This window comes from Notamacropus eugenii, chromosome 5 (assembly GCF_028372415.1).
Source record: "Notamacropus eugenii isolate mMacEug1 chromosome 5, mMacEug1.pri_v2, whole genome shotgun sequence".
Classification (NCBI taxonomy): Eukaryota; Metazoa; Chordata; class Mammalia; order Diprotodontia; family Macropodidae; genus Notamacropus; species Notamacropus eugenii.
The window spans coordinates 278,495,964-278,568,052 of NC_092876.1; positions in this window are offsets into that span (position 1 = coordinate 278,495,964).

Sequence of the window (72,089 nt, forward strand, 5' to 3'; positions counted from 1 at the left end):
TAATCCACCTCCCTCATTTTACAGATAATTCTTGAGGTTCCCATTGGGGAAGTGACTTGCTCAAGGCTACACACTTTTAAATCTAGCACTACTTTATTATATCACATTCGATTAAGTTGTGCTCAATAAGCACTTATTAAGCACCCATTATATTCAAGGAATGTTGCTTTGTCTTAAATTCTGTGTGTGCCTCATCTACCCAAGAGACTGTAAACTCTTTGAGGGCAGAATCAGTGTCTTAACTAAACTTCAGATCTCCCTTGCATTCTGCCCAAGTTCTTTTTGAGTGATATTTCAGTCTTGTCTGACTTTTTGACCCCATTTGGAGTTTTATTGGTAGAGCTACTGGGGTGGTGTGCCATTTCCTTCTCCAGCTCATTTTATAAATGAGGAAACTGAGGCAAACAGGGTTAAGTGACTTGCCCAGGGTCACACGGCTAATAAGTATCTGTGGTCACATTTGAACTCATGTCTTTCTGACTCTAGACCCAGAGTTCTATTCACCCCACCACACAGCTATCCAAGTAGGAGCTTATTAAATATCAATTACATTAAGTTGTTTGTACATGTCTACCCAGCTAGATTACAAGCTCTACATTATTTAGAAGAATCTTCCATTTTCTCTGCAGCCACCCGTAATGCTTAATTGAGGGCCTTACATGCAGTGGCTGCATCTACCCAACTGAATTCACTTTGGAATCTCTTTTTCCCTCTTCTGTTAAAACCCATGGCTCTCAGATCAGCAAGCACAGTCCTCCTGCTCTCCTCTGGAGCTCTTTGAAAGACCTTGGTTTGATTGTCGACAGGTATGTATCTCACTGTGATTAATACAGGGACATTTCAAGCCTAGAAACCTGACATCTGCTCATGCCAAGTGTTTATTGGGAGGAACGTATCTGTAAGGCAGCATCTGGAGATAGCAGGACACAGGCTGGGCAGGGAGTGGGAGGGAGCTTGGGGGAGGAGAGGCCAGGCTGTCTCTCTCTGTTGTTCTGCTTGCAGATACCTGCACCCAGTATAGAAAGGAGAATGTAAACCTCAGACAGGATTACCATTTGTCCTTGGCTTTCTCATCTGCCCTTTCCTGGCAGGTCTCAAGGTTTTCCACCCCGAAGACCTTTGAGGGCTTACATAACTCCCAGTTTGTCCTGGTTCCCCATATACCACATTCTCAGGATAATGAAAACTTAATGTGCCCGCATTTCAAGGTGGCTGATAAGGGCAGAGCGAGAGCAACATTTTACCCTGGTTTCCCAAGGAGAAAGAAGAGAAGAGTATGTAATGATGACAGGGAGGTGATGTGGATAAGAAAAGAGCCAGAGTGCTGGCACTAGAACACACACGCACGCACACACGCACGCATGCACACACACACACACACACACACACACACACACACACACACACACACACACACACACACACACCCCAGATACACCCTTTGGCCTCAACAGCTAATGGGAATGTTTTAGCCTTTGTGACCCCTTTGGAAGAAAGAGGAGAGTGGCCTTGATTGGTCAGTGTATAAACCCTCCACACCTACCTGGCCCCTATTTCATTCCATCCACCCCAGAGATCTTGTCATTTTTCCTGATGCCTATACGTCATCTCCCCCTTTCCCCTTTCCACCTCTTCTTCTGGGAACAGTTAATCAAGGCAATACTATAAGTGTTGCTAGACAAAAAGAGTAATAATCAACTCTACTATGGTTTCACTAATCATCCCTGTGACTTTCCAGAACAAAACTCCTTTCCCTAGCCTCTGTTTCCCTTTGCAGGGTGTTTAAACTTACCAGGATTCAAGCTACTGGAAAGCAAGGACTGTTTCACCTTTGCATTTGTGTTACCAGCACCTAGCTTAGTGCCTGACCCTTTCGTTCATTCACTCCTTCATTCAGGTGCTTTATCCTACATAGGGCCTCTCTTGGTTCTTCTACTGCACCAGTAATCCATGTACATGTTGTGTTTCACCATCACCCAACCCCTCTCCCAGTAGATTGTAAGTTCAGGGCACAAACGGATTTGTTTTTGTTTGTGTGTCTCTAGAGCCTAACACAGTGCTTGGCACATACTAAGCCCTTAATAGACAGATAGATATAGATATAGATATAGATATAGATATAGATATAGATATAGATATAGATATAGATATAGATATAGATATTTGTTGAATAGAATGAAATTGGCTGCATTGAAAGAAAACCATTTCTATTACCTCCTTTGTAGCCTTCTCCAAGGAGCTCAAAAGAAATTGCCCAGTCATCCCCATCTTTAGAGAAGGAGATTATGACCTGGAGAGGGCAGTTGATAATAATAACTTGACATTACATAGTACATTAGGATTTATGAAGTCCTTTGATCATTACAACCTGTGAATTAGTCAGTTTAAGCTATTATTATCACCCCCATTTTATGGATGGGGAAACTGAGGCTCAAGGGTTATTGCCTTGCTCAAAGTCACACCAAAATAACCAAGCTGTACCCGGAGGGCAGACGTCCTAGACAGGGGGTCAATACTTTTTCCAGAACAACACAATCCTCTCAGAGCGCTGATCCAGCTTTACAGGCAGAGCTACTGATACTGAGCCTTCCATCTGTCCCACTGTGTCCAGGTTCAGCATAACTATCCCCTACCAGAAGTGCTGGCTACCAGCCGATTTCACATTCTGAGTTTGCTCCTTTTCACGGGCTTCGGATGATTAATAAATCTTGAACCAAATCATGCAGAGACCAGCACAGACCTCTCATTTCTATAAACAACGTTTTCTCTGGGAAGCAGCTGAAGAGCGGTCTTTGGGGACACCACAACCTGGACTCGAGAAATAAGAGGGGGATGTCTATAACTGAGAAGAACGTTCCCTTCGCCTCTGGGGATGGCTGGCTCTGACCTGAGAGTCCATCTCATCTCTAATTTCTGTGATTCTGTGATGTAGTGTAAACCTCATTCCTCATGCAGAGCCCCAGTTGCGGTTGAGGTGAACTTTCTTTCCTTAAAGAATGTCAAGGTGTTCAATCACTCCTGATAGTGATTAGGGGGAGAGTGTAGAACAGCCTGTTACCTAATCACCACCCTCCTGGGAAGAGAGGTTGAGGAGGCCCCCCTGAGCCTTGCCCATCAGCTCTGATCATGACCAGCCTTGCCCAGTCTATAGCCAGCCCCCAGCCTTTCTCTCATCCACTTGTATCCTAGCAATGCTGTCCGACAAGGTCATTACCAACGTTAGCAAGGATTTTTTCAAACTATTAGTCAGATGCTGGCAAACCGACTTTATTCAGGATTGGCCTCCTTTCTTTTAGGGCTAAGTGACCCAGTGGGATTAAAATCTGCTTAAAAAACTAGCTGGGGGGAGGTAGGATGGATGGGGTGGTAGGCTCATTCAGGATCGGTTTAAAGCCTTTGGGGTGGAGTAGCAGGGATAGGGCCTAACGTTCCTGTTAGGAGTGGAGAAGAGCAGGGCCAGTCTTACCCACAAGTGGAATGTGTGGCATGACTTGCAGGGGATCTGGGAAGGCTATTTTGTGCTAAAATATCTTCCCCCTTCAGGATTCAGTGTCTGAAATGCTCAGCATTCAAGATCACGGAACCACAGAAATTAGAGCTAGAGGGGACCTTAGAAGTCATTTAGGCCAGTCCCCACATTGTAAAGAGGAGAAAAATGAGACCCAGAGAGTTAAAGGGTCATTCCCAGGGTTGCTGAAGCCAGGCTTTTCTTTTTCTTCTTCTAGATGATATTCCTGGAGGGGGTGACACCTTAAATCCACTCTCTCCTTTCTTTCCCATCCTTTACATACTTCTTTATGAATAGATATGATCACTATCTCTTCCCCTTAAACACCTTCAGTGACTCCCTTCCACTGATAGAGCAGTTGTCATTTAAGGCTCTACAGAGCCTGCTGCCATACACTCTTATCTCAGTTATCTTGGACAACGTGCACCAATCAAACTGGATTACTCTCACTTCCTTGTATATACTCTGCAGCTTTCACTTCTATACATTTGTTCATGTTGCTCATTATTTTCAAAATGGCTGTCCTCTCCCTACTTCCCTGTAGAATGCTTATCCATACTTTGAATCCCAGTGTGAATGCCACCTTTTCCAAGCAACCTCTGCTGAGCCCCCAAGTTGATGAAGACCTTACTTTCCCCAGCTTGGACCTCCTACATCACCTTTTTAATTTGCTGACCAATCAGTTAAGACGGTGAATTATAATTATCTGTTTGTGTCTCACTTCCCTACTTTACTATAAGTTCAATGAGGTCAGGGATGGTGTCCTAGCTGAATGTTTGGCACACAGTAGGTTTTGATAAATGCTTGTTAAATTGTGATGTTAACTCCTCACTGTAAATAGGTTTATCCAGGCTTTCTGAAAGAATCTCAATATCAGAAAAGACCTCAGAAGTCATCTCATCGATTCTAGACATGAATAAGAATATCTCTTGACATCAAATGAAAAGGGACTTTCCATTCTCTGACTGAAGGCCTGCAGAGATGGGGATCTCACATCCTTCTATGCAGCCTGCTTTATTTGGAAATAATTCTTACTGTTGGGGTGCCATTAAGAAAATGTTCCTTAAATTGAGATAGTCTCTGTCTGTGTAATATCTATTTAATGCTCCTAGTTCTGTCTTCCGGGGAATCTCTTCCCTGAAAGGAGTGACCCCAGGTGGCAACTGCCTCCCCCACTCCTTTTATTTTCCTCTAACAGGTCTCTCATTGCTCCCAGGTTGCTGGGAGGATAAGAGTTAAAAGTGAGGAATGAGGCCTAGATTAGGGAAGTTTGGGGTAATAGTGACAGACTTCATGTACTTTTCCATTTTGCCCTGGGCGAGTCCTGAACTGAGACACATGCCCCTGCTGCTAGCTAAATGGTACCTCTCCCCCAGAAAAATGTATATATTCATATTGTACCTCTGATCTACATAGGGTTTTATCTCACTCTGAGCCTTGTTCAATTGTTTTCAATTGTGTCTGACTCTTTGTGATCCTATTTTGAGGTTTTCTTAGCAAAGATGCTGGACTGGTTTTCCCATTTCCTTCTCCAGCTAATTTGACAGATGAGGAAACTAAGGCAAACAGGGTTAAGTGACTTGTCCAGGGTCATATATCTACTAAGTGTCTGAGGCCAGATTTGAACTCAGAAAGAAGAGACTTCCTGAATCCAGGCCTGATACTCTACCCATTGCACCATCTGGCTGCCCCAAGGACCTTCGTACCCTCATATCTAAAATTGGAGGGTAAGGAAGGAAGTGGCGTTGGTAGATGATTTCTAAGGTCCTTTTCAGTCCAAAGTCTATAATCCTAACCCTGGATTGGAAGTCTGAAAGTTCTGGTTTAAAATTCTGACATTGTATAACCTAAGTCGTAGTTTCTTCATCTGTAACAGGAGGCTAATAAATTGTGCCCTATCTACCTAATACAGAGCTGCTGAAAGGAAAGCATTTTGTAAACCTCACAGGGCTATGGAATTTGGAGGTTTAAAAAAAAATTAACAGGCATCTATCTGGAGTACAGAGGGTCTAAGAACCAGGGACTGGAATGCAGCCAATTTCCAAAACGATTGCCCACTAGCAGCATGGGAGACCTAAGTGCCAGGTCCTCCAGCCTAGATAAGGGCTGCAGGTGGGCATCACCTATCCTCTTGTCTGCCTCTTTTGTTGCTGATGTTGGGGAGTGCATGGAAATAGACAGGTATAATGGGAAAATGCCAAGTTATGAATGACTCCAGAGGCTATAAATAGCCAGTTCTCAATCGCTGTATTTTTAGACACAAATATTGTCACCAGACAGTTTCACAGTCTCCTCGGGAGCATGTTCATCTCAGGAGTGAAGCTACTCCTCAGCTGGCCGGAGCTTCCCCTCCCAAATTGGAGCTGGGAATCCAGGCCAACTTGTGGGGAGAGATGGCTGGGAAATCCCAGGGCACCCCCTTACTTAAACTCCACAGACTCCCTACTCCCTCTAGATTTGTCATTTAAATTTCCTGGGCCCCAGCTCCTTCCTGCCTCTCCAGCATTATCACACATTATTGCTATCCATGTACTTTAGTTCTGCCATATTGACTTACTTGCTATTCCATACCTTCTGTGCTGCATATGCATACATATATATGAATTTCCATATATACATTGTATATATATATATATATATATGTATACACATATACATACATAAGCGTGTATATACACATTTTGCCTCTTGATATAATGTAAACTCCTGCTGGTCAGGAACTATTTCATTTTTATCTTTAGTAGGCACTTTATCAATGCATATAGATTGATTGAATGATTGATCTGAATGTTACTCTCCCATCTCATCCATCTCTTTAGGACCATCTAGTGGAAAGAGCTTTGGGAGAGGTTGAGGACTAGGCCTTAAGCTTAGAGTCTGAGTGCCTAACTCCTGCTTCCTGGGCAATATTCTGGGGAAAGTCATTTGGGGACCATAGGATCAGAGATGTAGAGGTAGAGAGGGACCTTAGAAGTCTAGTTATCTAGTCTATTCTCCTCATTTTACAGATGAGGAAACTGAGGCCCAGAAAGGCTAAATAACTTACCTAAGGTAGTAAATGACAATGCCAGGAACTGACCTCAATTCCTTTGATTTCAAATTGAGGGCTGTCCCATGCCTACTCCATCAAACAGTTATAGAACTTTTGTATTATCGAAAAAATACTAGCCTGAGAATCAGGAGACTTAGGTTACAGGATTCACTCTAACACTCATCCATGTGATCTTGGGAAAGTCACTCAGCTCCCTGGGCTTCATCTTCCCCATCTACAATTCTTTGGCTTGCCCTTATCCAATGTTACTCAGGGAATTCTAGAATATAGTTTGTATATAACATGTCTAGATCTTCACACACAACACAGGCAAAAGGGTCTTCATATATGTTCCTAGACTGGCCATTTGGAGATGGAAAATTTGGCAGATTTCTTACCTGAATACTTACGTGACCAGAAACTCAAGCAATTGTTTCTGTGACTTGCAATGCAAACTTATTCAGCATTGACGCCCAGTGTGCACATGGCTCCACGTGGCTCTTCCAGCTTTCCCTGCCCCCATTATGGGGCATCTCCCAACCTGCCACTCCTCACCACCATCAGTACCATCTCATTGCTCCTTGTCTTTGAGCAGCTGCAGGACCATTCCCCCCTAATAAGGCGATCACTTGAGTGTTGTAAGGGAAAAAGATGAATGAATCTGGCACCAAAAGATTTGGGTACATCCAAGTTCCTGCTCCAGTACTTAATAATTGTGCAACTGTGGTCAAGTTACTTAATTCCTCTAAAATGAATTCTTCATCTATAAAATGGGCATTCTACTTTTGTGACCTTGAGCAAGTTACTCTGTCTGAGCCTCAGCTTCTTCATCTGTAAAATGGAGAGGCTGGAGTAAATTTCTAAGGTGCCTCTCCAGGGCTAGATGGCTTACCTATCCCATAGGATTGTGAAAAAAATGAAAGAGTATTGTAAACTGTAAAGCATTATATACAACTGAGCTATTATATGTTCCCCTATTAACAGCAAGCTGAAGCTGTATCTCCCTAAAGCAATCAACCAATCAATGAGCATTTACTAAGTGCTTCTGTGCTAGACACGACTGAACACTGGAGATACAAATACAAAAGTGGGAAAAATCCCTGTCCTCAAGGAGCTTAGAATCTACTTAGGTGAAAACCTGATGAAAAGTGAAAATTTTAGCCAAAAGACTGCTTTAGTTGTAGTTTTTGTATGACACCAAATACCAGTCTGGCTAATTCTTTTTCTCATTGAATTAACAGCTATATTTTGCAAGTGAATACACCAGGTTTGTCTACCAGTGGATTTATTTTTAGCAGGTTGTCTGCTTTCTTCAGATCTATCACCTGATTTCTTTTAGGCCTTTGTAGACTGTGAAATAGCTTTAGTCAGTCAGTTCAAGAATGAGAGTGGGTGCTTTGCGTTGCTTGGGTTTATGCCTCACAACTAGTCAGTGAAATCTACCTCTCCCTCAGTAGGCTGGTCACATTGCATTCCATGGAGGATCTTTTTAAAACATACACACACACACACACACAAACACACACACCACACACAGCCCATCTGTCCCTCAGGTACATTCCTCATCAGCAAGTCAATAAATTGAGAAGTCATCAATAGGGAAAAACAGCAAATACCAATGTGACTGACCACCTTGTGCCATTTTTAATGCAGTCATCTGCAAAAATTGCATGCTTTAAAAAAAAAGACACTATTTTTGCTAAAACTGCAAAAAAACTACAAATGTGTGTGGATTGCTTGATGGCTTAAAAAATGACTTCATCAGTTCTTGATGGTTTTCATATTAGACAGGGACAGGCCGTTCATTAAAGCATCTGTGCGGAGGAAGCCCTCCATGTGGAACAATCCCCAACCAGAAGTAGGTGCCATCCTCTCCTGCTGTTCAGGGAATCTCAATTCCAAGCTCTGAGGCTAGTGTGTCACCTGCTTCAGAATGGGTCTCTAGCACCGGTGCTAGACTTCTGTAAAGAAATGGGCTTTCATTAGAATGTGGCACATGTTTGCCCTAAGCCAGGTTTGAAAATTCTACCCCTACATGGGATTGTCCATGAGAGGTCTTGAGACACTGGCACCTCTCACAGAATAAATGGAAATGGAAAACCTTGAATGCAGCCTTTTCATTTTACTAATAAGGCAGCTCGAAAAGAAGAGATTGGTCAAAGGTCACACAAGTTGAAGAGCTGGGATTGCAATCCAGTTCCATTGGTTTTTTAGCCTCAGAGGTTTGCTAATTATTTAATAGAGTTGGAATATTCATTAGAGACTATCTATAATCTCATTCTGTGCTGGGGACAGTCTCAGCAAGGTCAAGTGATTTGCCCAAAGCCACAGGTCAGTTAGTGGCCAATCTTGAACTAGAATCCAGGACCCCTGGCTTTTGGTCTGGTTCTTCTTCCACTATACCACAAGGTCCTTTGGAAACCCTGAACCTTCACTGTAGCACACATAAGTTATTACAAAATCAACATGTATGTACTTTGTAAGGAGGGAAATGTTTTGGTACCAAGATACGCACACATAGAAAAAATAATATTAAAAATATTGTCACTTGGTATTCTGCCACCTACTTCCTAGTTCCCACCACTACCCTAGGTAGTTGACTACACTCAGATGCCCTGCTTTACACTTTTCCATCACCAGCAGGAGCCTTGTTATCCGAATAGATCACATCAGCCTTGGTTCTCACACTCCATTAATACCCTCTGATTGGAAAGTGGAGTAGGAAACTCTTTCCCAAACCCCAAATTTAAGGAAGATACCAGGCCAGCCATCTCTCCATTTTCCAGACTGTCTATACTCTTTTGGACTTAGGAAAGGGAAGATGTATTCATCATGGTTTCAAATGGAGAACCTTCCTTTCCTTACCACCTTTTTAGATTCCTTTTGTATCTATTAAATTGTAAACTCCTTGGGGGTTGAGACCTTTTTGGTGTCTGAATCCCTAGCTTACCACAGTGCTTATTAGACACATCGTAGGTGCCTAATAAAGGTTGAATGACTAGTTCAAATGTTGAATTATTAGTACTCCATGTGGGAAAGGGGAGAGCAACCAACATCCCAACCATCACTCAGAGCTCCCTGTTCATTCTATTTTAATCCATTACCTTGATCATGACTTCCGTTTCCCTCTCAGCATCCCATTTCTACTCTCCAACCACCACTGACCCCCGAACATGTCCTATCTAAGTGTCTTTCTCTTTGATTCTTCTAAGCTCACTGACAACCAAGCAGCTTTCAAAGGATGATTTTTTTTAGTAGAAATTAAGGGAAAGAGGTAAAATATTTGTTATATATTCACATACACACACCTAAAACCGTAGAAGCGTCTTGTTGGAGAGCATAGAGAGCATAGAGCATATGTCTAGTCATACATAATAGGTTAAATTTAAAAGCTAAGCCCACTTCTGCTCTTATCTTGGAAGCTTTGGCCCAGCCTGAATGGAGAGCTGCCATCTTTCTTTGGGGACCCTGCTCCTGAATACCGCCCCTTTCTCATGAATACCATTTTGAGTTACATCTTCTCAATCAGATTACTGATGCTGCTGACTCAGGCCAACAACTTGCAGGCAGAAAGCTCCCAGTAGCCAGGTTAATGACATATTAGTCTGTCCCTGTCTACCCATGTCCACTCCTCAATCCCACTAGGTTAATTTCTTTATGTTTGCAACATCCATATGGGCAACTAGGTAGTGCAGTAGCTAGAGTTCAGTGTTTGGAGTCAAAAAGACTTCACTTGAGTTCAAATCTGCCCTCAGATACTTACTGGCTGTGTGACCCTGGGCAAGTCATTTAACCCTGTTTGTCTCAGTTTGCTCATCTATAAAATGAACAGGAGAAGGAAATGGCAAACTATTCCGGTATCTTTGGGAAGAAAACCCCAAATGGGGTCAGGAAGTGTCAGACATGACTGGAAAAATGACTGACCAACAACAACATCCAATATGAACACAGCAAAAATTTCATTCAATCTCCTATTAAATAGTTTCTAAATTAATTAGTAATTAATTTAATTTACTAATAGTTTCTTCCTCCTTGATTCCCAAAGTCTCTCACTTGTCATTTCTTTGTTTGCCAAGCTCTTGCTCCACTCCCCTCCCCACCCTTAGCAGCCACAAGGGAAACTGGTAAACAAGGCGTCAGTCTTCCTGCTGGGTGAAAGCAGAGTCCTACAGGCAGGTGAAACTACTCCAGTCAATCAGACAGCATTTATTAAGAGACTGCTAAGTGCCAGGTGCTAGGCTAAGTACTGGGAGACAAAGAAAGGCAAAACCACCTAGAAGCCAGGCTATACCGGGTTTAACTGGGGGAGAGGGGGTTGTTGTTCTGAAGAAGGACTTTCTGATGGGACATAGAATAGCCATCTTCACATATGTGAAGGCCTGTCCCGTAGGAGAGGATTCCGCTTCCTCTTCTTGAGCCCAGAAGGTAGAATGAGAAGCAATGAATGGAAGCTGGAGAGACTGGAAGATTGTGGCTAGAAGAAACTTCTTCACAAGGAGCATTATGGAGACGTGGAATGAACTAGTTGGAGCGAGAGGGGATGTGGGCATTTTTTCCCCTGGAAGTCCTTAAGTGAAGACTAGCCAGTTACTAGTCAGGAGCAGTATAGCAGTAACTTTGGTCTGGCTGGGGCTGGACAAGATGACATCTGACGTTTCTCCTAACTCTGACATTCCGTGATTCTGTGACCCAGCGGGGGGAGGAAGGTGAGTTAGTAAGGCAGGACAATGACCCCCAAAGTTTAAGGCAGGAAGGAAGAGGTCTCCCTTAGCAGAGAATTGTGGGAGAAAGACAGAAATCTTGTTTTAAACCTATACCAAGTTAACCGAGTCAAGCGAAACTGTGAATCTGCAGTTCATCTCATCTGCATAAGATGAGATGAATTGTATAACTTTGATTGCCCCTGAGGTTCCTTTAGACAGCAGTGAAAACAATTTGGGCATTTGATCTGCCTGGTCTGTGCTGAATGGACACAGAGGTGAGAGGAACCGAGGAGAAATAGAAAGAAAGAAAGAAAGAAAGTGCATCAATCCCAGGAAACAATCCCCAAGGGAGACTGCCCCATGCTGCCCTGACTGTTCACAATGGAAATTTTCCCAAGGGAAATCATTTTGGAACACAGCTGGGGTAGGCCTTGGAGGTATCTGATTTCTGACAGGCATCTTCTTCTTCATCATCCAAGGCATCATCCAAAATGGGACCTTGGAGAGAGACACAGGATGGTTTAGGTCATGGCAGTTGGGGGGAGGGGCCAGGGACCTTCGGCCTGGAGGCTACATGTAGCCCTCTAGGTCCTCAAGTGTGACCCTTTGATGGAATCCAAACTTTGATTTGTTCTGGGAAATTTGAATTCTGTCAAAGGGCTGTACTTGAGGACCTAAAAGGCCATAAGTAGCCTCAAGGCTGCAAGTTCCCCACCCCTGGTTAGGAGCCTTAGATTAGAAGGGAGATCGGTGTTCTAGTCCTAGCTCTATCACAAATTCACTGCCAGCTATGTTAACTCTCTGTGACTCAATGGCCACAACCATAAAATGACTCAGTTGACCTCTGAGATGCCTTTTTGCCCTAACTTTGTCCTGACCACTTACACCATATAATAACAACATTAAAATGGGATATTAAGGTAACAAAACAGACAACATATGACACAACATTTAAGAGGTGTTTTTTATAGGTGTGTTGATTGGTGCTGATAGAACTCACCCAGATGCCACCAGAAACAGCTGTATGCCATCTGCTGGGATGGGCTTCACCAGCTGGAACAGAAGCCTGTAGTGTTTTCTTTAAGACCCTGGATTTCCTTCTCCCCTCTCCACCTAATGAGAAGACAGCATTGGAGACGGGAGGCAGACACAAAGCTCCACAGCCAGGTGATGATGGAGTCAGAGAAAGCTCAAAGAGAAAGCAGAGTCTCCCCCGCCCCCCCTTCCCTGCTTCCCCCGGTCTTGTTTATGCTAACAAAGGCAAGTAATGAATTACTGATAAGTGGCCTCTTTTAAAAGGAAATTATTCAAGAGAGCAGGTGAGCCTCGGTAGACATCCATCTTGCTGGCTCTGTGATGCTTGCTCAAAGATGGGGAAAGGTAAGGGAGATGATTCATGGCCAGAACCCTTCATCCGTCACTTTAGGCATCCACAGCAATAGGGAGGGACAGGGCGGGGTGGAGGTGCCTCCTGAAGCGAGGAAGAGAATTGATGTGCTCCCACCTCAGGGCTGTTGAGATGGTGGAGATCTGCTGGCTCCATCTCATTAGCCAGATCAACCAGGCAGAGAAAAGAGAGCTCCTTGACCACAGAAGCCATAGTGGTTGGCTGCATATGCTAGTCTGCTTGCTGTTGACCATGGCACCAACTTGAGCTGTTGATAGGTTTTGACATCTCTCCTGTATCTAGTTGGGCATGGGAATGTGGAAAGGGAACTTTGTGTAGAAGACCTGGGTTTGAATTCCAGTCCTGTTACTTGCTATCAGAGTAACCTTGGCAAGGCACTTCCTCTACCTGTGTCTCAGTTTTCTTCTGTGTAAAATAAAAGAGGCTGGAATACATTAGATAATTTCTAAGGTCTTTTCCAACTCTAAAATCCTATAATTCTGTTATCCTAATGGACAGTCTTTCCAAAGAAGATCAGAGACATCTTTGGGATATCAGGTCTTTGGACAGTGTCAAATTCCTCCTTTTTGGGAAAACCACTCTTTCTAAAAAGTATAGGCCCCTGGGAAAATGCCCCATTATTCCCTGGGGGAAACTCTCGTGCTCTTGGCCTCTAGGGAATGGAGTTAGGATGGAGCTAAGAGTCTCTTGAATTATTTTGCTTTTAGGGGTCCCCAGATGGAGTTAATCCACAAGCCTGAGTTTTGACTGGTGAGTATTTATCTTCCTGATTGTGGGCCTACTTCACCACCTCCTGACCATTTCCATGCCATGCTTCTGAAACCACGTCCTCCCCCTTTCCAAGTCTGGTTCTTTGATCATTAATCAAATCAACACTTCCTCTTGGGAAAAGATATGTCAACCATTGGTTCTATGACTCATCATTCCCTTGCTTTATTCTTGACTCCCTAAAAGTTGTGTCTTCTCTCATTAAAATAGGTTTCCCTTATAAATTTACTAAAATATTTTAGCATTTATTAAAATATTAAGCTTCTTGAGGGCAGGGACTATCTTGTTTGCTTATATTTATATCCCCAGAGCTTAGGACAATGCCTGGAATATAGTTAGTACTTAATAAATGCATTTTAATTCATCTGATCAGAAATGGGAGATTGATTCTAGCCTAGGTGTTAGTTTAGGATTAGTCCCAGAAACAAGTGAAGAGATAAACATAAAAAGGAGAAAAACAGACAAGGATCTCTAATGTTCTGCTCAGCTAAGTGCTGCAGTGGACAGAGTTTGAGACCTGGAGTCAGAAAAACTCATCTTCCTGAGTTCAAATCCAGCCTTAGATACTTCCTAGCTATGTGATCTTGGTCAAGTCACTTAATCCTGTTTGCTTAGTTTGCTCATCTGTAAAATGAGCTGGAGAAGGGAATGACCAACCACTCTAGCATCTCTGCCAAGAAAACCCCAAAAGAGGTAACAAAGAGTAGGACATGACTGAAAATGACTAAACAAATGTTCTGGGTGTGGGGTAGGAGCAAAGGAAATGAAAGAAGGCAAAACAATGAATATGGTGGGGCCATAGGTGTTCAGAGCTCCAGAGCGGTGGTGGTGGTACTGGTGGTGGTGGTCTGTAGGAGTGTGTATCTGTGTCTGTCTCTCTATAACCCATGCCATCAATTCATTCAACAAATATTATTAAATACATACTACATACAAGGCCCAGTACTAGGTCCTCAGTGGGACACAAAATTGAACAAGACACAACCCCTACCCTCAAGAGGCCTACAACATAACAGGATAGAGAAGATTCCCATACAAATAGATCCAAAAACAACATGTAATAGATGCAATGTGAGTGTTACATAGGGGATATATGAGAAATGTAGATGAGGGAAGGCATATTAGGGCATCATGAAGTAGTTAAATTTGGACTAGACATTGAAGGATGTGTAAAGGATTTTGACAGTCAAAGATGAGAAGGGGAAGTGGCTCAGGCAAAGACACATAGGAGGGAAAATGTATTTCATGTTTAGGGAATAATAAGTAACATAGGGTTTATTTATACTGCAGAGAAGTTGGAGGTAAAAGTAGAATAGTAGGAGAATCATTAAGCAGAAGCGTTGGGTTTTCTCAAATGGGCAGTGGAAAGCCATAAAAGGTTTGAACAGGGAGAGTAATATAATCATAGGGGTGTTTTAGGCAGACAAACCAGTGGTACCATGTTGGGGTTGGGGGAAGAGTCAAAATGGAGGAGATTATTACAATATAGTCTTGATATGAGTTGATAAAGACCTAAACTAGAGTGGTAATCAGGGGAAGAGAAAAAAAAGAGCAGACATACCCATTTCATGACTAAGGTCAAACCCTTCGTATGTATCTTTGATCCCATTCCCTCCTCTGTCCTTAAAGAGTTTGCACCCACAATATCTTCTCTCTGTCTTCAATTTCTCCTTACCTGAATCCCTATATTCCCTGTTGCCTACAAATGTTAACAGGTCTTCCTCATCCTTAAAAACCTTCCTATCTTCTCATTAAGCTATTGTCCTTTATCCTTCTGTCCCTTTAATAGCCAAACTCCAATGGAAGAAAAAGTACAAACCTGTCTGTACTTGCTTCCATTTCCTCACCTCTCAGCCCCTTACAGTCTGGTTTCTGGCCTCATCACACAATTGAGACTGTTTCCTGCAGTTACCAATGATCTCTTAACTGACAGAACCAATGGCTTTTTCTCCTCCTTCCCCAAGTCTCTGAAACACTTGTTGGCTATTCTCTCTTCTCAGAGCTGCTGAGCTTTATTGGTTCCCCTTGGGTCAATAGGACCCCTCCTCAGTCTCCTCTGCTGAATCATCCTCCATATCCCAGGCCTTCACTATGGGTGAACCCTAAGCCTCTATCTCTTCACTTCTCTCCATGATCTCATCAGTACCAATGGGTTAAATTATCATCACTCTGCAGATAACTCCTCAGTTGTCTCTTGGACTCTAATTCTGCATCACCAGCTTGAGTCATCACGCCCTACCATCCTGACCAAATGTGATTCTAGAAGGAGCTGGAGTTGAGAGGGGAGGGGAGCAGTGAGTCTGCTGAAACCAAACACTGCTGTATCCTTGCTGATGTCCCTTCATTGGTATAGCTAAATGATTAGCTCTGGGGCTTGTCAAACATAGAGGCTTCCAGAAAGACTCAAAGGGGAGTAAACTGCATGGAATGTTGAGAGGGCTTAGAGGGATGGAAGGAGAATCCGAACTCAAGAAGATCCATGTCAGCTCTGTCATTTACTACCTATGTGACTTTTTTGTTGGGATGTATGAGGTTTTCAGGGAGGAATAGCTGCTCTGGTGTGAGGGCTTGGCAAGGACTGCTCACCCACCTTTAGAGTCCACCTGGTAGTCAACTCTCACCTGTGAGTCCAAGAAGCTATAACAAGTACAGCAACCACACCCTGGTAAACCACCTTGGCTAAACCAGATTGAGGGTCACTGACAGGCCTCAAACTCATCAGTGGGCTAGAGGACTATTGACACCAAGCATGGAGACTTCTCCCAGCAGAATGGGCAAATGCAGACACTTTGTCCAATGGCCATGAAGGTAGCTAAAGCAGGCATTGTGGAATTCGGTCAGGCATCAGAGATGCCAAGGTCATCCACAGCATTCCAGGGCATTGCTGGTCACCCTGACTTTTGTCTTGCCCCTGGATTTTGATGACTCTGAAAGAGAAAGTGAGGCTGATGACTTTGATCAACTCTTCCTCACTTAGTCAAGACTTCATTCCATGATTTCAGGGGTCCTTTTCAAAAACCAAGGACAAACAATGACAATGACCTTTTGTCAGCTGTTCAAGAACCCACAAGTACCTTAGTTCAGCTCAACGTTCAACCTGAACTAACAGAATGCCAGTGTCAGACTCACTCCTAGTGCATGTCATTCCCCTGCTCAAAAAGGTTGTATGGCTCCCTATCGCATCTGATTAGCCCTTCGTTGTCATTTAGAGACTTTCATAATCTGACTCCAGCTTCTTCTTCAAGTTGACTGTTTATTCCTCCCCAGAATCCTTCAAAGTTCAGCTCTGGGACTACCTTCTACCTTTCCTCATCTCCCAGCTGCTAGACCTAGGCCTCGATTATTTTTTATTTGCTCATGTGTGTACATAGTGTTTCTCCCAGCAGAACAGAAGTGCCTGTGGATGGGAATGGCTTTATTCTTCCCTTTGCATCCTCAGTGTTTTACACGAGACCCTGGCACAAAGGGAGTGTTTAATAAACATTTGTTGGTGATTTGTTGGAGTATGGAAGAAATTCAAAGCCCCTCCTTTTTTCCTGTCTACCTTGTCCAAGAATTTTCCTTAAAGTCTTTGAAAACTAAATACAATTCTCAGCTTTCTCTTTCTCAAATGATCCAGTTTCTTTAGCAGTTATCCAAACCATTACTAAAAACATTCTTATAAAGCAGACTAAGATGAAGTCAAGCTTGTCAAGTGCTATGCTAAGTGCTGAGAATACAAAGAAGTGTAAGACGGTCCCTGCCTTCAGTAAGTTCACAATCTAATGGTGCTTAGGGTAAAGACAACGTATTAACAACCAGGTACAAATATAATGGTATGGATATGGATCTCTAATTATAGATAGATGGATGGATAGATAGATAGATGGATAGATTTCCAATTTGTCTTCTGTGTGTGTAAGTGCTCACAACATAAATAATTTAGTCCAATGCCTTCATTTTACAGGTCAGGAAAGAGCACAGAAAAGTCGAGACTTGCCCAAGAATACACAGGTCATTAGTGGAAGAGTCAGGCACTGGGCAGCATATTGGACAGTGTTGGACCTGGAGTCAAGAAGACTCATCTTCTTGAGTTCAAATCTGACTTCAGATAACTTACTTTCTGGGTTACCCTGGGCAAGTCACTTAACCCTGTTTGCTTCAGTTTCCTCATCTGCAAAATGAGCCAGGGAAGGAAATCACTCCAGTATCTTTTGCCAAGAAAACCCCAAATGAATGCCCATCCATTGGGGAATGGCTGAACAAGTTGTGGTATATGAATGTAATGGAATACCATTGTGCTATAAAAAATAATGAACAGACCTATTACAGAAAAACATTCAGAAAAAGACTTAGGTGAACTGATGCTGAGTGAAGTGAGCAGAACCAGGAGAACATTGTCCACAGCAGCAGCAACACTGTGAGATGATTCACTGTGATAGACTTAGCTCCTCTTGACAGTATAATGATCCAAGCCAATTCGAAAAGACTCGTGATCCAGAGAAAGAACTGTGGAGTCTGAATGCAGATTGAAGCAGATTATTTTCACTTTTTTTTGTTTTTTGTGGCTTTTTGTTTTGTTCTGATTCTTACTTCACAACCCGGCTAATGTGGAAATATGTTTAACATGATTGTACACGTATGGTCTATATCAGATTGCTGTCTTAGGGAGGAGGGAGGAAGAGAGAAAAATTTGGAACTAAAAATTTTACAAAAATGAATGTTGAATTACATGTAATTGGGAAAAATACCATTAAGGAAAAAAAGAAAACCCTAAAAGGAGTCACAAAGAGTTGGACGTAACTGAAATATGATTTAACAACAGGATTTGAACCTTGGATCCTTTTTGGGGAAATCCAGTACTTTATACCTTGCAGCTTCTCCTCTGATCTCCTCTGCCATCCAATAGCAGGAGTATAATGTTACTGTGCTGTGTGTGTATGTGTATGTGCGTGTGCGTGTGTGTGTGATAAATTGGAAAGCAACATCTATACATACATATATGTACATATATATATACACGTAGAGTAAATTAGAGATCCATATATAATTGGAGATCAATAGTATATTGATGTGCATAATATGATATATTGATCTATCTATAGCTATATAAACAGGATAAATTGGAGATCTATATATATTATAATAGAGTTCAATAAAATATAATATATGTATATATACATATATACAATTTATCCTATGTATATGTACATACCATATATATATAAACTTAGTTTTAAAATGTAATGTTACTGTTTTATTGTATTTTTATTTATTTTGTGCAATATTTCCCAATGAGATCTTAATCCTGTTCAGGCTGTTTTGAGGAGTGTTGGGGGCCACATGGGCTTCTGGGTCCTGTGTTTAACAACACCTCTGAGCATTTAGTGTATGTCAAATGTCACAATGGGTAGAACGCTGAATCTGGAGTCAGAAAGGTCTGAATTCAAACCAAACTCAGACATCTGCAAGCTGTGTGATCTCCGGCAGTCTCCTAAATCTCTGTTTGTCCCAGTTTCTTCGCCTGTGAAATGGGATTAACAATAGCACTTGTCTCCAAGGGTTCTTGTAAAGATCAAATGAGATAGCATAGGTACAGCATTTTATAAACTTTAATGAGCTATAGAAATGCTAGCTATTAGTTATGTCACCGCCATTGAACCTAGGAAGGACTTCCTGGCTTCAGCTCTCTGGCAGGGACTTTCCAGGTCACATAATCCAAATCCCTCATTGTATAGAGGGGGAAGTGGTTTATCCAAGGTCACCCGAGTGGTAAGTGACAGAGGTGATATGAATCTTCTGACACCTGATCCTCCTTCCATCCTCTGATCCTTCTCAGGAGTCTGTGCAGTTTCCTTCTCAAGCCATGCTCACGGCTTCTCTGTTTGACGAGCTCCAGAGCTAATCGTTTTGGAGGCGCTGAAGTGCTCAGACTGCTGAAGTATCATAGTTTGTTAATATTGCTGTAACCTAACCCATGGGGAAAACCACTCATTCAAAAAAAAAAGTTACCATGGCAGCTTATCTCGCTATAGATCGTCTCTCTACAAGAAACATTTGGACGCAGAGTGACTACAAGATGGAAATTAAAAAGGGAAAGAGGGGGAGGGAATGTTAAGACACTCTCAGGTTTGATTTCCTAGCCTTACAGAAGTGGAAATAAAACTGTGAGAGAAAGCCAGGTAATCCATAACAAGCGTAAGACCCTTATGCCCACCCACCCCCTCCATGTCTACCTCTCCTGCTTCTGGGAAAGACAGAGGGGCCTTGGGTTGAGGAAACCTGCCATTCATTATCTTTGATTTAGTGGAAGTTGGACAAGAAGAGCTTGTATGATGCATAGCTTGTATATATTTCTATCGATCTCCCAGACTTTGTTTTCTAAACTTCTCATCCATCAGCAGCAATCCCTGAGATATAGTGGAAGATTAGCTACCCCCAAGTTTTCCTAAGGAGGGATATTGTTTGGGTCACAAACCAGAGCCTACTACCTGGTAGTTTGGGCCAACAGGTGAGAGTGGGTGTCTTTCAATGAGACGGTAGCAGAAAGACAATTGGTTTGGGAAAGGGTTCAAATTCCATATCCGTTAATTGCTAGCTGTGTTACCTTGAACGAGTCACTTAAATTGTGGGGGGGGGGGAGGGGGAAATGAGGGAAAGCGGGAGGGGCCTCCATTTTTTTCTCCATATAAAATAAGAACAATTAGATTAGATAATCTCTAAGATTCCTTTGGGCTTTAAGGACAAAAGACAAAGCATAGCCTCTGCTATAGGATGTCAGAGGAGATTAGAAGGGAAACTGGAGGATATGTAGAGCCCTGAATTTCCTGAAAAAAGATCCAAGGTTCAAATCCTGACTCTTCTGTCTGTGTGTTCTTGGGTAAGTCTCGACTTTTCTAGGAGATTTCCTCATCTGTAAAATGAAGGGATCAGACTAAATTGTCTTTAAGGTCCTTCCCTTCTAGTGCTATGGCTATGATCCTATTCTATTCTGCTGTTGAAAAAAAGGCTCCCCTAGGAAGAGTAAGGTAGTACCATTTGGTGGGTGTCCTTAGTGGTTGTTGTCCCCTGTGGTGATGGTACCAGCTGCTGCTACTATCAACATTCCTCAAGCTTAATAAACAGCATGAACACTGCCCACATTTCCCATCAGCTTCTACCACACAACAGAAGGGTGTGAATAAAGCCAGTGCTGACAGCTAGTCTTAGAGACATAATAGTCAGAGGAAAGAAAGGATCACCTCCCCCTTTCACCAACCAACAGCATGGTGGTGGAGGGTATTGTTCCTAGCCTAGAAACATACATTGTTCTGTGCCGAAAAAGAAACCAGAGTACCCGTGTACCGCCTTAATTTCTTCCTCCTAATGCCCCTCCTGAGAAGGGGAAGTACAGTCATTTGTAATATTCATTCCACTCTTTCTTCCCTCCCACCTCCAATCCCCAGCCAAGATTCTTTTTTCCTGATTTGATGGAGTGGCTATCAAAAACTGAGGAGAATAGGGGCAGGGTGAGAGGAAAATAGATGCACATCCCTTTACCTCCCCGTTTTAGTCTTGGAATACAAAGAGAGGGAAGACTGGAGTGTAGATTGTCTGGGCCTAGGGGAGGATGAAAGTCACCAGGAAGCAGCCTTCCTTTGTTAAATGTTTCTTGACTTTGCAGGGATTTATAAAATCTTCCTGGGATCTGGAGGCCTCTTCAAAGATCCCAGAAAATGTCAGAGATGAGAGGGAAAAGAGGGTCTTTGGAGGAAGGAGTTAGGCTGAGCATCAAGACAGAGGGGTCTTCTTTTGCTATGCCACCTGGGTCAATTCACTATGACTCATTACCTCTGTTTCCCACTCTGACTGTTGCAGAAATCATTCCTCCTTACCTTTACTTCCCAGCAGGTAATACAAGGCATCAAGCAAGCCATGAAACGTGTAATGGCATCGGAAAGATATTATTCATATGATTGATGGTTTAAATTGTGTCTCTGGATCTTTTGTGTTTAGAGGAAGGATCAATAGTAATGATAACAACAATAAATAAAGAAGAGTCCAGGCGAAATTGTACAAAAAAGATCCAGAAGCAAAACAAACAAAAATAGAGATTTTACATATAGGACCTTTGCTTAGATTACTTATTCACTCATTTGTTCATTCATTAAGTCACATTCATTCATCTATGGAACAAGTTTTTATTGAACATATGAAATAGGCAAGGCCTGATGCTAGAAACTAAGAGAACAGAGACTAAGTGAAGTCTAGCTCATAGCCAGCACAAGGATAGTTAGAGAGGACGACACATTTCTGTGACCTTTCTGGCCTGGGTGGCTGTAGCTAAGACGCATCGCCGGCCTCTCATGAGAAAAAAATTGGTTGGACAAAAGGCAAAGGTTATGAATGATGAGCACAGAAGCTAAATGTAACCGGAGGATACACCACCACCTTGGTTGCTGTTGATTATGCCAACAAACACAATAAAGTAGCTAAAATTAAATACCAGCCATTGACCTTCAAAGGCCACTTGATGGATGAACTAACAGTTCAATAAATTGGAAGAATCATAGAACCTCAAAATCTCAGAGCTGATAGAGATGCCAAACAAAGGCCAATTTAGTCCCTAATACCTGAACAGAAATCCTTTCTTTAACATCTCTGATAAGTGGCCGTCTACCCCATGCTTGAAGACCTCTGCTGATAGGGAATTCATTACCTCCTGAGATAGCTTGTAATTTTGCACAGAAGTAGTAAAGGAAAAATAATATAGTATGGTGGGAAGAGCACCGGGCTTGGTGTCAGAAGACCTGAGTTGGAGGCAGAACTCAGTCACATGCTATCATGTGTGACACCGAGGAAGTCACTTACCTGTTCTGAGTCTCAGTTTCCTCATTCTTGAAGTGGGAATAATATCATACTTGTAGTATCTACCACATGGAATTGTTTGTGAGGGCAGTATTTTGTAAGCTACAAAATCCTGTGTAAATGTGAGCTATAATTAACATTATGTAATTGTTAGGAAGATTTTTCCTGGAATAAATTGATATTTGCCTTTGCAATTTCTACCATTGTCATTAACATTCTCCTTCGGGGCCTAACAAAATAAATCTAATTCTTCTTCTATTTGACAGACTTTTGAATACTTGAAGAGAGCTGCCATATCCCCCACCTCCACCCTCCCAGTCTTTTTTGCAGGGTTAATACTTTTGTCTCTTCAGTCCCTCACCATGCTGGTCGCCTTCCTCCTCCATGTGTGCTCTAGAGTATTCTTTCTAAAATGTAGTACCCAGAAGTGCTCCAGATGTGGTCTGGTCAGAGAAGAGGATGGCACAGCCATTACTTCCCTCACTCTGTATATGATATGACTGTTATTGTAGTTGTCTTTCAGTTGTTTCAGTCCTATCTGATTCTTTGGGGTTTTCTTGGCAAAGATATGGAGTGGTTTGCCATTTCCATTACTAGCTCATTTAATAGAGGAGGAAACTGAGGTAAATGGGTTTAAGTGACTTGCTCAGGGTCATACAGCTAATAAATGTCTGAGGTCAGATTTGAACTTAGGTCTTCCTGACTCCAGGTCTGGCACTGCTCTACCTAATATAGGATTATATTAGCAGTTTGGGGGTTTTTTTGGCTACCATGATTCATTGGGCTTCCTATCCACTAAAATCCCCAAATCTTTTTTCATACATTTCCCCATCCTGTGCTTCTAAAGTTTATTTTTTTGAAAAGTAAAAAAAATCAAATAATAAAAAGTATAGTATTTAATACTGACCATTATCAAAATTTTGTCTCATTACATTTTGGTTGCCCTAGCCTTTAGAAAACTTTTCGGATCCTGACATTCTCATCCAACATATCACTTAGTCCTTTCAGCTGAGTGTTTTCTACAAATTTGATAAGCAACCACAATTCTGTAATGTGCTACCATAGAAAGTGATTAGAATATGGGAGTATAAATAAATACAGAAGCACAGTGATGTGACACCACATTATAACACGACTTTTTTTAGTATAACACCATAATATAATACCCTCACATAGAATGACTGGTAGTATGAAGGAAGCTTTGTCCTTTACTGGAACCCAATGTAGCAACTACTAGTCATCCAGTCAGTCAATAAAAATTTATTAAGTCCCTACTATGTGTCAGGAACTATGCTTAGCACTGAGGATTCAAGGAAAGGCAAAAGATGATTCTTTCTCTCAAGGCACTCATGGTCTCATGGGAGAGACTAAATATAAGCAGCTATTTACAAACAAGATGTATACAAGAAAAATTAGAGATAGTCAATAGAGGGAAGGCACTAGCATTAAGGGCAACAGAAGTGTCTTCTTAAAGAAGATGAGATTTTAGCTGGACCTTGAAGGAAGCCAGGAGGCAGAGATGAGGAAGGAGAGAATCTCAGCCATGGAGGAATCCCTGGGAAAATGCCCAGTGTCAGGAGATGGAGTATCTTGTTCAAAGAATAGTAAGGAGGCTGGTATCACTGTTTGGAAGAGTTTGTGGGGGGAGAGACCATAAGGTTTCAGCAAGTTAGAAAGGTAGGGAAATAATTTATTAAGGTTATTGAATGCCAAATGGAGTATTTTATATCTGATCCTGGAAGTGATAGGGAGCCACTGGAGTTTATTGAGTACAGAAGGTGACATGGTCATAACTGCACTTTAGAAAGGTCACTTTGACAACCAAATGAAGAATAGATTGGAGTAAAGAAAGAAATTGTGGTAGGGAGACTAAATAGCAGTCTATTGTAGTAATTGAGGCATGAGATGATGAGGGCTCGCACCAGGATGGGTGTGATGCCAGAGAAGACAAGGAGATATAAGTGAGAAATATTACAAAGGCAATACTGACAAGCCTTGGCAACAGGGTAGATAGACGGGGTGAAGGAAGACAAGGGATTGAAGATGGCACTTAAGTTTTGAGCCTGGGTGACCAGGAGGTGACTAGGAGGAAGATGATACCCTAAATAGTAATAGAGAATTTAGAAAGAGGACAGAATTTGTGGGTTCAGTTTTAGACATGCTGAGTTTCAGATCTATGGAACATCCAATTGGAAATATACAACAGGAAGTGGGAGATGCAAGATTAGAGGTCAGCAAAGAGGTTAGGGCTAGATAAGTAGATTTAGAATCATCAATATAGAAATGATAATTCAATCGATGGGGACTGATGAGATCACCGAATGAGATAGTATAGAGAGATAAGCCAAGAGGACCCAGGAGAGAGTCCTGAGGATACCCATAATTAACAGGTGTGCCCTAGATGAAGATCCAGCAAGGGAAAATGAGGCAGAGTGGTCAGATTGGTAGGAGGAGATCCAAGTGACAATTATGTCCGAAAAACCTAGAGACAAGTTAGTTTCAAGGAGGAGAGTGATCAACAGTGTCAAAGGCTGTAGACAGGTCAAAGACAATGAGGATTGAGGAAGGTCATCAGGTCTGGCAACTGAGAGATAATAGGAACTTTGGAGAAAGCGGTTTCTGTTGAATGCACTATGATGGCCATGAAAGGAAAAACTTAAGACCATTTTAGCAAATAACTCCTATGAAGCATGGTAAAACACCTCAATAGCCAACCTTGCATCGAAGCAAAGTAGAAAATGCTTGTGTAGTATCATCTAAGAAATGCCAAAGAGAGCCCCTATCCAGAAGTCTGTCCCCTTCCCTGGGGCCACCATGATCTAAATGACACTGTTGCAGACTCATTCCAATCAGTCAATCAATAAACATGGATTAAGTATCTGCTATATTACAGACACTGTAGGAGGATGGTCACACAAATATAAATCTGAGACAATCTCTCTGCTTAAAGAGACTTGCAATGTAACTGGGGGAGAGGGGAGTGTGATGTGAAACATATGGAGGAGTGGTAGCCAGGCAATGAGTTTTGGTCTAAGCAGTCACAAGGATGGTGAGTGGAGTCACAGGAAAATAGATCGCCATGTCCTCAACCAAAGCCAAAACAAAAAGTGGAAAGCAGAGGAGTGGGGGCAGGATTGGCATACATGTGGCAACAAGACAAATGGCAAGATGGATCATCTTTGGTTTCCTGGTGATTGGTTAGTTGGGTTTAGAAGATTGGTCTGGGCCTGCTAGATATGGTAGATGAAGGTGAATTTTTCCCCCATCAATCACAACAGTTCAACTTCATATTCCTATGGATTAAGCATTTTTCTCTCCAAGTACCTTTAAAAAATGCAAATGCTCCTTAGAGAACTAATGCAATGAGCTATTAACACCTTCATTTGAATTAGTTTAGATCAGATTCTCTTACCCCACACTAAGAAACCCTAAATCAGCATGAAAGCCCTGGGCTCCTCAGGACTGAGGAAGAACTGGTGGAAGGGAGAAAAAGGAAATGGAAGGGAGGAGAGCCTTAGCCAAATTTCACCTACTTCATAATTTTGCCTGGGGCTGGTCTTGTATAGAGCCATAACAAGAGGCCAATAAATCCTAGCCCATAGGCCCAGACATTCCTCTGTTTGATAAAACTAACAAATAATGCAATAGAGCTTATTGACAGAGCTTTTTCACTAAGTAAAACATCACAGAAATCTACACAAAGACAAGTAAAATGCTGAAGGAGCTAAAACCAATGAAAAAATTGGACAAGTCAAAGACAAGACTTCTCAGCTCAGAGACCATCTTTTTACCCACTTATCATTTCACCCAGTGGCATGGCTTCACTAACTAGATGCCTCATGGCATGAGGGATTTATACTTAAGCGATAAGGCAGAGACTTCTGGACCCAATTTTTGTTGTTGTTGTCTAGTTATTTTTCAGTCGTGTATGACTCTTCATGACCCCCCAGGGGGTTATCTTGGCAAAGATACTGGAGTGGTTTCCCATATCCTTCTCCACTTCATTTTACAGAAAAGGAAACTGAGGCAAGCAGTGTTAAGTGACTTTCCCAGGGTAACATAGCTAGGAAGTATCTTAAGCCAGATTTGAACTTGGGAAGATGAATTTTTCTAATTTCGGGCCCAGCACTGTATACCTTCTGGAGCCTTGCCAATTCTATGCTGATAATCGATTTCTCCCATTCACTCCCTTGGTCAATAGAGTCAATGATGTTATACAAAATTAACAGTAAATTAATCTGAGGTATAAAAATGATTTAAAATAATAAAATGGCATATTTTGTGTTCCTTTCTAGATCTTTGATTTATGATCCTATTTCCCCCAAAATATTCATACCTGTTATTTTATTTTATCCTCACAACAACCCAGTGAAGCAAGGCAGGGATTTTCCCATACATAAATAAAACAAAACAAAGCAAAATAAAATTAGGAAAATTAGCCGACAGAATTAGCCTGGAAAGTACATGGAGGGGGTGTTGTCACCTATGTGATTTGATTCTAAGGATATCCAGTATAATTTTCTAAACAAAAATCTCCCCCCCACACACACAAATAAAAATTGAGATATATCATATGTAAAAAGCTTTGTATATCTTTGTTGTTCTTGTTATTTTTGTCGTTTAGTCATTTTTCAGTCATGTGTGATTCTTTGTGACCCCATACTCACCTTTTCTTGGCAAAGATACGGAAGTGATTTGCCATTTCCTTCCCCACTTCATTTTACAGATGAGGAAACTGAGACAAACAGGGTCAAGTGATTTGCACAAGGTCACACAGCTAGCAAGTATCTGAAGCCGAATTTGAACTCAGGTCCTCCCGACTCCAAGCCACGCACTCTATCGTCGGCTCCACTTAGCTGCCCCCTAACCTTAAAAAAAAAAAAGAAAAACTGTTTTTAAAACCTCACTTGAAGTGACCGTTACCTGAAATTCCACTGAGTCATCCTTATTTATTTGGTCCTATCATCTAAAGCTGGAATCAACCTTTAGAGATGATCTAAACCTACTTCTTCATATTATAAATGAGGAAACTGAGTTCAAAAGATCACATGACTTGCCCAAGTTCACATAGGTGATAAGTAGCAGATACAGTTTTCAAAATGAGGTCTGTTGAGTTCAAATCCACTGATTTTGCCCTTGTGCTATGGCCTCAAAGGGTAATTGAAAGTAAGCCCTCCAAGAACAGAGAACCTGTGAGTACTTATGGAGTAGAAAGTGCATCCAGGAGTGTGTGTGTTAGAGGGGTGGAAAGCCACTTAAACAGGTGGGAACTGTGAAAGATACCTCCATTTCACAACTTCAAGCCTAGTGGGCCTCAAGTTAAGCGATTTATCCAAGATGATGTGTCAGAAGGGAAGGTAGTTTAAGTACAAGGGGATGGGGAGAAAGAAGAATGGACTGGCACCAGTATCCTCACCCTGTGTCCTGGTGTTTTTGTTGGAGAATCTGATCTTTTGGCAGACTTCCAATCAAGATCCCAAGAAAAGATCACAGAGTTAATGCAGAGAAGCAAACTGGAGCTGGGCTGATAAATGGGTAGCAACTGAACTACATAAAGTGAAGCTGTCCCAGGAAAACACCCATTTGAAGGGAAAGAAACCATTCCCTTAAAACCCCAGGGGAAAAAGCCTCTTTGGAAATGAATGCTGTGACGTCAGCTCTGGCATCAAGAAAACCCTTTTGCCTTTTCCCCAGTAACTCCAATATTAACCAGCTATGGAAAACCAGCTCAAAATAGCCTCTGTCTCTCAGCGGAGGCTGCTGAATGAATTTTAAACTCTTTCAGTATGAGGACTTGTTTGTTGGAAATCAGGTGCAATTTGAGCTTTCCTAGACATGGTTCGTGCTGATGCTCAGCTCTGATTTTAGCCTTTCTAGTTGGATTGGAACACAGGAATTGTTCATCAAGATAAAATAAGTCCAGTGATGAAACGGGAACATCCTGACTAGCCAGCTCTGAAACACTCAGCACTCAGGAGGGACTTCAGCAGACAGCCAGAAAACGAGTTAAATACAGAAGAACTGAATTTAGAAGGAGACAGCAAGGAAAATAGACAATCCCAGCTACCTCACTCAGAGCCATCACTAGGAATTTTTACATCTAAGACAAGTACCACAAAACTTGCCCAGGGTAATTGAGATGGATCTAATCCTCATTTGGGGGAGGGGACAGTGAGACAGAAAACCTGGGACTCTGGCATTGGGTTACAATTAGGGAGGCCACTTTTTGGAAGGAGGAAAAGGAAAGTGGGAACGGGGAAGTTCACCCCAGACCACTGTCAGGTAGCTTCTTATTTTATTTTATTCTTATTTATAATGTATTTTATTCTTTAGTCTTTTTTATTTTCTCTTAGCTATCCTTTCTAGCTATGCACTGGACTCTGCTGCTCCATGATATTGGAGAAATGCAGGTGCTATCAGTGTCCTTTCATTTTGACACCCTCTGAATTTGGTGCTATGAGGCAAAGATCTGGCTGCCCTGTCCTAGTTAGGGCTTTGACCTCACTAGAAGCCCAGCAGGCAGATGAATTGGTCTCTTTATAAATTATCTGGGGCAAATTTTATGTCCTAGACCACTTTCCTCCATTCTCAGTCCCTAAAAATCGTCCCAACCTTTATCTTCCATAAGTTAAAAGCTCATTTTGTATTTGTCTATAGAGATGAGCAGTCCTAGTCTGAGATCAATTCTCTTATGGCCATGAAAGAAATAGAGGGAGGTCTTTAGTGCATTGGGTGGAAGGACATGACTGACTATTATACAGAATATGAGGGCATGGAAAGCTTGTGATCTGTCCCAGTGGAGGGAGCAGACATATTGATGGGATGGAAAAACCGTTTAGGAGTCTAAGTAATACTACTGAAGCAAAATTGAATTAGAAGGATGATCTGCTGCCAATATACTTCTGTCTAAATCCAACGTTAGACCCATGTTGATTATATTCTGTTTGTAGTACTTATGTTGTATTCATTAGACAAGGAGCATGGCTTAAGGGGTTTGGTGACATAGTGGGTAGAGTGTCAGGCCTGGAGTCAGGAGGATATGAATTTAAATCCAGTCTCAGAGACTGTGTGACCCTGGGCAAGTCACTTAACACTGTTTGCCTCAGTTTCCTCATCTGTAAAATGAGCTAGAGAAGGAAATGGCAAATCACTCCAGTATCTTTGCCAAGGAAACCCCAGATGAGTTCATGGTTGATTATGAATGAATGAGGAAACACATGGCATGGTAGATAGAATACTGAACCTAGAGTCAGAAGGACCTGGGTTTGAGTCTTACCTCAGATGCTTATCAACCATATCACTTGGAGTAAGTCTTTTAAATATTCTGAGCCTCAGTATCCTCATCTGTGAAAGCTGAGTTCTGCATTTAACCTTTGACCCTTTTATCTACATTATACAGGGAGTACCTTTCTACTCTCTTTTGGGGAGAGATGAACCAAACCTAAGCTTTAATGGATGTCCCTCTGGAGTTTTGGTGTTGGCCGCCTCAGGATCACCCCATAACATGCATCAGCTTCCAAAGGGCAGGGTTACACCTAGGGAACTTTCTTTGTAAAGGGCCTAGGACAGCACTGACACACAAATAAGCATTTAATACAGACTTTGATGGGGGGGAGGAGGGGAGAGAATGAAGAGTATGAGAAATTCCTGAGAAGGGAGATTATGTATTCTGGAATAACCTCACACAGGGCCTAGTGCAGTTTGGGAGCATGCATGTGCTTTCAAAATGCATCCTAAAATGAAGAGAATCCTTCTGAGAACCTCTGTGTCAGGAGAGTGGTCACCAGCTCTAGGGCAGCAGTCAATCTTCTTTCAAAACCAGAAGGGGACAGTCTCTACCCTGAAGCAGTTTACAATATGCCAGATTTAAAATAAGGAGCTATCATAAGAATTTAAAGCTGAACATTAGTAAACATCTAGTCCAATCTCCTCATTTTATAGATGGGGAAACAGAGAAGAGAAGTGATTTCCTCAAGGTCATACTAACTGTGTTAAAGCTGGAACTCAGACCCTGACCTTCTAATTCTTCATTTCAGCGTTCTTTCCTCTATTTGCTGTAGCCATGCCTGGATACAGGGGGATGGACTTAAAGACCCCTGACCCCTGAAGAGATATCTCAGCCTGAATACTTCATGATTCAGTGACTTCTGAAGGTTGTTTGTCCTGTGATCCAGGAATGGACTTAGGAACTCCTCTATTTTCCCTCTCCTCAATTGCAGAATTTAATGGCAACCTCCCTGGGCCACAGTTTACTCCTCTTGAGAAAGGATTGGCTTTTGAGTTCTCTGTCAGCTCTAGATCTATGATCCTAAGTCCAGAACACACAGATTTCCAAGACCTTTGGTAACATTTAGGCTTACCACACCTTTCACTTGACTTTATGCCAAGTAAAACATGTCCCTTCATGACTTCAGAATACTGCCCTCTGCACCTCACCGTCCCTCTGCTGAGAAGGATCCTGGGATATCCATCAGTTACCTGTCCATCTGCTGTGCTGAGGCTAATGCACTAGCTGCTTGCTTTAACACTGACGGAGAGTGTCTCCGACTAATAATTATGATTGATTCTGTTTTCCGCCCTTTGTCAAGGCAGGGTGTGCCTGGAATTTAAACAGCCCCCATTCTCTGACATTCCTCAATGCCCATCTGTTCCTCTGTCTCTCTCAGATCCTCTGGTTATAATGATGAACTCGTCCAGTGCTCTGAACAATCTATTAATAAATAACCATCCCAGAGATTACACAGTCTAATTAACAGAAACATGGCATTAAACAACATGTCGATGAATGGCAGAGAAAGGAATGGACTTTTCGCATGTCTTTACTCACAGGGAGTCCTAGCTGTGTGAAAGGAAGCAGTTAGCTTGCCTACCTGAGCTCATGAGCAACCTTGTTAGAGTGGGAAAATGCCCCAGATACACAGATAACAGAGATGGGGAGGAGAAAGAAAGAGAGGGAAAGAGAGGAAGAGGGGAAAGACAGAGTGAGAGAGAAAGGAGAGGATAGAAGAGAAAGAGAGAGAAGGAAAAGAGAAGAGAGGGAGAATCATGAAAATACAAGGAAGTTTCTTGGGTTAGTAGCAGCTGCCAGTATCTTCTACAGAAGTATTGCTAGGTGGGTGTCTGGTCGAAGCCTAAGCATGGGTGGGTGGAAGAAACCATCAAATTGACGTGAGTTAAGAACTGAGGGTTATTTTGAATTCCTCCTTTCATTTTCCATTTCAGCACCCCCCCTTTTTTCTTAAAAAAACCAACTTGTTTTCAATTGGCTTGGGAGAGAAAAGTAGAAAGGGGAGGATTATTTGGACTGGAAGATCCCAAGGATAATCAACTCCCTAGGAAGCCATCTGTTTTGGATCATTTCCATGCAATCCTGCCTTGAAGCAGGGGGATGGACAAGATGACCTCTTGAGGCCAGAGCAGGTTGGGGATTCGAGGATACAAGAATTCCATGCCAACATGGCCAGGAGGAAAACTTGTAGTCATGGCAACCATGTAATTCAGAGCTTCTGCCATGTGAGTGGGTGGTCCTGGTGGGTATTGAAATTTGAGGTTCAGGGAGGGAAAGACATAAATGCAGGAGAGATCAAGGTATCAGTAAAATAGGCCTACTTTGGAGCATTAAGCCCCTGTCCATCAGAGTTCTTGGTGCAGAACATGGCTGCCTATATTTTTACTCTTCTTAGGGGGATGGACTGCTAGGTGAAAAAAAGAAGATTCTATTGGGTCATGTGGAAAAAGAAATTAGGGTAGGAGTGTGGCAACAGTGGAACCAAAAGGGACCTGTCTGGCCATGGTATATGGAATATTTCATTTGGATTTGACTTTCTCTTAGGGGTAAAGGGGAAAGGAGGCATTCATTCAAGGGGGTAGAAAAATTCATGTTTTTGATATTATAAGGCCCACAATTGTTAACTCTGTATATGCAAGATAGGGAAGGGGCACCCTTGCAATGGATTTTCAGGACTCGATGTGCTTTACCCACTTAGATTTGTCAGTATCATGTCTCCAAGCTTCTACCATCCACCCATCATTTTGAAATCATACAGTCTAGTGCTGAAGGGGGCCTTAGAGATCACCCAATTCGACTCCCTCATTTTACTAATGAGAAAAAATGAGGCCTAGAGGGTAGAAATGACTTGCTCAAGGTCCCATAGGTAGTAAGAGACAGAGCTGGGATTTGAACTCAGGTCCCCTGCTTCCCAGTGCAGTGTTCTTCCCATTATGCTTCAGAATTCTATCTGTGACTCAGTCTCCCCCTAAGCAGGCTAAGAGGATGCCCATAGTGTATGCCCTACAGCAAACCCACTGACAGATTCTCCTGAATCTCATTGAGCAATGGAGTATATTCCCTTCCTTTCCAGCTCACTACCTGATTTCTACTAGGCCCACTGCCTGATTTCATTCCTTTCCCTAGGGTTCATGGGCCAGGGCTCATTGGCCTAGCAGCAGTTCACTCAGCAGTGAACCATGAAGGGCCTCCTCAGCCCTCAGCGCCCAGGGATACAGTGGAGACCCTGCCAAGATAGCTGGCAGAAAGAAAAGCCCACTAATCCCATAAAAGGAAAATAAGCCAGGTTTTAACTCAAACAATATTCAAAATGCCCAGGGACAGAGACAGGCTAATATTTTCTTAAATGCTCTCCCACTGAACCTCCTATCTGTCCATCTGTCCTCTGGCTTGCCTACTGCTCAGATTGCTAGTGTGGAGTAAATAGAGGTCTCCCTGACCATCACAAAGTCCTTCTTCCCTTTCCCTCCTTCCCTCTTCCACCTCCCATCCCCTGTCTTTTTGACTTGGCCTCCATCTTTGTCCCCCCCACCCCACCCATTCCTCTGCTTCCTTTCCCTACCCCCTTTCTCATTGCCTTTATCTCTTTTTCCCTTTTTCCCAGTTCTGCTCCCAGGCTCAGCCCTTCATAATGACTTAATCTCCCCAACAGGGTGACAAGCCGATGAATTGGAGGCAGGGGCTTTTTTTTTCCCTCCCCTACACTCCAGATTCATTTGAAGATTTCTCTCAGATGCGGCACTAAACCCCTAGATTCAATTTCCCTTTGACATAATAACCGAATTAGTCTCATATTGTCATACATAAATTACTAGCCAGCTCTGGTGTCACCAGAGGGAGAGAGAGAGAGAGAAAGGGAGGAGCGAGGATCCAGAGAAGGTATGATGCTGACAAGTCGGGTAACTGAATAACAGTCAGAGACCAGAAGGGCAACAGCTAATCAGAGCTGACAAACAGGGAGAATACTCAGGCTACATCAGAGGTAAAGATTATTTACCTTCTTCTCTCGTTCCCTTGGCCATTAAGATGTCATCATGGGAAGTTGCACCTTGCAGGAGATACACACATCTAAATATCTTCCCTGTTAAGTAATGCTTTATTTGTGAAGACTGCCTACAGAGGAAAATGCCATTTAATAGAGCATCCTCACAACCCAGCAAGGTTGAACAGATTCCATAGGCACTGTCTACTAGAGGCAATACACAAGCTTTGGGCCCAGCCATACAGACTGTGCATCCCTGGGCAAATCAGTTCCTCTCTTTGGGTCCCTGTCTCCTTGCCTGTAAAATGAAGAAATTAGACTACGTGGCCTCTAAGGTCCTTCCTGCACACTTTGGCCATGTCACTGGCCTTTCCAGTTGCAGAGATGTGATTTCCAACACAAAAAATGACCCTAGTCTATTCATAAAGAGCAAGTTGCTATGTGGACCAGGTTAGTATGAGATTTCTCCTTTTACCTCAATTTTTTAGCATTTTTATTTAAAGTTCTGAGTTCCAAATTCTATCCCTCTCTTCCTCCCTCCCCTTTCCCCTTCCTGAGATGGTAAGCAATCAGATATAGGTTATATGTGTGCAATTATGTAAAACATTTCCATATTAATCATTTTGTCCTGGGAATAAAATGGGATGATGTACTAGAAATAAGATGGGAATAAAAGAAAATGAAAAATAGCATGCTTCAGTCTGTAATCAATCAATATTAATTCTTTTTCTGGAGGCAAATAGTACGCTTCATCATTAATCCTTGGGAATTGTCTTGGACCATTGTATTGCTGAGAATAGCTAAGTCATTCATAGTTCTTCACTGAATAATATTGTTGTTACTGTGTACAATGTTCTCCTGGTTCTGCTCACTTCACTGTGCATCAGTTTCAGATAAATTTTCCAAGTTTTTTCTGAAATCAACCTGTTTGCCATTTCTTATAGCACAATAATATTCCATTACAATCATATACCACAGCTTGTTTAATCATTCCCTAATTGATGGGTATTCTTTTGATTACCAATTTTTAGCTGCCACAAAAAGAGCTGCTATAAATATTTTTGTACAAATAGGTCCTTTTCCTTTTTTGAATGTCTTTGGGATATAGACCTAGCAGTGGTTGTTGTTGTGTTTGTCCTTCATTCTCGAAGAGAACCATGACATTGAGATGATGACATGACTTGCAGTTGACTGATTTGAGGGAAAGAGGGTCTCCAACCTCACTTTATTCTGCTGAATCATCTGGATCCAGGCTGGGTTAAAGGGTGTGAACAGTTTTATAGCCCTTTGGACATAAATAGGATGAGATTTCTGGGTCAGTTCCTGAGTAGACATTGGAGTAGAGAACAGAGGAAGACCTGAATTGAGACAGCATCCCGAAGAACAGACTCATCTAAGGCAAATTTAAGCACAGATGCCTAGCTCCTACAGTCCCAAGGAATTCCAACCAATTTAGCAAGTCTGAATTGAGCAGTGAGGCAATGAAACTTGGGGTAAAAAGCTGGGTTTGGAGTCAGAGAATCTGAGTTCAAATCTCTGCTCTGCATCTTACTGTTTAGGTGGTCTCAAGTCTCTCTCTGGGTCTTATTTTGCAAAAGGAAGGTTTCAGATTAGGGAATCTATAAGGCCCTTTCTATCTCCAACCTATGTCCAACATGTAGTTTTTTATGTGCCCTGCAAGGAACTCTTGGGAGAGATTGAGGAACTATGTGGCATAGTCCCTACCCTCAAGGAATTTAAAATGTAGTTGACAAAATAAGATGCATGTATACACAACAACTCTAACACAAGGCAGAGTACCATTGTGTCCCAAATGCAAGGAACAAAAAAGTATTTATGAACTACTGAACTACTGGCAGCTATAAGTTAAGCTCAGGGTGACAGAAAACATACAGCAAATTTTGCCTTCAATTTATCACAAACACAATCACCCCCTTATTTGAATCTTTTGTTGACTTGTGTAATCATCTCTTTTGACTTGGATTCTTCCAACAACCTCAATCTCACTTGGATCCAAAACACTTGGTTACTTCTCCCTGTCCCCATTGAAGGTTTAGGCAGGTGAACCATCCCCAGAATGGTACAGAGGGAATTCAGTCAGTCACCAGGCACTGTGCTAAGCACTGAAGATACAAAAAAAAGCAAAAGACAGTCCCTGCCCTCAAAGTGCTCATAATCTAACAGAGGAGACAACAAGCAAACAAATATGTACAAACAATCCTTGTGTGTGTGTATGTATGTGTGTGTGATAAATAGGAAATAATTAAGAGAGAGAAGGTATTTGAATCAAAAGGGACTGGGTTGGGCTTCCTGTAGAAAGTGAGATTTTTTTGTGGGGGGGGAATTTTTAAAAAGTCAGGGAAGCCAATAGACAGAGGATGGAGAGAGAGAGAAAGAGAGAGAGAGAGACAGATAGAGACAGACAGAGACAGACAGAGACAGAGACAGAGAGACAGAGACAGAGAGACAGAGAGAGACAGAGAGAGAGGTACTTAAGAGTTGACTACAGCTTCCTAGCCAGAATTCACTGAAAGTGACACAAAGACCAGGAGTAAGAATGGATAAAACATTTTTAAGTGGATTAGTCAGTCCATGATTTTTAAGGCTAAGATAAGGATATTCATTTGGATTTGTGGAATATGAAAATGCAGTCTCCCTTAGGGTCCCAAGCTGGGTCCCTCCACGGCTTGCTTCTCCTGGTAAGAGTTTACTCACAGATGGTGTGACCCTGTGGGCAGTGCTGCAGTTCGGCTCTGATAGCCCTGTCTCCTCCAGAGAGTTGGCTTATCCTAATAGAAAGTGAGGATTGACTTTGAGAGGCTCATTCATCAACGTCAAGGTTCCCTGCAGAAAGGACAAGGCCCAGCATTTCTCAAGCCGGGAGAAGAAAGCTCACCATTGAGTCAGCTTCTTGTCACACAAAGAAACATGGATCATAAAATATTAACTCTCATGTTTTCCATCTCCAACAATGAGGTGGAGAGATGTTGGGGGCTGGTAGGTGATCCAGGGATCTGAGAGGAGGGGGCATGCTGGGTGACAGTAAATGCAACAATGAAGACAGTACTAGATGGATAGTGCTGTGGTTCAGCCCTTGTCTGTCACTTCCCATGGGACGTTGTCCCTGCTTACAGCATTCCGGGAGGCCTATACCTTTCTCTAACATCTCTTACTACTTAAGGAAGCAAAACACCTGGAGCTGCAGGCATTATGGGGAAAACACCACCTTGGCCCACATGTCTCACATGGGATAAAGGCAGGGGGATAAGGGCAGATCAAAAAGCTTTTGGATACTTCATTCTCTTTTGTGCTTATGATTTGTCAGGCAATTAGTCAGGAATTATTTAATATCCTTAAATCCTCAATGTGATACAGTGGAAAGACCAGCTGACTGGGAGAAAAAGGACATGGGTTCGAGTGCTACCTCTGATTCTTGTTACTTGTGTGGCCTTGAGTCATGGTCATGCTTAGTTATTTAATCTCTTTGGGTCTCAGTTTCCTCACCTGTAAAATAAGGCAGTTGGAATAGATGACCTCTAAGGTTCCTTCTGACTCTAACTCCTGAAAAGCCAAAAAGCATCTTATCCTGGGCAGGGTTGACAGTGCTTTAGGCATTAGCCATATACTACCATAACCTCCCCAGATAAAAAAAGCCACAGTAAGAAGTGGACTGTCAAGTTACCTACAGAAGGGCTGAAAACATGTGATTAAGGCCAAGCAGGGGTTTCAACACCTGGTGAATGGAGGATGGGCAAGGAGAAGGAGGTCTCTGGATAAAAGATGAACTGAGTAGCAGCCAGGTTCAGAAATAGCAGGGGTAAGGACATTTGCCATGTTCAGATAACCAGCATCCCAATGTCTTTTTTCACTCGTATGTGGACCCTGCTTATCTAGGGCTTTTTTAGAGGGACCAGCTGACAGACTACACAAGCTGTATTCATCACATGGCTTCTTGAAAATGGTGCAGCGTAGGACACCATGTCAAGGGAATCTCAGACCTGTTCCCTGCCCTCTGGAAGGTTATAATTGAAAGCGCTCCCTGACACAGAGAAATCTACATAGAAAAACAGAAAAAGCAAAAATGCACACAGGAAGCAATAGGAAGAGAAACTGGACTGGGACTTTTTTTAGGACATTGAACTCCCACTTGTGAAAACTGTCTCTACCAGGCCAAGTTGGCAGCTTTGCCAACTTGAACTTATAAGTTCAAGACAGAGTAGCCTAATACAAGGTCTATGTGATGTTTTTACTGAGAGTCACATGGTCAGTTAGAAGAATCTGAACCCCTGGTTTCCTTGTCTGAGGCAAACCCTCCATGAAGTCTGCTATGCTATTTCTCAATAGACATACCATGGAGGTGCCAAATTGGTCAGAGATTGAGAATGGAATTCATTGAAAGGCTTCTCTATCCAGATAAGGGGTGAGAAGTTGGGAACTGATTTCCTTGGGTGGACTTTCACAGGTGTATGGCTAACCTTTAAGTCTACCATAGCCCTTTCACATTGAGAAGCTGCCTGTGTGGTAGATAGAAAGCTGGCCTAGGCATTTGGTCAACGTGGAATGACCTCCCTGCAACATATGCTAGCTGTGTGACCCTGCGTCCCAGACAACTCTTAAGACTGTAAGTTGGGGAAATATGTAGCTGACTTTCAGTGGTAGGAGGAAGTTTCCTTCCCCCACGGAAATGATGAAACCACAGGTCTGGTTCCCCTGGCACCAACTCTATGCCAGTCCCTGTGCTGATGGCTTTACAAATATTACCTCATTTGATTCTCACAACAACCCTGGCAAGATAGCTGCTGTTATTGTTCTCATTTTACAGTTGAGGAAACTGAGGAAAATAGAAGTTTAGTGACTTTTCCAGGGTCATGTGGCTATTGACTGTCCAAGGCCGGATTTGAACTTGGGTCATCCTGATTTCAGCCCCGGTGCCCTATCCACTTTGCATCTAGCTATCTGATTTCCACTGTAACCTTTGAGAGCACCATCTACTTCTCACACTCTAAGCAGATGACTTTTCTAAGAATGATGTTATGGAAAGGTAGTTCCCTCAGATTCCCTCTTCTTTGCTTGAAAACTTCACCCATCTTCCTTTTTGTTCTGAAGGATGAAAACATCCTGCCTCTAGCCAATACTAGAAGCACCACCTCTACTCTGAATCTTAGAGCCATCTACCTCTTTAACACCTTGCTCCATCAATAGTAACCAACCCTTTCTTGCATCTGCCATCTCTCCCTTTCCCTGTCCCCTTCTACTCTGTTTATGCACAAGTCTTCCCTATTCCTCCCCCATTACAAAAAACACCTTTCCCTTAATCCCGCTGCCTCCTCAAATCCTACTGCTAGAGAGGATACTGGAAATAAAACATAGGAAGCCACATTCCATACCAAAAGTTCGATTGGGCAGATGGTTAAACATTCTTTCCAGTAGGACTACATTTCTGTTGTACTGATCCTATGGTCTCTCTTCTCCCATTATCTACCAGACTTCTTGAAGTTTTAGTCTACATTCAAAGAGTCTTCTTTTTCAGTACTCACAGACTCATTCCTGAAACCCTTAGAGCCCAACTTCCATCTACATCATTCATTCCTCTGAAGCTGCTCTCCAAAAGTCAACAATAACCTCTTAATCACTAAACCCAAAGGGTTTTTTTTTTTCCAGTTCTAATCCTTGATGGCTCTGTAGCATTTGGCACATCTGTCCATTCCTAGATACCTTAGATCAAGTGCCATCCCACTCTCATGTCTGGGGATGGCAGAGGCCTGGCAATCTGTATGTGGTACTGCAGAGGAAGGCACAGTCTGCCAAGCTGCCAGAGAGGATGGTGGGAACTCCATCCCTGTCCTGACAAGGGGAGCCACAATCTTCCAATTATACAATTGTCTAAGGAAGAGCAGAAAGGGAAGCCAATATGCAGGTTTGGCTGCAGTTTAGCCAGTTGCTGCTTCCAATTCCCTCCCAGTGCCAGTAATTGAAGGCAGATGCATGAAAAAATGCCAAAATATTTTCTAATGCTGGTGATCTGGAGAATGGACATTTGGGTTCCTCACACCATCCACCAAAAAAAGAGGCAAAAAGTAGCACTACCATGACAGATGTTTCACAAATTGGAGTGAAATTTGGTTATAATACTAGAGCAGATCCTGTATTCATGGTGGTCTTGGCTTTTTATTCCTGCTCATTCTCATGTGTGAGTTGGTATATCTCACTCAGCATTCTTTCCACATTCCTTTTTAAAATTAATTTATTTATTTTTAGTTTTTAATGTTCACTTTCATAAGTTTTAGATTTTCTCCGGCTCCCTTTTCTCCCCCCTCCCCAAGATAGCATGCAATCTGATATAGGCTCTATATATACAATCTTTTCTTTCCACATTCTTAAGGAACCTGGGAATAGATGTTTTTTCTATGTTCTAGAAAATTCATTTTCAGGGACTTATTCATTTGTGACTGCCCATACACTCCAATGGGAGAAGGCCAGGGGCGTGATCCAGCTCACGATGGGAATGAGCCTATGATAAGACATGACCCCAGGGGCTGATGACCCTGATAAAGGTCTTTAAGAAATTGAAGACTTTCCCTTCTGTTGATAAAGTGGGTAGTTTTAAAAACGGAAAGAAGTTATTCTTTGATATGACTGGCTCCTCCAATCAATTTCCAAATAAGAACTTTCAGCTGCCATGTTTCCTCCACTTTAGCAAAATTGTGTCAATGTCTCACCCTCCCTTACACCAGAGAAAGGTCATAGAGGATCTCAGGGTTAAAAAGAGAATTTGAAAGTCATCTCATTCAATCCATACTGGAGCAGGAATCCTTACCATAACGTACCCCACAAATGATTTTCAATCTCTGCTTGGAGATTTGTAGAGATGGAAAAAGAGTCAATCTCTTGAAGTATCCTTGTCCATTTCAGGATTCTGTATATTAGGAACAGCCCCCTTAGAGAACACCAAAATCTTTGCTTCTATAGCTTCTGCCCATGGGTCCCATTTCTTCCTTTGGGGCCAAAAAAGCAAATCTAATAGCTTATTCATATGATGGTGTGTCAAATATTTAAGGCTAGTGATCATTTCCCTCTAAATCTTATCTTCTCCAGGCTATTTGGCACCTTTTATCAACCAGTCCTTGTATGTCCCATGGTGGTATCTTCTCTCCTCTCCTTTGTAGGTGTGAGCTTGTCAGAGTCTTTCCCAAGACCTATCACCCAGACCTGGATGTAGGACCAGGATAGATTTGGCACATCAGGAATGTCACCACTCTCATTCTAGACCCTAGAGGTCTAGCGATCCCATGTAAATTGCCCTGATGATATGGGCTGCCATGTCACACTGTTCATTTAGACTGAGCCCATAGTCTCCTAACCTTTACGTCTTCTGCCTAGCCACACATTCCTTATCTGGTGTTTGCCAAATTTATTTTTGAGCTCACAAATTTATATTTATACCTCCTAAATTTCATTTTTATTAGAGTGAACCCAGCATTCTATTCTATCTTGATGAAACCTTTCATATTTCAATCCTATCATCCAACATATTAACTATTTTCCCCTTTATTGTGTCATCTGTAAATTTGATAAACATGCTGTCTATACCTTAATTCAAATCATTTACAGAAAAGTTTTGGAGATAGAACCAAGATGATGCAGTAAAGACAGGGGGCTCACCTGAGCTCACACCCAAACCCCTCCAAATATCTTTAAAATAACTCTAAACAAATTCTAGAGCAAAAGAATCCACAAAAGCAGGTGTGAAACAATATTCCAGCCCAAGACAACTTAGAAGGTTGTCAGGAAAGGTCTGTTGCATCAGGGTGAGAAAGGAGCACAGTCCAGTACAGGCCACATCAATGCAGATTGGGCCCCAGAAAGCCAGAAGCAGACCTCTGACAACTGAATCACTGACAGCAGTGGTGGTTTCCAGGCCTCTCAGTCCACAGACACCAAAGGCAACTTGGAAGGTTAGCAGGAAAGGTTTGTTGCAACAGGGTGGGAGTGGAGCACAATCTAGTGCAGGCTGTGCCTGGGCACCAGCCAACCAGGAACAGGTCTTAGGAGTCACTGAATTAGCAGTGGCAGCAGCTGTTTCTGGAGTCTCAACCCAAAGATAGTAAGGAAGTCAAACAATTGGTCAGAAAGAGATTACAGGGGTCTCTTTGCTAGTAATGAGCAGAAGTCTGTTACTTTGCCCCTACTCAGATTTGAGTCACAGTCCTGGGTGGTAGTCCCAGGCTGAGGAGGAGCATGAATACACCAGAGTTTGCAGCCACAGTGGAGCAGGGCCCCACCTCACAGTTTCATGGCAGAAAAGAGTGCTTATGGTCACTCACAGAGCAGAGCACAGGCCAGGAGAAGAGTAATATCAGCTTGGAAGAACTGAAAACTTATGGGTCCCTAAAAATATCTCTGAAAACAGCTGCATAACACCCCTGAAGCTTGGGACAGTGTACCCTCCACCCTGAAAGCAGAGCCCTACCTTAACAAAGAGGTAGATGTCAAATAATAGCCTAGGAATATGGCCAAGCAACAGAAAAAAAATTCCAACCATAGAAAGTTACTATGGTGACAAAGAAGATCAAAACACATACTTAGAAGAAGACAACAAAGTCAAAACTCCTACATCCAAAGCCTCCAAGAAAAACATGAATTGGTCTCAGGTCATGGAAGAGCTCAAAAATGATTTTGAAAATAAAGTAAAAGAAGTAGAGGGAAAACTGGGAAGAGAAAAGAGAGTGAAGTAAGAAAATCATGAAAAATGAGTCAACTGCTTGCTAAAGGAGACCCAAAAAAATGCTGAAGAAAAAAACAAACTAGGTCAAATGGTAAAAGAGATACAAAAAGTCAATGAGGAGAAGAATACACTGGGATGCAGAATTGGTCAAATGGAAAAAGAGGCACAAAAACTCATTGAAGAAAAATAAATTCCATAAAAAGCAGAATTGGCCAAATGAAAAAAGAGGTCCAAAAGCTCAGTGAAGAAAATAATTCCTTCAAAATTAGAATAAAACAAATAGAAGTTAATGACTTTAAGAGAAATCAAGAAACAATAAAACAAAACCAAAAGAATGAAAAAAATAGAAGACAATGTGAAATATCTCACTGGAAAAACAACAGACCTGGAAAATAGATCCAGGAGAGATAATTTTAAAATTATTTTTAATAATTTTAAGGACACAATAAAAAAGGCATCTTCTTTTAAGAAATTATCAAGGAAAACTGCCCTGATATTATAGAACCAGAGGGTAAAATAAAAATGGAAAAAATTTACCAATCACCTACTGAAAGAGATCCCAAAATGAAAACTCCTACCAATATATAGTCAAATTCCAGACCTCCCAGCTCAAGGAGAAAATATTGTAAGAGACCAGAAAGTAACAATTCAAGTATCATGGAGCCACAGTTAGAATAACAAGATTTAGTAGCTTCTACATTAAAGAATCAAAGGGCTTGGGCTTGGAATACCATATTCCAGAGTTCAAAAGAGCTAGGATTACAACCAAAAATCACCTACCTAGCAAAATGCTTTGGGGGGCGGGGAGCAGGATGGGGGAGAATAGATATTCAATGAAATAGAGGACTTTCAACCATTCTTGATGAAAAGACCACAGCTGAATAGAAAATTTGATTTTCAAATACAAGACTCAAAAGAAGCATAAAAAAGGTAAACAGGAAAGGGAGTTAATAAGGTTAAACTGCTTACATTCTTACATGGGAAGATGATACTTGTAACTTACAAAAACTTTCTCATTATTAGGACAGATAGAAGACAGAGGTCACAGGTGTGAGTTGATTATGAAAGGATAATATCCAAAAAAGCAAAATTAAGGGGTGACAGAGGAATGTACTAGGAGAAAAAGGGAGAGATAGAATGGGGTAAATTATCTCACATAAAAGAGGCAAAAAAAAGTTTTTACAGTGGAGGGGAAAAGAGGAGAGGTGAGAGGGAGTGAGCGAACCTCACTGTCATCAGAATTGGCTCAACGAGGGAATAATATACACATTCAATTGGGTATAGAAATCTATCTTACCCTAGAAGAAAGTAGGAGGAAAAGAGGATTAGAGAAGGGGTGGCAGGTGTGGTAGAAGAGAGGACAGATTGGGGGAGAGAGTAGTCAGAGGCAAAGTACTTTTGAGGAGGGACAGGGTAAAAGGAGAGACAGAGGATAGAATAAATGGAGGAGGAGATAGGATGGAGGGAAATACAGTTAGCAATGGTAACTGGTAAAAAAAATTTAAAGCAAGTTTCTCCCATAATGGCTTCATTTCTCAAACATATAAACAACTGAGTCAAATTTACAAAAGTAAGAGCCATTCCCAAATTGATACATGATCAAAATATATGAACAATTTTTAGATGAAGGAACCAAAACTATATATAACCATATGAAAAAAATGCTCTAACTCACTACTGATTGGAGAAATGCAAATTAAAACAATTCTGAGGTACTAACTCATACCTATTAGATTGGCTAATAGGACAGAAAAGGAAAATGACAAAAAGTGGAGGGGATGTTGGGAGAATGACGCATTAATGCACATCAGTTGTGAACTGATTCATAGAGCAATTTAGAATTCCCTAAAGGGTTATAAAACCAAGCCTACCCTTTAACCTAGTAATACCACTACTAGGTCTCTATACCAAAAGAGATAAAAACAAGAAAGGAAAATGACCTATATTTACAAAAATCTCTGTAGCAGCTCTTTTCTTGTAGCAAAGAATTGGAAACTGAGGGGATGCCCATCAATGAGGGAAAGACTGGACAAGTTGTGGTATGTGATTGTGATGGAATAGTCTTTTACTATGGGAAATGATGAGCAGGATGTTCTCAGAAAAGCCTGGAAAGACTTGCATGAGCTGATGCAAAGCAAATTTACTGTGCACTGAGTGACAGCAATATTGTAATATGATCAGCTGTTAATGGCTTAGCTCTTCTCCCAATACAATGATTCCAGACAACTCTGAAGGACTTGTGATGAAAAATACTACCCATCCCCAAGTAAAGAACTGAATACAGATTGAAGCATTTTTTTTCCTTTTTTTCTTGAGGTTTTGTTTTGGTTTGGTTTGGTTTATGTTTTCTTTCACTACATGACTATTGTGGAAATGTTTTGCATGACTACTTATGCATAACCTACACCACATTGCTTCCCTTCTCAAGGTGAGGGGGAGGAGGGAGGAAGGGAGAGAAATTGGAACTCAAAGTTTTAAAAACAAATGTTAAAAATTGTTTTTATATGTAACTGGAGGAAAATTAAATACTAAATTTAAAAAATGTTGAACAGAGTTGAGCCGAGGAGAGAACTCTGAAACATTCTACTCAACGCTTTCTACTAGTCCAACCACTAATTGCAACGAAATACATTGGATCTGATTACTGAATTAGTTCTAAAACTACCATACTCCTCTCATTCAGTCTACCTCTTGCTATATTCTCAATAATACCCTAAACCTTTTTCAATGCCTTGCTGAAATTCAGGTATACTATCTCCACGGCTTCCCCTTTGCTACCAGTCTGGTAGACATGTCAAAAATTGAAATCTGGTTAGTTCAGTATGACTTTTAATGAATGAGTCACCATGCTGGTTCATAGTGATTACTGCTTACCTCTCCAAGTGGTGACAAAAACATTCCTTTCATAAAGCATTCTAACATTTTTCCATGAATCAGGTTAATTTTGTATATGTATTTATATGTACATGTTGTCTTCTTCAATAGAGTCTAAACTCCTTCAGATCAGGGACCATTTCACTTTTGTCTTTGTGCACTAAGTGCCTAGAACAATGTCCAGTACATAGTAGACCCTTAATAAATGCATATTGACTGATTGATCATTAGCCTATAATTCAAAAAAATCTTTCTTCCCAGAATTTTTATACCTGAAGTAAGGATGGGAGAGGTGAAATCCACTTGGGAAAAGGCTATTCTAGCTTGGACCATTCATCCCATTTCTTCCTTTGGGGCCAAAAATCAAGTCTAGCAACTTGTTCATATTGTGGTCTGTCAAATATTTAAAGCTAATGATCATTTCCCTCTTTAAAAAAAAGCTTCTTATACCTGAAATAAGGAGGTGAGGTGAAATATACTTAGGATGAGGCAATGGTGGGGGATGCGTGCAGGGAAGGAAAGTAGCCACATCCTAGAATACCTTATGCTTCTGTGCTCCTGAAGTACTGTCTGCTGACAGGGAAAGGGTAGGAAGAGGAAGTTAAAAGACTGGGACTAATTCTATCATAAGAAGTAATCAGAGGTGCCTAGGTGGTGCAGTGTACAGAGCACTGGGTTTGCAGTTAGGAAGACGTGAGTTCAAATCTGATCTCAGACCCTTCCTAACTGCAGGCCCTAACCCTGGACAAGTCACTTAATCTTTTCTTGCCTCAGTTTCCTTATCTGTAAAATGAAGATAATAATAGTATTTACTTCCCAGGGTTGTTGGGAGGATTAAATGAGATACAATTTGTAAAATACTAGTGCAGTACCTAGAACACAGTAAGTGCTACATAAATGTTAATTATTATTAAGCACGACCTCACATGGTACTGTCCATTCTGGTACAATGAGGCAAAACCCATTAACTTGTTCTAGTTCTCCTTTTAAAAATTTGGGAACTGATGCTCATGATATTGCCTCCAGTCCTTTGGAAGTCCTTTCATTCTTCAGTATTTTTCAAAGCTCCAAAACCATAGTTCAACAAATACATCTGTAATCTGTAATAAGTACCCTGGAATTTACATGGATAAGTTGTTTACAGCTTCTCCATTTGCAATAAATACGATAATAACTATATTCAATTCCCACTAACAGAAAAGGAAAGATGCTCACTCCTTTCCTTATACCTCCCTGCTAGGTGTGATCTCTCCCTCATCAGATCTCATAGCACTTTTATGAACTGACCATATTCTCATCTGGGTTAGATTTATCTATGCTTGCCTTATTACTTCTCTATTCTGAGTTGCTTGAGTGTAGATACGGGGCCTTATTTATCTTTCCATCTCCCCCACCACCTAGAACAGTATCTAGCACATAGTATGTTCTTAAGATATGTTTGCCGAACTAATTTGATGTGAGGATTTCTTATATTCCTATTCTGCTGTGAGAAATGAGCATTAATGCTTGAGTTTTGCATGCCTTCTGCTCTCCATTTCAAAAGACTCAGAGGCTAAGCATCAGCTTGTGACAAGCTCTCTTTCTCCCCAAGCCCAGATTCTCTGAAAAACAAACAAACAAGCAAACAGAGAAGGACAAGAAAGGAGGCTGAGATTGGTCCCTTAGTGAGACCCTGGTGCTGTGAATTCAGGCTGCTTCAAAAGGTTGGCAGGTTCTGCAGAAACATAGACTTCACTTATAAATGTCCACGGTTCTTCTTGGTCCCTATTTCTGACAGTCAGTTTTTAAGTTTCTGAAGAAGAAAAGTACTGTCTCACTAATCCAAGAGAGTGACTGCAAAATCCATAGTAACTCTGCTGAAAAGGGCAGGGAACAAGAAACAGGAGGGGCTAAAGCCTTAATACTTTTTGTACAGTGCCCAGTGGTTTTCCTGAGGAGGCTCAATGGGTGCTGGTGGCTACCCTGCTGGGGGCTCATAGGTCTCACTCTGCAATGAGAGTGGAACCTTGTCCAGGACCTCCTGGACTCTGACATATCCCCAATTCCCAGCAGCAGCTGTAGCCAATTACATGTCCAGGGAAGTACAGAGCCTTCTTTTATTCTCAACTTTTCAGTGGTCACTTTCAAGGATCAGTCTTTTTCTGCTGTTACAGGAAACAGGGCAGATGGAAGGACTTGGAAGAGGCAGAGGACCATGAACACTCCTCCCCCGCTTAATAACATTACTCTCCTAAATGGTCTAAAGCACATAGTCTTCAGTCTGAATGTTCCTAGGAAATGTCAGGGTAGTGGTTTTAACAGTTACCACAAAGAAGCAAAAAAATCAGGGAAGGAGAAGTTTGAAAATCCTCATGAGGCCTTTGGTTTAGTAGTGAAGTAACAGCCATTTCTCTAGTTTATAAAGCATGTCCTCACCCCACCCCTGTGAGGTAACTAGAGCAAATAATTATACCCCCATTTTATAGTTGAGGAAACTGAGTCTCAAAGAAGTTAAATGACCTGCCCACTCAGGGTTGTATTAGCAGACCTTCCATTGAAGTCCTCCATCATGGAGGAGGGAGGTCTGAAAGAGCATGCCAGTAGAGAACAATACATGGCAAGTCCTCCCTAACCTGAATGGCTTCCAGTATGGGTATTGTGACAGACCATGTGTCTGTCCTCCAAGGACCAGCCTCGCAAGTTTGAAGGATTAACCAATAGAAGTATGTTTGGAAGGCAATGAATGCCGTTGACCATTCATAAAATTTCTTACTAAGGTACACAGAGGGGTCCATGAAGACCATTTGGTCCTTGTTCCTCATTGAATAGATGAAGAAATTGAGGCCTGGAGAGATTTTTTTCCACATCAAACAAGTAGCTGAAGAGGGATTGAAATCAGAATCATGGAATACCCAAGTTGCCAGCGGCATCTGTAGCAATTTAGTCTGAAAAGGAGCTCTCTTTACCATCTATCTGGAAAATAGTAATCAATCAATGTTTATTAGTGATGACTATACTAAGTACTATGCTAAGCACAGGGGATACAAAAAAAGGCAAAAGATCATCTCTGGCTTCAAGGAGTTTACAATCCAATAGTCATTCATCTTTTGTTTGAAGTTTCCTGTGAAGGGGGATCCACTACCTTGTGAAGCAGCCCATTCCACTTTCCCATTCCACTTTTAGACAGCTATAACACCCTCTGGCTTCAGACATGTGCTAGTTGTGTGACCCTGAGCAAATCACTTAACCCTGTGTGCTTCAGTTTCCTCAAAAATGAGCTGGAGAAGAAAATAGCACATTACTCCAACTTCTTTACCAAGAAAACCCCAAAATAGGGTCACAAAGAGTTGCATGTGATGGACAACAACAACTCTAGGAGTAGCTTGATGATGTTGTTGATAGAACGCTGGACCTGGAGTCAGGAAGACTCATCTTCCTGAATTAAAATCTGGCCTCAGATGCTTCTTGGCCATGTGACCTTGGACAAGTCACTTAACTCTGTTTGCCTCAGTTTTCTCTTCTGTAAAATGAGCTGAAGAAAGAAATGGCAAAACCATTCCAGCATCTTTGCCAAGACAACCTCAAATGAACTCACAAAGAATCAGACATGACTGAAATGACTTAAAGAAAAATGTCCTCTGAAAAAAACCAGGCATTCTAAATAGTGTCAGAGCTTAATTAGGATGAGCTCATCATCAAGGCTGGTAATGGATGCAAAGGACAACTTAGAAAGGCTTTATTGGCCATGATAGGAGCAGGAGGATGATTAAAAATAAAGATTATAGAACTGATGTTCAGCGTAGTTGAAATGCCGATGATGGACAGTGGGCAGAATATAGAACCACTCAACTCTCATTTTGCATGTTTTCTATGTCAAGGACAATACTTTCCAGATAAAGGACAGAATAAAAACAGTTAACAAAGAGCTGAAGTCCAAACTAAGTGAAGAAACAAGAGAAGAACATGAGAATATCCTTAATGAATTTGAATCTTTGGGCCCAGATGAAATATATCACTGGGTACCAATAGATATGACTAAGCCATTGATGATTATTTTATTTTAAATAGTATTTTATTTCTTTCCAATTGCATGTAAAGACATTTTTTAACATTCTTTTTAAAAAATATTGAGCTCCAAATTTTCTTCCTCCCTCCTTCTCCTCCCTAAGATGGTAAGCAACTTGATATAGGTTATATATGTGCAATCATGCAAAACATATCCAGATTAGGATGATTATTTTTTAAAGATGGTTGCAAACAGGAAAGATACCTCAGAATCGGAGAAAGGCAAATGTTCCAATTTTCAAAAAAAAAGGAAAGAAATTGGCATGTTCAAACTAGGAAAGTCAACTCATCTTCTATTCCTGGAATACTTTAAGAATGTCTCATTAAGTGGAGAAGCAGAATGGTGTCATGGTTAGAGCACTGCCCTTGGTGCCAGGGACCGAGTTCAGATCCTGCTCCTATCACACATACACTTCTGTGTGATTTCACTTCTCAGAGCCCCAGGCTACTCTCTACAATTAGAAGTTACAGAATGGTTGCTACCATGCCTTACTAGAGGAGGTGGACTGACCAGGCATTCCTTACACCAATGTAATCAAAAGTCTGTCCAAAACGTTATTAAAGTGAAAGTCTGCATGCACTTAGAAACAGAAGCCATGGCCAACATGGCGTCATCCAGATTAAGGCATGCTAGACTCATTTATTATCCTGGTCGCCAATCCTAATCTGGTTTCTTTAGGGCCCTAGACAGAAGAACAAATGCTCATTTTCATGGGTGACCTAATTCTTCATAAACTGGAGATATGGTGAAGGGAATTTGGATAAATATGTGTGTGTCTCTACATATATATTTATATGTATATATATGTATATAAAATGAACCTGAAAATTTCCACCACCATATTTCACTTGATTCTTAGAACCCTTCAAAAGTGGTAGGAGAAGAGAAATTTGAAAAAAAAGAAAAGTTTGGGAAATGAGTGTTGCAAAAGATTTGAAGTGCCCAGAAGAAATCTAGAGTACTTAAGTACTATTTGTTTTTGTTTTATTTAACAAAGTTTAAGGTTGCATTAGTGGGGCAGCAAGGTGGTGCAGTGGATACAGTCCCCACCCTGCAGTCAGGAAGGTCTCAGATACTTTACTAGCTGTGTGACCTTGGGCACCCTGATTGCCTCAAAAAAAATTGCATTGCTCTCTTTTGCTGTTGCTTTTTTGTTTTCGTGAGTTATTTTTTGAAATGCCTTCTTCTCCAGTGAACCTTCCCTTAAAAAAAATCATTTAAGCAAATCAAGAGAAAAAAACATATACAACAATCTGCATCCATAGTTTCCCACCTCTCTTCCAAAAAGAGATAAAGGATTTTCATTATCTCTTCTCTGGGACCAAGATTAACTATTTCAATTGATCTTGGCCTGGCTGCTTTGTAATGTTGTGGACATTTTAGTTTGGAGCAGTTGGGTATATAATTCCTGTGATTCAAGTTTCCTCACTTTGTTAAGTTCACAGAAGCCTCTTGTGTTTTTCTGAACTCTTATTCAGTGCTTCTTACAGTCTAACAGTACACTGACATCCCTGATTTTGTTCAGCTTTTCCCATTTCTTAGGAGTAAACTGTTTTCAGTTTTTTGTTTTGTTTTGTTTGCCTGCTATAAAAATGTGCTACTATGAATATTTTATTAAGTATGAGACCTTTCCCTTTGATCTTTTTTTTTTTTTTTTTACCTCTTTTGGATATACATCTAGTAATGAGATTACTGGGTGAAAGGGTAAGAACAGTTCAGTGACTTTTTGTTGAATGAATTACAAATTGTTTTCCAGAGTGGTTGAACCAATTCTGTTTCCCCAATAGTGTATTAAGGTGGCTGTCTTTTCAAAGCCACTCTAACATTGACTACTTCCATCTTTCTTCACCTTTGCCAATTTGGATGGATTTGAAGTTAAACCTCAGAAGTGTTTTAATTTTAATTTTCTTATTTTTAGTGATTTGAAGCATTTTTTTTCATGATTGTTGATTATATTTTCATTCTTTCTTTTGGAAACTGTTCATATAGATTGAAAAGCTTTTGGTCTTATATATATATATATTTCTTGCATATTTTGGAAACCAAACTTTTATTAGAGACATCTGGTGCAAAAGTTTTGCTTTTTCTATTCTGTTCCATTCAGTCCTTTTCTATTCCATTGTCTTGATTTTGGTTATGCAAAAGCTCTTAAATTTTATATAATTAAAATTTTCCAGTCTTTCACTACCTTTCATATTTATTTTTTGGTTATAAATTATTTCCCAAACTTATACTTACAGTACTGCTTTCTATACTTCAATTTTAGAATGATGTGACCTTTTCGTATAGGCGGCTTATTCACTTCCAGCTTATTGCAGAATATAGTGCAAAAATTGGTCTGAATTTTTCTGACAAATTTTTAGTTTTCCCAGCATTTTTGTTTAATATGGAGTATTTCCATGACCTTCCCCTCCTCAAACAGTAGTTTGTGTTCTTGACTGATTGGATGATGCTGGATATTTGCATTTGATTGTTTCTACGTCTTACTTATCTAGACTGTTCAACTGATCTACTTAAAGTTTTTTTAAACAAGCCTTAATAGTTTGGGTTGCTTCTGTTTTATAATATAATTTGAAATATGGTCATTCTAAGCTCCTTTATCCTTTTTTAAATATTTGATTAATTTTTCTTTGGACCTTTTGTTCCTTAAGACGAACTGTTTTATTAACTCATTTAGTTCAAGAAAGTAATTCCTTCGTAACTTGATTCATATAGCATTCAATCTATACTTAATTGAAGTAGTATCATCATTTTCATGATGTTGGTACAGATCAACCAAGCACAATGAATATCTCCCCAATCATTTCTTTCATTTTTTATAAAGTGTTTATAAACCTAAAAGGAAATGAAAGACAAATCTCTTTCAATATTCAAGTATAAAATGAAGAGAATATTTGAGATTTGATCCACCAAGATACACAGGATTCATACAAATATGACTATGAAATACTCTTTGCAAATTATTTTGGTGGATTTAGCTTGTGTCCTGCTACTTTGTTAAAGTTATGAATCACCTCAATTAGCTTCTTTCCTGAATCTCTGGGGCTTTTTAAATATTATCTACAAGCAGGGAAGGGTTTCCCTACTCTTTGCTGATGTTCATACATTTATTTTCTCTCTTGTTATATTATCGTAGATAGCATTTCTCAAATTATATGAAATAATCGTGAGAAGGGGCATCTTTGCTTTATGTCTGTACTTGTTGGGGGGAACTTCCATCGTTCCCCATTATAAATATCGCTAGCTCTTGGTTTTAGCAAGACTTTTAGTGATATTGATGAACGACTCTTTCATGACTATACTTTTAGAGCACAACAGCACAAGTTGGTGTGATGTTGTGTCAAATTTTTTCGTGCGCCTATTGATATAATTGAGAGGCGGTAGATAGTCATCTTGACATTAGGAAGTGCTGGTTTTCAGTTCTGAGTCTAATACCTACTAGCTCTATGACCATTTGCAAATTGTTTTTTTTTTGTTGTTGTTGTTTTCCCCTCTCAATGCCCCAGACAACTCTCCAGAGCATAAGTAACATATAGCTGAATCAATGGAGGGCGTTTCCAGCACCCAAGTATGTAATGTATATAATTTATATCTGTGCCTTTGTTATTTATATGATTCAATGCACTGTTTCCCTGGTGCTGAACTGAACTTTTATCACTGATCTAAAGCTAACAGCAAGTAATTTTCTAAGTAGAATTTAAAGGAGCAGACCATTGCTTGTGTTCGCTTGCATAGAGTGGGTTTCCCAGCCATAGGTTGGCCAGAAGTTTGAAATGAATTCCAAAATCGGCATGATCTGTCACTCTTTCTGGAGCCTGTCAGGCTATGAGATGAAAATTTAAATAGACAACAGCAAGAACCTCTCTTCACAGCCACAGAATCTCACAGCTGGAAGGGCCCCCAGAGGTCCTAGGATCATAGATTTAGAGCTAGCCGAGATCTCCGAGATCATCTAGTGCAATCCTCTCTTTCTACAGATGAAGAAACTGATGCCAAGTGAGGTAAAGTGATTGACCCAAAGCTTCATAGGTAGTAAGTAGTAGAGTTTAGTTTCAAATTCAAGTTCTTTGCCTCTAGAAACTATGCTTTTCCCACTGCATCATAGTGCAAGATTCCTTCGAAAGTAGCCCTAACAAATGGGCATCCAATCTGCTCTTAAAGTTTGCCAGCAGCTCATTCTACTTACGTAAAGCTCTAAATGTTAGGGTTTGTCTTTATGTCAATTTGAAATCTGACTCTCAGTAACTGTGTAGGATCATAGAATCATAGATTTAAAGATGGAAAGAATGTTCAAGGTCATCTACTCCAATGCTTTCATTTTATAGATTGACTTCTGGGGAGACCCAGACAGGTTGAACAACTTACGTAGGTGGAAGAGGTGAAATTGGGACCCAGTTCCTGAAACTGTAAGTTCATTGTTTTTCCCCATGGCACCATGTTGTTTCACACTTCCTTGTTCTCCAACTTGGGGCCAATCAAAAAAAGCTTAACCTTTCTTCCATGTTCCAGACCTTTAAATACTTGAAGTCAGCTATCAGTTTTCTCTTCTCTTGGCTGTACATGCCAAGGCCCTTTAAATGAATTGTTCCTTTTTTCAGTTTGGGAGGAAAATGCTATTTCTCTTCAGTCTGTGAGGTTTAAAAGTTCTCTGAAGGTAGATATGAGGACACTGTCTCAACATGACATCTCCATTGACACTCCAGCTGATGCCCAGGGGATCCAGGTCAATTCAATTGGTTTCACTGATGTATACATCAAATAGTCCTCTAAAATGGGAATCTAGAGGTCACCTTCTCTATCCCTCCACCTGTAAACCAGCAGGGTCTATAGTTAACGTAGGTATATAAAGGATTACTTATCCTTTAAAAAAAAATCCACAGAAAACAGGATTTCACCATTTTCCCACTATCACCTGTTCTAGTATCTTAAGCTGTGTTTACGCTGTATGAAGTGAAATGGAAACTTGTTAATTACCCAGCTAATTTGATACTGACAGTCAGACTAGATAACAGAAGCCCCAGAGGGAAATCTCTGGAATTACCTAGTTTAGTTGGCTACATCAATCATCTCAACCAAATGATTGCTGTATTCACTTAGTGTTGCCTAGGTGGAAAAGTTTATCTCATAGAATTAATTCCTTAATCTAAAAGGGTCATGTCATCCATCCCCCTGCCTTTACACAAGATCACACTGAGCCCATCTCAAAGACATTAGCATCTCCCAGGTGTTACACATTGTATAAAACAAAAGAAGGTTCTTCCTCTGGTCATCTATTTTAATGTTTGACAATCCACAATGGGAGTCCGGATGCAGCTGGAGAAAGCTTCCTAGACCTGTCAGGAGAGAGAGAAGGAAGGAAGGAAGCAAAAAATGAGAGCTGGAATGGTTGCAAAACCTTCCCTCCTCCCCTCCTCATGCTGCAAAGCTCAGCAGCAGCACTGACCTTTTCCAGCTTCCCCATATAGTAGCTGATTTCCATCCCTTCCATGTCTAACAGAGGAGAGAAGAGCACAGTTGGGTTCAACTCTTCTCTGCGAGCAGGGTCCTGGTCATAATCACCTAAGAAGGAGCTTATGATTCTGTCTCTGGCATTTAAAATTAATATACTTATTAAGAGAGCAAGAGAGCACTTTGGGACTTAATGGTTTTTTTATTTTTTCCCAAGGTGAAGGCCACTCAGCTCAAATTCAAAGGCAGATGACTTCAGGGAGCCTTGGGGTATTTCATGCTAAGCATTTACACGATGAGGATGTTATACACACAGTCCGGTTGCATTATCGCACACCTGTTCAGCTTCCTCCTGCTGAAAGCCTTGGGGAAGGAGAATTTCATGCAGCACATTGTCCTGGTAAATAGATCCTGTTCCTGGCACTCTCTGGCTTCCCTAGCAACCCAGCAGGGATATGTGGCTCCTAAGGTGGGCTAAGCTAATAGACCTAGATGAAGATGGGATTGTTTCTGGAGGGCTTTGGGTCTGTGTCTGCGGCCCACAAAGCAGATGGCGCCTATCTAGTGGTTGGGGAAGGGCCAAAGCAATGGACTCTTTTACTCCATTTGGAGGAAGGAAGACCCAGACTCAAGGCTTGCTTCACATATTTACTAATTGTCTAACCCTAAGCAAGTCACTTGTCTCAGTTTCCTCATCTGCAAAATGAGGAATTGGACTCAATGGTTTCAGAGGCCTCTTTTAGCTCTAAATCTATGATTCTAAGAGCTACTTCCCACCCTCACATTCCCAATACCACAAGTTGTCCGTTGGTTGTTGCCCTTCCTTCTTGAAGAGGATGGCATCACTATGTTAGAGTCAAGCTACAGTGCATCCAGTTGTGGCAGATGAGACCAATACGAGCTTGGAATGCTCTCTCACAGGTCAGGCATAAACAGTCCATGGGAACATTTGGGGTAGATTCTCTGAATTTGGGCATCATTCATTTCTTTTGTACTGTCCAATTTTGCTTTTCTCATAGAGCACAGAACTTCTCTGATGTGGGCACACCATGCTGAGTGGTCCTGTGCCAGTGTCTTCCATGGAACACAATCAGTTCCAAAATTCTTCAGAGAGACTTTGAGAATGTCCTTGTATTGCTTCTTCAGACCATCATGTGAACGCTTGTCTCAAGTGAGTTCTCCATAAAATAGTCTTTTTTGGCAAGTGTATGTTTGGCATTCGAATACAACATATGAATGATGTCATCAGTTCCTTGCAATTCCTTATGGTCTGGCATCATGGGAATTTATATCTTTTAAGTAGAATTAGTGCAGTTCTGACCTGGATTTTCCAACTTTTTAGTTATAATACCTTTCGCTATTTGATTTTTTGAGAACTTGCCCTCCTTCAGATGATAGTGGTTATTGGATCTGTAAGTAGCCATTTTGGTGCCTGTGGAAACCAATACTAGTCCTCAAATCTACCACAGAGGGGACAGACCAATCTCAGTCCCAAGGGGATAGACTCTCCTGACTTTAACCCCCCCAGCTGAAGAATCACAGAATTTGAGAGTCGGAAGAGTGCTCAGCAACCCTCTTGTCCAACCTATATATTAAAAGAATCCCTGCTATGAAATATCTGATGAATGGTCATTCAGCCTCTGCTTGAAGGCCTTCAGGGTGTGAGTTCCCACTCCTTTCTGAGGTATCCCACTTCACTTGGGGACTATTTGAAAACTTAGGAAGTTTTCCCCATCAGAGAGCCTCCAAGAACCTCCACTCCTTTTCTACCACACCTTTTGCTACCATCCTCTATTGTTAAACTCTTATCTTAGAACACTCATGATCCTTTAATCCTTTCATCTTCTGGAAAATGAAATCTACCTTTCTTGTGAACACATCTCACCTTTTAGCAACCTCTCCAGACTGACATGAACTGCCCTTGCACCCCTGATCAAAGGGCCAGAAACCAAGTGAGCAGATTCTGTGTTTTCCAGTGCCATTTTCATACTCCATCTCACTTTTTCTAGTAATTACTTTGCTTCCTTTAAAACTCATTCCATCTTGTCTAGATCCTTGTTGGTATCCTTTGTGCACCTCCAGGTCACTCAATCATCCTAATCAATAAGTTCAGTCCCTGACTTTCTTCTTCTTATCATAGAACCACAGATTTAGAGCTGGAAGGGAACTTAGCTGTCACCAAGTCCAGCCCCTCATTTTACAGTTAAGAAAACTGAGACACAGAGGTGTTAAATAACATTTCTAGAACCACATAGATAATAAGGATCCGAGGCTCAATTTTAACTGATGCCTTCCTGACTCCAAACCCAGTGCCCTAGCCACTCCTCCACACTGCCTCTCTCTTCTCTATCCTAATCCCATGTCCTCTTTGAATATCCTGACTTCCCAAGGCCCTTCTTCTCCTCCACTCTCATGACCTTTGTTTCTAGTCTACTTCACCTATCCAAAGGAGTATCCATAGCACAGATCTCTATGTCTAAATTCCCTTCCTTCCCAACCCGCCCAATGACTTTATCCTGAGTGTCAGAATTACTGGTTCAGCTCAGAAGACAACTCTTTTCAATGTTCCTCTGATCACTAATATCAAGCATGGTATCATGGAATGTCATGGAAGATGTATGTTGGCTAAAAGTGTCCTCCATTGTTGTGGATTCCAAATAAAAGGGGATTTTCTGCAGATGATGAAGTCCTCCATATGGTCTTGTTTGTGGATGACATTGTGCAGATTGCAGCAAACCCCAGAATACCACATGACCTTCTCAATGACATCCATCTACAGCTCCTCAAAAGAGATCATATAGCTATTCATACAGGAAGAAGCAAACAGATAAAGAATACATACTGCCCAGACTATGACGTGCAGTTGGGTGGGTATCCCATAAATATCTTGGACAGGCCAAGAAATGTTCAATCCCTCAATAAACATTTATCAACTCCCTGCTATGTGCAATGCACCATGTTCAGATCCAGGGGAAGGAGAGAGATAAATAGGACCTGGTGCCTACCTGTGAGGAGCTTACAATACAGGAGATGGAAATAAGGCACTTATGTGAATTAATACTTAAAACATTTCAGGGATCTGTACTTTTGTTGGATCTGTCCGTTCTCCATTGAAACAGATCACAGTCCATCTGTGACTTAGTAGATAGTCTTTGAATGTTGCTCTGGCTTGCCAAATTTGTCATTTGATGACAAGTTTTTCTGAGCTTAGCTATGCCAGTCCATCCATAATATGAATCCAGTGCCTCATGAGTCCTGTTTTTGAAGCCTTTCCAGTTTGATAGGACCTGCTGTGGCATTCAGTCCACTGTTGGTGTCGCCAGCCTTCCATGAGGAGGCATTGGATGAAGCAGCATGCTGCAATGGAAAGGATATAGAATCAGGAATCCAAGTACTTGGATTCAAATCTCAGCTCTGCTATTACTGCCTCTATCACCTTGGGCAAGTCAGTTAATACCTCTAGGCCTCAGTTTCATCACCTATAAACTGAAGGAGTTGGAGTACATTATCCCTGTGGTCCCTCCCAACTCTAAATCTAGGACCTATGATTCTATGTGTATAGACAACATGACTTGGTGGAAAAGATATTGGCTTTGAATTTCAAGGATATGAATTCACATTCTAACTCTACTCCTTACCACCCATTTCACAAGGCATTCAACCTCTAAGAGGATCAGTTGCCTCCCTTGTAAAAGGAGGGGGTTCACCTAGATCAATAGTGTCAGATCTCAAATAGAAATAGATCTCTGCAAGGGCATATTGACCAGGAAAATCACACATTATCTGTGTTGTATTGTATTTTTATTTATTTTACTAAACATTTCCCAATTTTATTTAATCTTGTTCAGAGGCACTTGGGAGTTTTTCTAGATGGTCTAGTCTACAACATCTAAAGTGTCTTCCAGCTCTAAACCTATAATGCTATTCTTTCAGTGAAGGACATGGAGAAAGATGAGTGCTTTATATCTATCTAACAAAAATTGAAGCTATTAAGTGCTCTGTTCAAAATCAGAGTGTGTGGATGGACCTGGCTCAGCAATCTTCACACCCATCATCAACAGCCATCGACTCCTTGCCATCCACCATATCGGCTATAATGTGAATTAAATAAAATGTGAATTAGAATATGATCAATGCATAAGACACTCTAGAGTTATAAAACCAGAAATGGTAATCATTAATATGCATACTGACCCTGTGTGTCTTTCAGTCCATATCTATAAATTGGCCCATTTGTAGATAAGCATAATTAAATATAGAAAAACACTTAAGGCCATTCAAAACCATTAAGATTGCTGGTTCTGAATTCAGATAAGCAGGACAAACAAACCCTTATCCAAATGAAAGATCACTTCTGCTGTCTTTCTCTAACTTTCTAACTTACTGAAGCCAAATTTCAAAGCTGGAATGTCTGGCAAGTACTTTCAAATGGAACTCTTTGTTTTGGTTGCAGTTCTTATCACAAATGCAGCCGACATCCTATTTGTTTCATTGGGAAAACTCATTCAGCAGATTCTGATATTTCAGGCTGTTTGTAAATATTTTCTTTGCTTTAGATAGGGCTTATTGGCCATATCAGAGTTTCCAGTGTTCTGAGGAAAGAACTTTATAAATCTTAAAATGCTGTTTATCTCAATGTAAATTATCATTTTCTTTCCTCAAATGAGCCAGACCTCCACCAAAATGTAGAACTAACTTTGTTGGGTTTTTTAAAAGTGTTGAAAATAATTTGTTGTAAATATACACACAAAGTAGAGTCCTTGGATTTCAACATCATTTTTCATTTCAAATATAACCTTTGTATTTATTTTGAAAATTCTATAGATGTCTTTTGTTTTGTTGTTGACTTTTGTCAATGGGGTTTTCTTGGCAAAGATACTGGAGTGCTTTGCCATTTCCTTCTACAGTATGCCCCTGTTTTACAGATGAGGAACTGAAGCAAGTAGGGTGTTAAGTGACTTGCCCAAGGTCACATATCTAATAAGTATCTGAGTCCAAGTTTGAACTTAGATCTTCCTGACTCCAAGCCAAGTGCTCTATCCATTGCACCACCTAGCTGACCTTTTGTTTTCATGTCATTGTAGCTTATGGTTATATTTCCCTTATGCACCCATTATGCCTTCCCTTATAAAAAAAAACCCAACCAAACAAAAAAAAAAAACAACTAAGGTAACCAATGAACATGATGACCACACTGGATAGTGCAGCATTTCACACTCCTGCTTCTTCTCTCCATTGAAAGGAGTGAGATTCATTTACTCGTCCCTTTTCCAGGGACAAGATTGGTTTTTCCACTTACATGATGTTCAGTTCCCCAGCTTTCTTTCTGTTTACATTGTTGTGGTCTCTGTGTATGTTGCTTTCTTCGCTTTCTTATGTAAAAGGGGACTGTCTGATGAGCCCAATCCCAACCAGCCATCACAGAGTACCATTGATACAGTTCCCCTGTAGAAGAGGTTAGGGAGCGTGGTTAGCAGAGAATAGTGCTGAAGTGTAATCAGAATCCCTTGGAGAGACTTTGGAGTATGTGTAAACATTCTGTAACTGGTTTGGCTCTGTTAGCTATGTGTTGAATAACAGCCTCTTTGATTTGCTGCAGTTGTAGAATTGGAGCTGGTGGTGTCTTCAAAAGTGATTAGTCAGTAGATTGAGCATCAGCTCTGGAGTCAGGAGGATCTGAGTTCAAATCCCACCTCAGATAATGACTATCTGTGTGACCCTGGGCTTAACACTCAACCTCAACTGCCTCAAAAAAAAAAAAAAGTCATCAGTAAACCTTCATCTCTGTTTCTTGGTTTTTACTGCTTTTCTTTATTTTAACTTCTTTGTTGACAGCATCCGTTGAGAGACAATGGTATAAGGAGAAAGACCTTAAACTTTGTCTCCATAAGAAACTGACATGTGGCCCTATGAATACAGACCTCCGTTCTTAGCTTGTCTTGGCATTTGTCCACTTGTTTCCATTGAAGGAAGTTGGACACGGTGACTTTGTAAGTTTTGAAAAGCTGGGAAAGCAAGCTGTCCAAGAATCCCAGGAGTCTAAGAGAGTAGTAAGGGAGTCTGGGAGTGGATTCAAGTCAGGTTTTGCCACTGTCCTAGCATCTACACCCCAAGGTTTGAGGAGTGACCCTCAAGACTAAGCCCAACTGAGACAAGGATTCATTTGGCTGCATTTGGACATGAGCTTAATGGGACCAATACTGTGCAGAAACTATGATAAGTTTGAAAATAGTTTCCCAGAGACTGATGTGGTATAGAGGAGAATGAGAGCCTGAAGTGCTGGGGGCTAGGATGGGGTAAGATTGTCTATTCTCCTGTTCTTCTTATATCTTTGATGTAAATAACTCTTTGTAAAAACATACTGACTTTAATTGGTTAAGTGGTAAAACTCAAGGGCTGGTCAGCCTGGTTCTGGGATAGTACACCCACAGAAGAATTTGTACACTTACATCATTATACCTCATTGTATATGTCTTCTATGATTTTCTGAATTCCTCACATTAGTTATCCCCTTTCTGGGGGGTCCAGACCTGTGCTGTCATTGATGTAGGGAATTCCTCATTAAGAAACTCCCCCTTTTGTGTCAGGAACATCAAGGAGGCCAATAGCACTGGATCTTACAGTATATGATAGTAAGATGTAGGAAGACTGGAGGGATGTGGGGGAGGGGAGAAAGAAGGGCTGTAGGTTATGAAGGATTTTGAATGTCAAACAGAGGATTTTATATTCAGTCCTGGAGGTGACAGTGAGCCATTGGAGTTTCTTGAATAGGGAGGAAGATGGTAGCATAGTTAGATCTTCAGAAAGATCATTGTTGACAGCTGAGTGTAGAATAAAATGCAACTGGGACAAATTTGTGGCAGGGTGACCAGTGGGCAGGCTATTGTAAATAATCAGGCATGAGATGATAAAGGCCTGCATCAGGGTGATGGAAGTGTGAGGAGAGGGATGGGGCATATACCAGAGATGTTACAAAAGTAGAAACTTGGCAACAGACTGAAGATGGGAGTTAGAGGGGGAGGAGTTGAGAATGACATCTAGACTGTAAGTTGGGGTCAGGGAGATGATGTTGGCACCCTTGTCAGTAAGAGGAAAGTCAGAAAGAGAGCCCAGGAGTAGTTCTGTTACATTCTGTTGTGTCTGTTATGATCTTAAAAGAAGAATGGAAAGGAAAGAGAAGAGGAATACATTAAGTGAGAGGAAGGGAAAAGAAGATTAGGGAAAATTATCTCACATAATCAGAGTGCAAAAGTAGAGGTCTCTATTTATAAGTAGGAAGGGGTGAGGGAAGCCGGTGACACTGATTCTCCTCTGAACTGGTTAAAGGAGGTAACACACACAGAAAAGCAAGTAAAGGGAAGGGGGGGGCGGGGCACTTGCTAGAGCTAGCTCCAAATGGCTTACAAATCCATTGTTGAATTTTTGGTACAAACATTTATACTTCAGAAATCAACAATTGTTACAAATCAGGCCTCAATTCATTTTGTGGAACTTCTAGACTTAAAGCAGTGTTAATTATACAAATTAAATTTAAAAGTATGTGTATATACATTTCCTCCTCAAAAATCCTTGCCATTAAACGTTTATCAGCACACCCCCATCTTACTGTATAAACATTGCTTGAAATCAATCAAAGTACAGTAAAAAGTTCAGGGAATGAAGTCATCACTATAATGGAGGCTAATAATATTAATAATAATAACTGACATTTCTACAACACTAAAATTTACAACGTGCTTTATATCCATTATCTCACTGAGCCTAACAACACCCCTGGGCACAGAAATTCGTTGTTGCTATTGTTGAATCATTTCAGTTGTGTCCGACTCTTCACAACCCCATTTGAGGTTTTCTTGGCAAAGATACCAGAGTGGTTTTCACTTCCTTCTCCAGCTCATTTTACAGAAGAATAAACTGAGGCAAACAGGGTAAAGTGACTTGCCTGAAGTCACACAGCTAGGAGGTGTCCGAGGGCAGATCTGAATTCAGGAAGATGAAACTTCCCAACTCCAAACCTGGCATTCCATCCTCTGCACCACCAAGCTGCTTCACTTTACTAAACAGGAAAACAGGAAGAAAAGAAGAGAATAGATAGAAAAGAGTGACGTAGATAAAGGAAGGGATTAGTCCTAAGCAAAACAGGTTCTAACTAAAGATATATAAAAATGCTTATAGCAGCTCTTTTATAAGATCAAAGAATTAGAAACTGAGGGGGTGCCCATCAATTGGAGAATGGACGAAAAAGGATGATGTATAAATGTGATGGAATACTACTGTGCTGTATGAAATGATGAAAGGGATGGTTTCAGCGTAGAATCGGGAGAAAAATTTATAAAAATATAGTGAAGACCAACAACTTTGAAAAACTTAGGAACTCTGATCAGTATAATGAACAACCATGGCTCCAGAGGGATGCCTGTTGAAACATTCTGAGCAGCCCTGGATAAAGACGTGATAGATGATGACTGCTGGGTTGGTTTTTTTTGACATGACCAATACAGAAATCTGTTTTACGTGATTATACATGTTTGTAACAGGAGTTTTGTTTTTCTTTCTCAGTCGTTGGGTGGTAAAGGAAGAAGAAAAGGCAGATTTTTGCTCAATGAAAAAAGTAATTAAAAATAGAAACTCCCTTATCAATTTAGAGCAGCAAGTGTTTTGCTTTATAGAAGTGTTAGGGAGTTGTCAGGAGTAGTGAGCTGTTGGGTGACCTTCCTAATGTCAGTCAGTTGGTCAATAAGCATTTATTGGGCACTTACTACATACTAAGCACTAAACTAAGTGCTGGACAAAGGTAAAACCAGTCCCTATCCTCCAGGAGCCCATTGTTCTAATGATGGAGACAATATATAAATAACTATGTGTGTGTGATTTGTTGTTGTTCAGTTGTTTTCATTCACATCTGACTCTTCATGACCCCATTGGGGATTTCCTAGGCAAAGATACTGGAATAGTTTGCCATTTCCTTCTCCAGCTCGTTTTACAGATAAGGGAACTGAGACAAACAGGGTTATGTGACTTGCCCTGGGTTACCCCTTAAGGCTGAAATTGAACTCAGAGAGATGAATCTTCCTGACTCCAGGCCTGGCACACTATCCACTCAGCCACCTAGTTGCCCTCAGTACATGTAAGATACATACTTAATCTCAAAGAAAAAGACACTAGTCTTCAGATCAGACCATAAAAAAGCCTCCTACAGAAAGCAGGAGAGGAACTGAGTCTGGAAGAGAGCCAGAGAAGCTAAAAGGCAGGGATGAAGAGAAAGAACTTTCCAGGCATGGGGGCAAGCAGTGCAGAGATGGGGAATGAGTACTGGGTTCAAGGACTAGCAAGTAGCTAGTTTATAGAATGCCTGGAGACCCAAGTGGCTAGTTCATAGACTACATGTATAGGAAGATGAGAAAGACAGCTAGGCTTGCAGGTTCCCCACCCCTGTTTAGGCTATGAAGAGCTGTAAATAAGAGAGTTAATTCAAATCAAAGAAAGTCAACAAGCATTTATAAAATGCTTACTATGTGCCAAGGTGGTAAACACTGGAAATGCAAATAGAAACAAAAAGATAGCCCCTACCCTTGAGGAATAGGGGTAAGCAACATATAAGAAGGAATTAGAAAATGGGGGTGAAAGGGTGGAGACAGTCACTCAACGCACAGTAGGAGAAGTCCAGAGAGTTAAGGGCAGGACCCTGAGAGGAATGTAGGAGTAAATATGGCTGGTCTGACATCCCTTCCTTAAAATGGAAGTTCTGGGAAGAAACAATCGATTACAGACTACAGAGAGGAGAGTTCTCCAAGCATGAGAAAGCTGTGGGAAAGAAGACTGTTCCAAGATGATAAGGCTACTGGACTGATAAGGCAGTGACTGAAGGGTCAACGGTGAGAAGGCTACTGAGAACTGGTGGAGAAAGGGGTCTGAAGAGTCAGCAATAGAGCCGGGGGAGGCCTTTATTTCTTACACTAGACCTAACAGGGACCTAAGTGAGAAGGGGCAGCTGACACCATCAGATGTGCTACACCTTAGAAAAACCACCTTTGTAGCTAAATAGAGGGTATGTTTGGAGAGGGGAGAAACAAGATAGGGAGACCTGAAGGTCACTTTCTAATCCCTTTAGGCTTAGTGAATTCTCTCAAGAGATCTCTGCCTGCGATATTTGTATAACCAAGTGAGGCCTACCCAAGTTCACCAGGCTTAGTTACCAGCTGAACTCCTGCTGTACTTTATCTTATAATGAGTTTTTGTCTACCAGGACTCACCTGAGAGAAACTCAACATTTAGGAGTCCCAGAGCCTCAGGTTTGCCTTCCTCATCTCCTTCTCCATCTGAGCCCAGAAGACCTCTGTTTGAGACTCAGAGCTTCCACTGTAGCAGGGCTGCTCAGAGACACAAACCCCACTCAGGGAGGAGGCTGCCACATTGATTTTAATGGGCTGAACTTTATGGCCCCATTTAACAACAAGATGAATTTTTTATGGATGTGCTTGGTGAACCAGGCAGTAGAAAGACAGCACATTTTCCAGCTTAGTGTCTGGCTCGATCGGGCTCTCTGGCTCTTGAATGCTTCTCCCTAGGATCTAAATGACTGGCTTCTGCACTGAGCATTTTTATGATGGCACTCAGGGTCTCCTGCCCGGGTTATGCCCCTTGGGGACACAACTAGCTTATGAATCTCTACCTTCTTCTTTCTGGAGGATGGTGCTCAGTTTTGTGTTCAGAATTGCATCCTGGGTGCCACATTTTTTAAGAAGTGTATTGGCTAACTGGAGAACATCTAGCAAAGGGCAATCAGACTAGGGAAGAGCCCTGCTACTATAAAAATGGGGCCCTTGAAATCTCTAAAAACTCTCACTTTGTAGCCAGTCTCAAATATCTCAGGTTCAGTATGGCTACTTTGCATAATAAATTATGTAAACCACAGCCCATGACCCCATCCAGTACACCCATTAGATGTGGCCAGATAATACACAATACTAATCTAAAAGCAAGAATATTTCATTAAAATATTTTTAAAAGTAAGAGGGAATCCAGTGTTAGAGTCATTCTCCATTCCTCATACATAAAGAGTTACAACAATTTCAGTGCCCTGAGGAGGTCGATATAATAGAAATTCCACATGAAAACTTTCAAGGGTTCCTCTCTGTTTCCTCCAAAATTGGCTTTCAGTCACCTGCACTGAGATCTTCGAATCTCTCAGAGCAATCTAGAATATGCTGGAGCCTTTCAGTTTGGCTCCGAGGCTGTCAGAGTTCCTCCGGGTTCAGGGATGCAAGGTCTATACTTCTCCATGGTTCTCCTTCCTTCTCTCTGCTTTGACTACAGCCCAGGGGTCTCCCTCTTGGAGTAGCTCAAGTACATCTCAGCACTCCTCAGACATTGCACCCAGTTGGCTCACTGTGACTCTCCTCATCTCTTATTTCCTCTTTTTCTAGCTACAAATTCTCCCTCCCTCCATTTATTTTTCCAAGTTTTCAAGTACTGAAACAATTCTTTGTCTTCACATAAGTCGGCTGGCATTCCAATGACCTGAAATCTCCACAAATGGAAGTCAACGTCCTTCCTCACCTTGTCTCTGTGGTTATATGATGCTGCGCTGTAGTATTCCTAAAATTAGCTGCCCATGTTGAGTTCAACTGAAGTAAAGAGAAGAGTGGAGCGGGGTGGGGGGAGTAGAAGAAAGGAACATGATGTCTGTTTTCTAGCAATGGAAAGTGTGTAAGAGTGATTAAAGTGATTCTGGTTGGCTTGAAAGGGAAAAAGCCAACAGCAAAAGAAGCTGTGGACAGATAGGTGGCTAAGTGAATAGTGTGTTAGGCCTGGAGTCAGAAAGACTCATCTCGGTGAGTTCAAATATGGTCTCAGATATTTACTAGCTGAGTGACACTGGGCAAGTCACTTAACCCTATTTGCCTCAGTTTTCTCATCTATACAATGAGCTGGAGTATTCAGTTCCAGTATCTCTGCCAAGAAAACCCCAAATGTGTTCATGAAGAGTCAGACTGAACTAAAAAATGATTTAACAGCAACAAAAACAGAAACTGTGCAGAGGGCTGGTTTTAAGCTTGCTGAAAAAAAATCCTCAACATTTGGAATTAACCAAGAGTGGAATGAGCTACCTGAGCATCAGTGGTTTCTACCTCACTAGGGGCCTTCAGTAAAGGCTGGATTATTACTAGCCAGCAGCATTGAAAAAGGAAATCTCATTCAAGCATGGGTTAGGCTGAAGAGTCTCTGAGGTCCATTTCAGTTCTGAGGCTGTGATTTTTTTCAGGTATTTCCTAACAACATTCTATAGACAATGCTCTGGTCGCAAGGTCAGAGGGAAGTGGGACAGGAGGATGGCTAGAATGTTCCTCCAGTACCTTTTGATGACCAGAGAAAGTGAGGAAGGTGGGCACCCTCTGGCAAGATGGGATGCCACAAAAGATGCTCAGGTGTGGGTGGCTTATGATCTGAATCACTAGAGTGGACATTCCAGTTGATGAGATAATGGACCTTTTGGAACATTTGAATCTCTATCAACTAGCCAAAAGAGCACCAGGAAGCTCTTAGTCACTGTATTGCCTCATACCCTCCTAGGAAAACTTCTTTGAGCCTTCTAATTCATAAGTTTAATACCTCTGGAGCAATGGCGGCATATATACAGCATCAAGAGAAGAGTATTGGCATGGATAGCTTGTCTGATCAAATAAAATAGCAGTTAAGCACTTAGCAAAGTGCCTGACACATAGTAGGTGCTTAAGAAATGCTTGTTCCGGGGAGGGGGCGGGGCGGAGCCAAGATGGCGGAGTAGAAACACACAAATACACTAGCTCCGAACCCACAGCCCATGAAATATCTGTAGAAAAGAGCTGCCAATAAATTCGGGAGCAGGAGAAGCCACATAACAGCAGAGCGGACAAGATTTCTGTTCCAGAGAGCCTGAAAACCTCTCGCAAAAGGTTCTTCGGGCAGCAGACTGGGAGCCGAGCACAGCCCTGCCGTGGCTGCCTGGTGCTGAGAGGAGCAGATCCGAGCAGAGAGCAGATCCGAGCAGGCTTCAGGGACAGAATCTCCAGCAGCCGCGGGGGTCCCTCCACCCACAGGTGACAAGGGTCGGTGAGAGGCTCTCTTCGGCGGGTGGAGAGGGGAGTGGGGAGCCCCCATGACTCAGGCCCCCTCGGGAGGCACCAGCAGAGGTGGGAGCAGACTAGGGCTCCCCAAGCAGGCAGGAGCCCGGATCCATTGTTGAAGGTCTCTGCATAAAACCCCTGAGGGAACTGAGCCCGTGAGGCGGCCCTGCCCCCACCCGGGCAGCTGAACTTGATCTCGCACTGAATAGCAGCCCTGAGCCCAAAAGCCCTGAGGCTGGGAAGCAGCATTTGAGTCTCAGACCCCAAGCGCTGGCTGGGAGGATCAGGAGGCCAGGTGGGTGTGAGGAGAATATTCAGAGGTCAAGTCACTGGCTGGGAAAATGCCCAGAAAAGGGGAAAAAAACCAAGACTATAGAGGGTTACTTTCTTGGTAAGCAGGTTTCTCCTCCCCTCCTTTCTGATGAGGAAGAGTGGTACTCACCATCAGGGAAAGACACGGAAGTCAGGACTTCTGTATCCCAGCCCACTCAATGGGATCAGACCATGGAAAAGCTCAAAAAGAGCTCAGAAAATTTTGAAAATTATGTTAGAGAGGTGGAGGAAAAACTGGGAAGAGCAATGAAAGACATGTAAGCAAAGTATGAACAGCAGATCAGCACCCTGCTAAAGGAGACCCAAAAAAATGCTGAAGAAAATAACTCCTTGAAAAATAGTCTAACTCAATTGGCAGAGGAGGTTCAAGAAGCCAATGAGGAGAGCACTTTCATTCCATTAGAAGAGAGACACAATTGAGTTTAGCACCTATTTTAAGAAAATAATTAGTTAAGCACTTTCTGTGGTAGCAAAGATTTAGAAACAAAATGGATGCTCATTGACTGGTGAATAATTAAACAAATTATGGGCAGCTAGGTGGTGCAATGGATAGAGTGCAGGGCCTGGAGTCAGGGAAACTTATCTTCCTGAATTCAAATCTTGCCTCAAACACTAACAAGTTGTGTGACCTTGGGACAAGTCACTTAATCTTGTTTGCCTCAGTTTCCTCATCTATAAAATGATCTGGAGAAGGAAATGGCAAATCACCCAGTATCTCTGCAAGAAAGCCCTAAATCGGAGTCACAAAGAGTTGAATATAACTGAAATTACTGGGTTGTAAGAAATGATGAAACTGATGAATATAGAGAAGAATATAAAGAGCTAAGTGAACTGATGGAAAGTGAGTAAGCAGAGCCAAGAAAGCAACATACACAAAGACTACAGCAATGTAAATGATAAGAACAACAACTAAAACCAATCAAATGTGACTATTGCATCATTACAAGGGATAACATGGCCCCAAAAAGCAATGAGAAGAAACCCCTACTTCACTCCTTTGCAGAGGTATAAGATCCATGGCAATGCTACGTTGGACATAATTTCATATGATTTTTCTACTGTTTTCCTCTTTTTCCTGTTTTTTCTTTTTTTCTTTAAAAATGTTATCTATTATATGAGATGGCTTTCTGGGAGATAAGAGGAAGAGGGAGACTAGAAGAAATTCTAGTGATATAAAAAAACAAAAGATATAATAAAATGTATTTAAATTTTAAAGAAATTTTTAAAACAATAAATAAATCAGGAGAAGCAAGAAAATGGATGCAGGGAGATCAATGAGGAAACTATTACCAAAAGAATGGGCAAGATATGCTCATTCTAAAGTATGCTTCTACCTTGATCAAAAATGTCACCAGAAAGGGTACAGGTGAGGACCAAGGGCTGATTGACTCAACTGGAGCCATGGCATAATGGGATGCCATCAGAAATGGATGGGAGAATTCATAACTGCTGAATTCCCCTTAGGAGAGCATAGGATCTGGGAATTCTTTTAGTTCTTACTTTGTAGATTGGTTTCATGCTTGGCCTACCAATGGTGATCTGGCTAGATAATAGGATTTTTCAATATAGTTCTTTCTTCTTTTCTCCAGAAGCCTGATTCCCCTTGGTAAGAGCAAGGAGTAGGGAAGATAGGATTTGCTTGATGGAATGAGACTTGGTCAGACTCCCTTACTGTCCCTAGGATTGGGTGATGCAGATCTAGGGAATATGGTTCAGGCCTCAGAAGGGGTCTTCATGCTTGATTAAGAGGATTAGTGGACAGTTAAGGGACTTTATTATAGATTGGCCACTGAATACTCTTGAAAGAAAAGCAAGAGAAGATGGTAGAATAAAGGAAGCAACCCAACACTCCCCTCCAAGCAATTTTAAAATAACAAGTCAAATCAAATTCTGGAGCCAACAAAAGGTCAGGGAGAGACATGTAGCCCAAGACAATTTAGAAGGTTAGCAGGAGAGGTCTGTGACACTGGGTTGGAGATGGCCCAGAGTGCTCACAGCAGCAACAACGTTGGTGGGGCTTGGAGGCAGATGTGGCAGCAGGAGTAGCAGCAGCTACAGGAGCTCTCAGCCCAGAGATAGTAAGACAACTGATCAGAAAGAGATTACAGGGGTCTCTGAGATGATACTAGATGCAGGACCAGGTGCCCATATGCAGTTCTGGATTGCATTTTGAAGGTAGAAAGGAGTGCTTGTGGTTGGTCACAAATGAGCAGGGGCCTTGGTCATTGTTCCAGGGCAGAGACAAGCACTACTGTTTGCTATTGCAGGGGAGCAGGGGACCTTGTCACTCAGAAAAGAGTGCTAGTGCTTGTGACTGCAGGGAAGCAGGGGCCCTTCCTGAATAAAGACCACAGTGCAGACCAGGAGGGCAGCAACTCCTCCTTGGAAGCACCAAAAACTTGCAGACCCCCAGACCTGGCTCTGGAAACAGCAGCACAAAAAACTATGAAGCTTGGGATAATGCCTCCTCACCCCGAGGTGAGCAGAACTCAACTCTAACATAAAATTCAAAGTTAATAAATACATTGGAAAATGAGCAAATGACCCAAAAAAGAACCTGACCATACAAAGTTACTATGGTGGTAGAGAAGAGCAAGACAAACTCAGAAGACAACAACATGAAAACAGCTACAAGCAAAACTTCAAATTAAAAATGCAAATTTGATACAATCCCAAAAAGAATTCCTGAAAAAGTTATAGAAAATGAGTGGTAGAGGAAAAATCAGAAAAAGAGAGTGATGCAAAAAATTATGTAAAGACATTTAACAACATGATCAAAGAGACACAAAAAAACAGAAGAAAATAACACCTTACAAAAAAACAGAATTAGCCAAATTGCAAAAGAGACACAAAAATTCACTGAAAAAAATACACCTTATGAAGCAGAATTAACCAAATGGAAAAAAGAGGTACAAAAGCCCACTGAGGAAAATGATTTCTTAAAAATTAAAATTGGGCAAGTGGAACCTAATGAATGTCCCATGAGACATCAAGAAATCATAAAACACTGTCAAAAGAATGGAAAAATAGAAGAAATGTGAATTATCTCATCAGAAAAACAACTGAACTGGAAAACAGATGGAGAGAAAAATTTAAGAATTATTGGACTGCCTGATAGAAATGATTTTTTTTTTAAAATGAGCCTAACCATCATATTTCAAAAAAGTTATGAAAGAAAATTGTCTCAATATCTTATATCTAGAGGGTAAAGTGTTCACTGAAAGAATCGCAGAATAAATACTCCCAGGAATATTACAGTTAAATTCTTGAGCTCCCAGGTCGAGGAGAAAATATTGCAAATAGCCAAGAAGAAACTATTTAAATATTGTGGAAGCACAGTCAGAATCACACAAGATTTAGCAGTGTTCACATTAAAGGAATTGAGGGCTTGGTATATGATATTCCAGAAGGCAAAGAAGAGAGGATTACAACCAATAATAAGCTCCCCAGCAAAATTTAGTACAATCATTTAGGGAGGAAAATGAACATTCAGGGAAATAGAAGACTTTCAAGACTTCCTGATGAAAAGAGAAGAGCTAAATAGAAAATGTGATATTCAAAAATGAGACTGAAGAGAAGAAGAAAGGTATACATGAAAGAGAAATCATAAGGGACTTCATAAGGTTAAACTGTTTATATTCATATATGGGAAGATGATGCATGTAATGCCTAAGAACTTTTTCATTATTACAGTAGTAAGAAGGAGTTTACATAGACCAAGGACATGGATATGAGTCTATGTTGTGACAATCTCAAAAAAAAAAGAGGTAAGAAAGAGGGGTGAACTAGGAGAAGCCAGAAGGGAGAAAAAGCATGAGGAAATTATCTCACATAAATGAGGTATACAAGAAAGAGCTATTATAGTGGAGAGGAAATTGGGGGACAGGCAATGTTTGAACCTCAATCTCATCTGAACTAGTTCAAAGAGTAAGAATATCTATATTTATATCTATCTATCTATCTATATCTATCTATCTATATCTATCTATCTATCTATCTATCTATCTATCTATCTATCTATCTATCTATCTATCTACATATATA